A 69795-nucleotide genomic window follows, 5' to 3' on the forward strand; every position below is an offset into this window, starting at 1 on the left:
TAGTGTTACTTTCCTGCTCAGTTATTTTACAGGGTTCCCTGCTGTGTTGATGGTATTGGCTTCCTGACACTATTGTAGCAAATTTACCACAGACAAGTTAGCCTAAAAAACTACAGAATGCATTCTCTCACAGTTCAAGAGGTCAGAAGTCCACAATCTATTTCTGTGACTGAGAGAGGGTGTCGAGCAGAGCTTTCCTCCCTCTGCAACTCCCCATGAAGAATCCACTCCCTGCCTGTACGGGTATTTTTAAAATTAATTTTAGGCCAGGCGTGGTGGCGCACGCCTTTAATCCCAGCACTCGGGAGGCAGAGGCAGGCGGATTGCTGTGAGTTCGAGGCCAGCCTGGTCTACAAAGTGAGTCCAGGATGGCCAAAGCTACACAGAGAAACCCTGTCTCAAAAAAATAAAAAAAAAATTTTAATTTTTTAAATTTTATTTGGGGTTCCTTAAATTGTTTTCTCCCTACTTCTCCCCAATCCCTTCTAAATACCCCAACACCAGGTAGATGAGAATGGTTATTGTGGAGAGGGGGTGTAGTTTTCCTCAGCTACTTCTGCTGTTTAAGGTCATCTGGTTCCTTGGGGCAAGGCCAATCCTTGTTTCAGGATGTCTCCATCTTCTTGTCAAACTCGATCGACAGCAACCAGGAACATGAGGAAAGCACCAGCAGCCTTTTTTGTTGTTGGGTTTTGTTGTTGTTGTTGTTGTTGTTGTTGTTGGGTTTTTTGCTGTTGTTGTTGGTGGTGGTGTTGGTTTGTTTTTTGAGACAGGGTTTCTCTGTGTAGCTTGGCTGACCTGCACTCAGTAGACCAGGCTGGCCTCTGCCTCCCAAATGCTGGGAAGCAGCCTTTTTCTTTCTCGAAGCCCCCAGCTTTTTCTGAGTCTGGCATTTATTTCCACTGGTAAAGACCAGGCTCCTGCACAAAGGTAGTTTCCAGCTGACAAAGATCATGTCCCCTCTCAGGAGGCAGTTCTCAGCTGTGGACAAACTGGAACAGCCTCCATATCCCACACCTGGGATTAAAACAAAAACGTGCTTCATATAGACCAAAACTTCTACAACGCCTGCCTTTCGCATCTTCTGTTGCTGTCACTCAAGTGTCAGTCCCTCTGCCTCTGGAGTTTTGGGACCTGCTCTGTGTCAGCCTTCCTCTGCCTTGTTGCAGACCTTTGAGGAGGCACTTAGGAGTCTCCTGGGTCATTGAGGGCAGCCACCTCATCTGCAATCCTTACTTACATAAGGTAACATTTATAGGCTCAGAAGATGAGGACCAAACATTTTTGGTGATCTGTTTACTGACTAAGCCATTCTCTGGAAGGTTCTTTGAGGAAGGACGGAATCTTAGAGCCTTTTACTTACAAAAGACCATAGTTGCGACTGAAGAAATAGCAGAATGCAAGGGGTAAGAGCACTTGGGCTCATTTTCTCACTGCCTACTGTCAGGAGCCTCTAAACGGCCAGCTCCAGGAGATACAAACCCTCTTCTAGCCTCTGAGGACATACGTGTACGTATAAAAATAAACTTTCTCAAACCGCCATGGTAGTTTAGGGCACAATCTCAGTGCTGTCATCTGAGATAACAAAGCTGACTGCGACCTTTGGTGTATTCGTTTCTTTCTTTCTTTCTTTCTTTCTTTCTTTTTTAATTTACTTATTTATTATGTATACAGCATTCTGCCTGCAGGCCAGAAGAGATGGTTGTGAGCCACCATGTGGTTGCTGGGAATTGAACTCATGACCTTTGGAAGAGCAGTCAGTGCTCTTAACCTCTGAGCCATCTCTCCAGCCCCGGTGTATTCGTTTCTTATGAGAGTTACGTGCAAAAGTAAAAAACTACAAACGGATTGCTCGTGCTAATTCGATGATTAGACTTCGTGTAGCGGGGCGTTGTGATGCACTCCTTTAAACCCCACAACTTAGGAGACAGAGGCAGGCGGATCTCTGAGTTTGAGATCCGCCAGCCTGGTATATGTAACAAGTTCCAGGACAACAACGTAGTGAAACCTGCCTCAAAACCACAACAAAATAAGTGTGATGTATTTTATACGTGCAGAGAAACGCTGGAAAAACGGGAGAACTGTGCTGGGTGGAACGATAGACTGCTAGGTGCATTTACCGGAAGGACAAAAGGGCAAGTCGCAACCAAAAACAAAATAAAACAAAACAAAACAAAACTTGAAGAAGCAGAAGCGGCTGTCAGTACCTCCTGGAACTTCAGGTCTCGGAGCGGCATCCGGGGCAGGACTTAGCGTCTGCCACTGGCTGGAGAAGACGGAACCCTCCCAACGCTTCCGGCGAGTTTCCAGTCGGCGGGCAAAACCAACTTCCGGCTGCTTCGGAAGTCGTGGAGTCGTTTCCGGGGCGGTCAGAAGAGTAGGACTCCGATGGGTCGAAGCCGAAGCCGCTCCCCGCGAAGGGGTGAGTCCAGAAAGTCGCGCGGCTCGGGACTGTGGCAGGCACTATCCGGGTCCTCACCCCGGAGGGACGGAGAGAGTTCGGGCCAGGGCGAGGCCGGGGCCTGCGCTCCTCAGCCTCACCATGAATTAGAGTTACACAGTTCCTTCGCTTAGCTTCTGGGTGACCGTGAATAAATCAGCCCACCTTTCTCCAACTCCGTAATCATCGTGGGTAATTTTACCTTGAAGGATTGATTTGGTGACTCACGTCACCCTCCATAGCATTCAGCATGTGATTGCCTTTGCTCACACATGCCTACTAAATGCTAGTGCCTTGGCAGGTCCTTACTTAGAAGTGTTTAGAATTTGAGACCGGGTAGCCTAATGTCTTCTGTACCCCAGTCCCTGAGGGTACAGTACTGAGGTGGCAATTTGTGGCAAACTCAGGGTTTCTGTGCCTTTTAGCCATGTTAAGGGATTAGAATTAGAGTCTCTAGATGTTTAGAACAAGGCTCGTCTTTAACTGGCGAATACTCGATTTTCTTGCTAGCCAACCAGGACCTCAGGCAAATTGAGCCCTTAAAGTGATGCAACTTTACAATAGATTGTGGGTTTCCTTTGTGGGAAAGAATACATATTGTGTGGCATGCTTTACTTTGACCAATTTACTAATTAATACAAGAAATGGTAGATTAAGCAAGTAGGGGGGAGAAAAACCGTACCCTCTTACACAGCCGACTTTCAGGAAGCACAAACCTTTGTGTTAAAACCATGATCCTGGCTGGTCGTGGTGGCTCACGCCTTTATTTATTTACTTTTGGTTTTTCGAGACGGGGTTTCTCTGTGTAGCCTTGGCTGTCCTGGACTCACTTTGTAGACCAGGCTGGCTGGCCTCGAACTCACATCGATCCGCCTGCCTCTGCCTCCCAAAGGCTGGGATTAAAGGCGTGAGCTGCTGGGTGTGGTGGTGCACACACCTTTAATCCCAGCCCTCGGGAGGCAGAGGCAGGCGGATCTCGGTGAGTTCAAGGCCAACCTAGGCTACAAAGCAAATCCAAGACAGCCAGGGCTTCACACAGAAACCCTGTCTGGAAACTCCCCTCCCCACCAAAAAAAAAGAAAAAAGAAAAAGAAAAATATTCTGATTGATAAAAATATCAAAATGGATAGTGAACTATTGTATAAAGCGTAGAAATATAGATGGTTTTAAATATGCTACATTCTTTGACTTTAAGTTATGTGTGGTGTGTGTGTGTGTGTGTGTGTGTGTGTGTGTGTGTGTGTTGAAGAGACCTGAACCTAGTGCCTCACACATGCAAGGCAAATTTCTGAGCAACTTCCCCCTACCACCGCTACCAGAGTTTGGTTTTAAACAATTGATCTTTTTGCCTCCTCTTCCCAGCCCTGGCGTTACGGGAGTGTCACTATGCCCACAAATTACTTTTTGTTTGTTTATTTTCTTTGAGACAGGCTGGTTTCTCTGTTACATGGCTGTGGCTATTCTGGAACTCACAGAGTAGAACTCTCTAACTCACAGGGCCTTGCTTGCTTTTTCCCCCTGGGCTCTCTTCTTTTTTTTTTTTTTTTTCCCCTTGATACAGGGTCTCTTCTCGTGTTAGCCTTGGCTGTCCTGGACTCTTTGTAGACCAGGCTGGCCTTGAACTCACAGTGATCCTCTTGCCTCTGCCTCCTGAGAGCTAAGATTAAAGGGGTGTACCACCACACCCAGCCTGAGCTGCTTTTTTATGACTGCTGGAAGTGGCTTACATTATGCTCCAATAGGACAGCTGTAGGTGTTTGCACTAACTGTCAGCTCCACTGTTTTTGTGTGTTTGTATTAGAACGTAGGCGGTCCCGGTCCACATCCCGGGATCGAGAAAGAAGGCGCCGAGAAAGGTCCAGGTCCCGGGAGAGAGATCGCAGAAGGAGCCGCTCAAGATCCCCACACCGAAGACGCTCCAGGTGAGTGTAAAGAAAGAAAACAAGCTTCACCTCAAAGATGCAGAGAGCAGAGATGGGCATGGTGATGTGGGCTTTTAATCTCCGCACTCAGGAGGCAGAGGCAGGAAGATCTTTGTGAGTTTGAGGCCAGCCTGGTCTACGAAGTGAGTCCAGGACAGCCAAGGCTACACAGAGAGACCCTGTCTCAAAAAAACCAAAAACCAAACCAAAACAAAACAAAAAACAAAGAGCCTGGGAGCTACCCTTAACTTTGCCTGTATCACCTGGAAGGGAACTTCCAGTTTCATGAAATGGCAGAGTTAAGCACACATTGTTCTAAAGCTAGTATTACTCTTGGCATATGGCTTAATTACACTGCATAGTAGAGTAGTCTTTTAAAAAGATATTTGTCTTATTTTTATTTTCTTTGTATTGGTGGTTTGCCTTCTTGTATGTCTGCATGTGGTGCGTCAGAAACTAGTTCCAGACAGTTGTAAGCTGTGGTCGGGGCTAGAACCCATTTACTCTGGAAGAGCAACCAGTGAATGCTCTTAACCACTGAGCCATTCTCTCCAGCCCAAGAGTCGTCTTGAAGAGCAATGAGGAATAATGGCTGAAACCCCCTTAGAACGGTGCTTAGTAGAGTAACAGATTTAAGCATACAGTCAAGAACAGGCATCCTTTGAAGAGAGGTAGAAGTGGGCTATTGATTCAGAAACATCAGTAGTTGTTTAGGAGGATATTTGTTAGAAACACACATGTTCATGTTAAAATTGTTTATTACATTTGAAGTGGGTGGGCATGTGGGTGTTGAGGGGTAACGTGGAAGTCACTTTCCTCCTTCCACTGCATGGGCCCTTGGAATTAACTCAGGCTGTCAAGCGCTGTTACCTCTGGAACCATCTTGCCAGTCCCGTTACAAACTTTCTTTAAAAATATTTTTAAATATATGCACACTTGCATGAGTTTTACGTGTTGATCACGTACATACCTGTGGTGCCCACAGAGGCTGGAGAGTGTCAGATCCCAGGAGCTGCAGTTATAGGTGACTGGGAAGCAAGCCTGAGTCTTCTTCCAAAGCAGCACTTGCTCTTAACTACCAATCCATCTCTCCAGCCCCTCTTAATAGTGTGGGAGGCAGATTTTTCTGTCTCACAGATTTTTCTGTCTCACAGATTTTTCTAGACTTAGTGAATGGTAAATGAAGCTTTTCTTCCAACCACCAGACAGACCCTTCCTCCGTCTGCACTGGAGGGTAGACTCTGTCCTCTGTCGATGGCTATGTTCAGTCTCCCTGTGGAAGCTCATGGACAGCTGTAGGGACCAACAGGACGGCCTTGTGTGTGTTTCTAACGTCTTTACTTCATAAATACTAGGTCTCCAAGACGACATAGATCCACGTCTCCCTCCCCTTCTCGACTGAAAGAGAGAAGAGACGAGGAAAAGAAAGAAACTAAAGAAATAAAGAGCAAAGAACGTCAGATTACCGGTAATGTTACTGGATAAGCTGACTTGTGTAGATAATTTCAGTCATGTTAAAAGTACCATTTTGAACATATAAATATTAACCTTTTATAGGGCATTATACAATAGTGAATTCTAGTGTGTGTGTTGGTTCTGATTTAGGGACAGTATTATAAAAATCATGAAAAAATTCTTTTTGGGGAACATGCTCAAAGGTTGACGGCGTTGCATCCGATGCTAAAGGTCTGTGGAGCGGACATGATGGACATTCTGTTGTGTCAGATTAGTCAATGTTTCTTGTTAAATTTTTCTTTTATTTGTTCTTTGCTGGTGAGGTGAAATGTATACAAATATGTTGCTATTCTCTCTCTCTCTCTCTCTCTCTCTCTCTCTCTCTCTCTCTCTCTCTTTTTTGATACAAATGTACGTCTCTATGCATCCACAAATAAAATGATAAAGATTCAGAACCTCATTCATTTTTGTAGAGGAAGATTTGGAGGGTAAAACAGAGGAAGAAATTGAAATGATGAAGTTAATGGGATTTGCCTCTTTTGACTCCACAAAAGTAAGTAAGACATGGAACCAGGTACACACTTTAGGTCGAGTGTGTCCCTTACACCTGTCCTGGTTTTCTGTGTTCTTTTGCTGTCACTAGTAACTTATTTTGTTGTAGTGAGTCTCTGACTACAGAGAAAGCACCAAGCTTTCAGGGAACCTCCAGTACACAGGATGTCGGTCTTCAAGGACAGGCAGTGCTGAGACAGAAAAGGAGCAAGGCCGTTTGAAGCTCAGGGCTTGTCAAGTGTGAGGGACAAGGTGCATGGCGGACTAGTGACTGCCTGAGGCTATCTATGGTGAGACTTCGGGGCAAACTCAGAGGATTACTATGCTCTTAGCCAGGTGAAGGGATTAGAGCCTGTAGAGGTTTAGAACAGGAGGTTTTTGCTCTTTTTCAGGCAGGTTTTGCTATGTAGCACAGGTTGGCCCTAAACTTGAAGTCCTCTTGCCCATGTCATCTGAGTGCTGGGATTAAGAAGCAAGGATTTCAGTCCACAGTCACTTTTCCCAGGCTAGCCTCAAACTTGGTATATAGTCGAGGAAGACCTTGAACTTTTTGATTCTCTTGCCTCTGGATCCCGAGTGATGGGATTCGCAGACAGGCACCACCATGCCCAGTTTGTGTGGTGCTGGGATCTGAACCCCAGGCTTCACAAACACTAGCCAATGCTCTACCAACAAAGGTAGATCTCTAAGCCAAAGCAACTATTATAAACAAGGGAGTGACATGAAACTGTGTTTCCAGACGATGACCATGGGGACTGTATGGGGGACAGATGAGAGGTGGGGTAAACTGAGGACAAGGAGAACAGCGCATTTGTGCAAAAGGATTATCAAAATAACCTCCTTCTGCTGGTCCCCTGTTCGCTAAGTTGTTGATGTATGGTGTCATCTTGCATGCCGTAAGGCTTTCTTTCTAATTCCTGTGATGTCTGGAGCACATGCCAGAGGCAGGTGGATCGCTGTGAGTTTGAGGCCAGCCTCATCTACAAAGTAAGTCTAGGACAACTAAGGCTACACAGAGAGACCCTGTCTCGAAAAACAAAAACAAACAAACAAACAAAAATAGTGGCAAAGAGAGCCAAGCTGTTTCAGTTTGGCATGGTGGTGCACACCTGTAATCCCAGCACTCAGGAGGCAGAGGCAGGTGGATTTCTGTGAATTCGAGGCTAGCCTGGTCTACAACAGCCACAGCTACACAGAGAAGCCCTGTCTCGAGGGGGAAAAAAAAAATAGTGGCGAAGGACCTTGGTTTTGGGTCTTGTAATTGCCTGGTTCATATTTGTAATTCCTGATGGTTGTAAAGGTCTCAAGACACTGACACGCTGTAGTCAGAAGAGGTTTGCTTATAAAGGAGACATTAAGCATTTTTAGATTCTACAAAATGCAGTGTAGCATAATATGAAGGCAGCTGGGGTCAGGGCTCTTCTTCCGTCTGGTTTGGATCAGTGCATGATAGGTCATTTATGCCCCACTGAGCCCCAGCCCCGCCCATATGTGATTATTCTCAGAGCACTTCACACAGGCGTTAATTTAGCTCACGTGCACTTGAGCTTCCTGTGTATCAGTTAAAGTCTCTTGGCTCATTCTTTTTCTTTCTATTAAACATTCATAGTTTCCTTATTTTTACTAATGGATAAATATTTTTTCTCCTGGCATGAGAATAGAGTTAGTAATATGCAACTCTCCAGGAGCCTCCAGAAAAATGAGTAAACCTCTGGAGAGTGAACTCAGTGAGAAGTTCAGCATACTGTTCCTATGCCTGGCTAGTCTTTCCAGGTCTTGCCTACTCGGGTGATGAAACTCTGAGTAGTTTGTTCAGTATCACTGCTCTCCTGAAAATAGAAATGAAACTAGGAATAAAAAATTAAGTCCAGCTGGGCTCAGTGTAGTCCCAGCCCTTAAGGAGACAGAGGCAGGCAGATCTCTGAGTCTCTGTGTTCAAGGCCAGCCTGGTCTACAAAATGAATCTAGCACAGCCAAGGCTACACAGAGAGACCCTGTCTTGAAAAACCAAAAGAATAGAGAAAGAAAGAAAGAAAATTAAGTCCAAATTGGGACTTAGGAGGTGGCTCAGTTGACAAAGGGCTGACTGTGCAAATATGAGGCCCTGAGCTTAGATCCCCAGCACCTACAAAAAGCCCCAGGCTCAGTAGTGTGCATCTGTAATCCCAGCGGTGGAACGGCAACAGACACAGAGAGATAGGCGGGTGCCTAGAGCTTGTTGGCCAGCACTCTAGCAGGCTTGATAAGACCAGTGAGTCTCCTGTCTCAAGTAAGGTAGAGGGCTAGTGAGATGGGGTGTGTGTGTGTGTGTGTGTGTGTGTGTGTGTGTGTGTGTACACAACATACACACAAGACAAGTGTGAAACCATTTAAAATATGGAGAGCAACTGAGGAAAACACTCAACATAGAGCTCTGGTCCCTACATGCGTGCATGCATCCTAGCACTTTTGAGCAGAGGAATTGAGAAGTTCAGGCCATCATCAGGTACATGTAAGCTGTCCTGGGCTGCTCGAGTCCACCTGAAAACTAACAGACAAGCAAAGGCAGCAGCACACTATTGTAGGGTAACACACATGATGCTTGGAGGAGCCACAGTTGACATTGCTTCTGTTCAGGAATAGAAAAGACAGTGGTACTGTCAGCAACTGGATCATTCGAATTAGGCCTTGGCCAGGGGACAGCACGCAGATAGCTAAAGGCCAGATGGTTCAGGGAAGGCAAGTCAGACATGAAGCCTAGCACGGGAGCAAATGGGAAAGGGGTGAAGTGGCTGCGTGGGCACCATGAGAAGGAAGCTGTGTGCTTGGGAAGCCAACAGCATCAGCTCATCTCGGGCCTGCTTCAAGTTCCAACTCCTGATTAAATGTCAAACCTTCTCTGCAAGAAATGGGAATTAGAAACATAAAGAAAACTGTCCCAGCTTCACTTGAGAATACTATGAGCAAAGGCTAAATGAGAACTTTTCTCTTATTTCAAAAGATTTTTTGATGCTGGTTGGCACACACCTTTAATCCCAGCACTCGGGAGGCAGAGGCAGGCGGATCGCTGTGAGTTCAAGGCCAGCCTGGTCTACAAAGTGAATTCCAGGATAGCCAGGGCTACACAGAGAAACCCTGTACGGTTAAAAAAAAAAAATTCTTTGAAGGAAGTTCGATCTGCTTCTGTTTCCCAACATGCCTTGCTCATCACATGAAAAAGAATGCTTATTGGGTTTGTGTGTGTGTGTGTGGTGCCAAGGATTGTGCATGCAAGGGAGGCACCCCATCACTAAGAACACCCCAGCCCTGAATGTTTGCTTATTTGAATACTGTATTGATACTTAGGTATAAACAGAATTGTGACACTTGAAAGTCCGTGGGGTATCCTCTGGAGCTGACCTCTCTCCTTCATTGGGCCTTTTCCTTGAATGGCTCTTGCTACTCAAAAATGTAGCCACAGGATCCCCTCTGTGAGCCAGGTATTTAACATGGCTCCCTGTTTCTCTCCAGGGCAAGAAGGTAGATGGCTCTGTAAACGCCTATGCCATAAACGTGTCTCAGAAAAGGAAGTACAGGTATGTATGCCCCTCCCCCGGGCTGTGTTTGTGCTCGGACTCTTGGAAAAGAAATGTTGACGTTTTCCATATTGTTTGCACGTGTGTGCTCACTCAGGTGTCCTTCCCCCACTTTTTGAGACTTATAGCTGAAGATAAACATGACCCAGTCCTCGGGCCTCCACTGCCCAGGTGTTTGAATTTAAACACAGGCCACCAAGACTGGCTCCTGTGAAATATACTGTCTTTGTTGTGGATTCTGATATATTAAAATTTCCTTCCAATGTTCATGTAAGCAAGTAGCTCTGCCCGTTACAACATTGAGGCATGGTTTCTGAAGCAGAGCGCATAGTTCTGGCTAGACTATGGTCAGTGAGCTCTCTCTCCCCCTACTTCTGGGGTTATAGCACACGCAGCCATGCCCAGTTCTTCACATTCCTTGTGCTTGGAAGGGAAACGCCCTTACCCACTGCACCAGGGTCTCTTTGTACCCCAGGCTGGCCTTGAACTTGCAGTCGTTACACCCGCACACCTGCAGTGCCTGAGATTCTGTCTCACACCATCACAGCCAGATAATGTTCATTTGAAAAGGTATTGTTAGTTTGAATTCTTTTTCTTTTTGTTTTGTTGTTGTTGTTGTTTATTTGTTTTTTGTGTTTTGTTTGTTTGTTTTTTGAGACAGGGTTTCTTTGTGTAGCCTTGACTGTCCTGGACTCGCTTTGTAGACCAGGCTGGCCTCGAACTCATAGCGATCCGCCTGCCTCTGCCTCCCGAGTGCTGGGATTAAAGGTGTGCGCCACCACACCCAGCTTTAGTTTGAATTCTTGAAGTATGTTTTTATATTTTTAAAATAAGAGTCCAAACTTTTTTTAAAAAACGCTTTTCTCTTTTTATCATAGGCAATACATGAATCGAAAAGGTGGATTCAACAGACCTCTGGATTTTATTGCATGAGACTTGAGGTGTTGGAAGGAGGATTTCCCCCTCGTCTGGGTCAGAAAGTATTTTATATTTTGTATTTAATACACATCAAAACAGGATCTTAGTTCTTCCTTCTTATAAAGTAAGAAAGTCTTATTTATGACACCAGTTTACCTACTTTTCCTCAGGAAGAAGGTAAACACTTTAAGGCCATGTCCCTTGGGGTCCCTCGGGTGGCTGCCAGCCCGTTTGTCTGTCCTTAGAACCTGGATGTGCTTTCCCCTCGGATGCTTGCTAGGTGTGCTTAAAAATAGAAGGTAACTTGGATACTTTTCCCTAATAAAGCAATATTTCTACCCATTTTATATTTATTTGACAAATATTTTTATTACTAGATTTAAGATTCTCCCTAGACATTTTCTCTTTCTACACATAGACTTGTTTTATCTTGAGACAAGTCTTGTTATATAGCCCAGGCTAGCCTTGAAAGTGGGACACTCCTGCCTCTGTCTCCTTGTTGCTGGGATTGAAAATATGTCACCATGCCAGTTTAGATTTAGATATCTTGATTCTTGGAAGTTTAAAAACTGAAAGAAAAGCTATAGCTTTAGATTTTTGTATATCCTTCATTTCTCCCCAAAATACCATTTACTGTGTTCTCTCAGTAACAAAAGCCATACATGTTTGCTGTAAAAAACATACTTAGGAAAACCAGACAGCAAAAGAAAAGCCAAATTCCCCTTTAATCTACACCCAAAGGATTTTGTGTGTGTCTTTTCAGGCTCTTATGGAAATATTTTCTTATCCCCACCCATGAAATAAGTAAAATATACATACAGCCCTCCTCTAACTCTGGCCTCATTTACTGTGAACACTTTGTTTTTATTTTTATTTATTTATTTTTTCTGAGACACGGTTATTTCTGTAACCCTGCTGTCCTCTGTAGACCAGGCTGGCCTCAAATTCAGAGATCCGCCTGCGTCTCCCTCCCGAGTGTTGGCATTAAAGGCATGTCCACCACTGCTAGGCTTTACTATGAACATTTTTATGTTCGTACTGTTGTTTAGAGATGTGGCATCCTGTGGCTTTTTAGTTGTGCCATAATTGATCAACTTTTTTTTGATACCTTGGGAAGGTTATCTGCAGCAAGTCGCCTGTCCACTCAGAGAAAAGTACATAAACATATTTTTATATGTGTCTGCTTTGAACGGAAGTTGGTTATGCCACTGCTCTTAGCAAAGCCTTCATTGGGCAGTGCGTGTAAGCCCCCTCCAATTTATTGCAGGTAGACTATGGCGATTATAGCCCCTGTTAATGTGTTGTTGGGGGTTTTTTCTTTTGGGGGTGTGCAGGAGGTTTGGGGTTTTGTTTGGTTGGTTTTGTTTTTTTGTGGTTTTTTTGATCTTGTTTTGTTGTTGTTTTTGGTTTTTTGTGACAGGGTTTCTCTGTAACCTTGGCTGTCCTGGACTCACTTTGTAGACCAGGCTTGCCTCCAACTCACAGTGATCCGCCTGCCTCTGCCTCCCAAGTTCTGGGATTAAAGGCCACCATGCCCAGCTGCCCCTGTAAATGTTAACATTCCGATTATTTCTCATCTTTCGCAATTTTAAACAGTTCTGCAGTTACACTTGTGTCTCATTATTTTGTATTCTTTTTGGCTATATCTCTAATGTCCTTGTTAATTTCTTGGTTAACATACACAGTAATGGGTGGTGTCGGGCACTTCCATGGTCTGTATCACCTGCTTTGTTTTCTGTTCACTCTCCCCATGACTGCCCCCTTCTGCTGGTCTCTCCTCCTCCAAGTAGTTCTCCTGTTGCTTTCATATTCCAGGACCTGCTCTTCTCCTCTCTGCCCTCTCAAGATCTCTTTCTCTTCTCTCATGGTCCCCTTTATACATTCATGACCCCATTCACATGTATGTAAACATGTGTATTTAAATCTAGATTTCATGTTGAAGAGAAAACACGCAATATTTGTGTTGGTCATGCTTATTTCATGTAACAAAAGGATCTCCATTTCCCTTTGAGTAGATTTTTAAATCTGCGAGGAAGGGGAGGGGAATATGGCTAGGACCTTATCCTCTAACAGGCTGCTCTCTTCCAGGGCCACGCCTTGTGTCAGATCTTCTGTTCCTACGTAGCTGTGTGTTGGCATGGCCAGGGCTTTGTCCTTTGACTCACTACTTCCATGTGGCCCTGTCTCCCTTGTGGCTTTGGATATGCGTGTGAGGGTGGACCTTCACTAAACTGCAGCCATGCTCGTGCCTACAGGCTCAGACTCCTCTAGTGTGAGGGCCCTTGCTTCCTGCTGTGCTCTTCCCTGAGTCTGCCCGTTGCATTTACTTCTTCGTTCAGACAAATGCTGGGGTCCTCATCAACTGCTCTCTTTCATAGCCTGTATCTGACTGGGAAATCCATTTGATGTTTGTTTGGCCACTGTTTACCACCAACACCAGTAGAAGCTCCCACTCTTGCCTGGACTGCAGTAGTAGCTCCAGATAGGCCTCTGTGCCCTCTTTTTACTCTCCACCCCATAGCAAACATCGCCTCACGTTCCTCCTGCTTTCGGTGAGAGACTGTTGGCATAAAGTCCATTTCTCTACAGTCTCCAGGCCCCCTTGTGATCTGTACTCACACCCTAGCTCACTGCACTCGAACACATGCTGTGCTCTTTGCTCTTCTTTGAGGTCAGACATGTGCCTGCCTTGGCTTTCCACTTAATTTTTCTTCCTCTGGAATGTTCCCTCTCCTCTGAATGTGCTCACGTACCTTCTCTCTATTGAGAGATTCATAGATCATAAAACATACTGTGTTAAAGTTGATGGTAGTTGTAGTGTGTGCATTTAGGCAGGAATTCATCTTTACTTCTAGAGTCTATCAGCATCCCCCCAAAGAAACCTTGACCTCTCTTAATACTCTAGCCTCAGCACCTGCCCTCACAGATCACTGATGTACACCATGTCCTCAGTATGCCTGTTGGGGTGTTTTCTATTAGTGGAATCATGTGCTGTTTTGCCTGGCTGCTCTCAGTTGGCGTCCCCCACACTGTGGCGTGCATTAGTGCCCTCTTCCTTTTTACAGCTCATGAATACTTCATCCTCAGCTTATACCTTGTTTTGCTTATATTTCAACAACAGCAGGTGGGCATTTAGGCTGCTCTTGCTTTTGTGAATAATATTTCAGGGACAATAGTATACTTTTGGATAAACATTTATCTGTTTGTTTGAGACAAGTTTTTTCTCTATGTAGCCCTGGCAGTCCTAGAACTCAAACTCTCAGAGCTCACAGAGATCTCCTTGCCTTTGTCTCACCAGTGCTAGTATTAACACTGCGCACCACTCCCCCCAGCTACAATGAATGTGTGATTATTCTCGGTTCCCTGGTCTGTCTATGTAAAAGTAAAAGTACTGGGTTGTGTAATGACTTGTGTAAGCTTTTCCATTCCCCTGCTGCACCTGCTGTCCAAGCCCACCTCGACTTTCTTCACAGCACTTAGCATAAGCTTATATCCACCATACTTTTACCAATTGATTCTTCCATTCTGAGAAATGAGGCTTGCCTTTTTGCTGCTGTAGCCCCAGGTCCATGGAGTGCCTGGTGCCTTTTGAATTAGAGTGTAGTGCTATCAGCTTTCTCACTGAACCATTTCTACTATTTGGTTTTGGAAAGTATTTAAAGATATTAAGATAGGACTGATGCCCCTTTTAAAAGTCACTGGTTTTTAAGTTGTATTTGTGTCTGTGTGCCTGCACTCTGCATGTACACCACATAGAAGAGACATTAGATCGCCTGGAACTGGAGTTACAGATGGTTGTGAGCCACCTGGTGTGGGTGCTGGGAACCAAAGCCAGATCCTGTGTAAGAGCAGCAGGTGCTCTTAACCCCTGAGCCTGCCCTCCAGCCCCTAGTTCCCTTGTCTGTCACCTGCCCTGTGCTGAGTGCTAGGGCTGCAATTGTGCTGCACCCCACCTTGCTTTCTCTTTTTATTTACAACAAAAGCATCTAGAGATAGGATTAACATGGAGCCCTGTAGAGCTATTTGTGCCCACACAAAGACCGCCGCTGCCCTCTTCTGTGTCCTCTGCAATACAGTAGTGTATGGGTGCACACACGTGCATGTGTGCGGATTTCCCTTTCAGAGGTTTTGAAGATTCTAATGTCATGAAAAGAGCCACAACATGGAAATCTTTACAGTGACAGCAAAGAAGGGCTTGCTACTGAAGCAGAGATGCCCTGTGTGGGTATTTGCTTCTTCACAAAATGAAGTCCATATCTCAGAAACATAAAAGACAAAATTTATCTCATAATAGTTTTATAAAGTTTGTTGTGAAGAGGATTTTAATTCCCACAGCCTTATACCCTTCAGGCAGTTGAGGACTGTGGGGATCAAGTTCTGAGGTACTCGCCGAGGCAGCCTCCCTTGGCCAGATGTGACAGGATGAGGTGAGCTCAGCATTGGCAGCAACTTTTCATTTAGCTGGGACCATGGGAAGAAAAGCCCCTAGGCCAGGGACTCAGGGACTAGATAAAAGTTGATAGCCATGCCATATGTGTTTGTTTCTCCATTTTAACTACTCAGTTCTTAGTTTTTCTTGCAAGCTGAAAAGCACCTTCCTTATGCTATCATATGCAGATTTTTTCATTAAAATTCTTGCCATAGAACTGGTCTCCAAGCATTTTAGAACTCCTGTGTTTGGGAGGCAAGGCCTATTTATCGATTCATGCCTATGTAGTGATGGGAGCTGTGGCTTGGGCTTGTAAGTACTCAATGTTGGAGCACCCTTTGTCCCCACTTCCTGCTCCACGGCCAGTAGATGGCACCAGATGCTGTGTTCTTTCTGATGTCAGGTCCTTCTTGGTATCAGGAACCCATCTCTTCTGTCAACAGGAAAGGAACTTGCTGTATCCCTAAACCTTACTTGCTGGTATTTATGTAATTGGGTTGAATTTAGACTTCTTGGTGCTTAACTTACTTGCTTCTCTCTGGCTTAGGTTTCAAACTTTGACCACCCTTTTACAAAGAACCGTGTGGCTTTTCAGTTAGAGTGATAAAGGGAAAGAAATATCCTGAAATAAGATTGTGTTGAAACAAATTGTTGAGAGCAAAAAAGAAAGACTAAAAAGATGTCAGATATTCACAGTAAACTTGGGAGGAAATATAAAAGAGCAAACCCCAAGATGTTAAAAATGGCTGACACAAAGCATTTTATGAATATTAAATTGCTTAACAATTGCATACATTACTTTAGTTTTTAAACTTAATTTAACAATGTCCCAAGTGGTTCTTTTTCCCCATTCTCATTTTCAGGTTCCATGCTTTCATGAAAAACTGCCATCAGTGTATGCGTGTCAGCGTAGAGTCCTTGCTTGGATCCTTGCATGGGCCAGGCTCCACTGCACTGCAATCCGCATGTGTTATCCACAGTTTGAATTGTGTTCTGTGACTGTCTGAAATACTGTTTGTTTGTTTGTTTGTTTGTTTGTTTGTTTGTTTTGCTTTGCTTTGTTATTGCTGTTGGCTTTTGCTTTGTTTTTGTATAATTGCAGATTAGAGGATTGCCAGGCCAGTTGTGGGTGAGATGACAGGGGTTCAGGTCTTTCCTCAAGCTAAGGGAGAACAGGAAAGTTATTTGTCTCTGAGCCTCTTTTTGTGCAAAATGTAGGTAATGAAGGCAATCCCTCAGGATTGTCCTGGGGGATGGAAACAGTGTAGTAGATTACTTGACATGTATATACTAAGAAAAGATAAACGCTTTTATTTTTAAAGTACCCTGCTCATTTCGGTTTGTGGATTTCTTACCCCGTAGCTTTATTCCTGTCTTTTAAATTGGAGATGTTGACATTGCACTTTGGGTCTCGAATGGGCTCTCATTTCAAAAACCGTGATCGCTCAAGGACCTGTGTTTACAGACTGAGCTTTCCTGCGGATGTGAGTGGAGCACTCGCGATTTGTGGCCTAGGGGGAGAGGCCTGCTCTGGAGTGTTTTCCTCCGGGATGGAAGGGGCGGTCCTGGGTTTTGCTTTATACTCGGTAGGCACCAGGCTACTAGATGCAGCAGTGGTATAAGGGAGCCGGCTGTTTCCCATGCCCCTGGGGTGGGAGCTAGGTGCCACCATCTGTCCTAGGTGCTCAACTAGGCCTGAAGTTCTCCCTGGAGACAGTGGGCAACAGGTCGGCAACCAGTGGGCGGGGGGAGGGGCGGGGGCCCGCCCTGCCCTCCTGCCTTGTAACCAATCAGAGGTCCGGGAGTGGACCGCTGCTTAGGCAGAGCAGTGACGTCATTGTAGCCGGGAGGTTTCCGAGGGCTCAGCCAATGAGGCGCGGGCGCAGCGGCATTCCCTGTTCTGTTTTTGCCCAATATCCGCACAGCCCAAGGGGGCCCGGCTGTCGGCGTGGAGCCAATGGTAGGCCGGCAGGAGCATGAGGCGGAGTTGCGAGTCCTATGACCAACGGGGTGTAGGGGGCGGAGTCCGGGCCTTGTCAAGCCGGGCCAACCAGCGGGAGGAGCGGGCTTCTGGGGCGGGGCCGATGGCACTTCCCCAATCGTAGCGAGTCGGGGGCGGGCCGGGCCTCGGGCAACCCAATGAGGGGCGCCGCCGCCGCGGGCCTGTCAAAGGACGGGGCCGGGGGCGGGCGGCGGCGAGTCGGGATAAACACTCGGCGGTGGCGGCTGGGCTCTGGGCTCCGTGCTGTCCCAGCTCTGCCCCTCCTGGCTGGCCAGCGCGGCGGCTCCTCGGTGTTCCCGGCCGGTGACCCGCGGGCACGGAGAGGCGGCCCGCCGGGTGCAGGATGGCGACAGCCGTCGGGATGAACATCCAGCTGCTGCTGGAGGCGGCCGACTACCTGGAGCGGCGAGAGAGAGGTGCACGGCGGGCTGCGGGCCGGGCGGGCGGCCGCTGGGGTGGTTGGGGCGCGGGCCGGCGTCGAGCGCCAACCCCCGGGCCCGCGCCCCAAAAGCCGAGCGCGGGGGGCGGCGAGCAGCTGGAACCTTCCACACCTGCTCCGAACCGAGGGCGTCCACGCCAGGAAAGAGCAGGCATTGTTCTCAGAATTCTGCCTGCCTGCGCCCGCCCGGTGCCCCGGACTCCGACAGACAGACAGATGCTCTGGGCCCATTCATTAACAGGACCCCTCGGTTTTCTAGAAGCTGAGCATGGGTATGCCTCCATGTTGCCGTACAGTAGCAAGGACAGAGATGCCTTCAAACGGAGGAACAAGCCTAAGAAGAACAGCACCAGTAGCAGGTAACTGTTCAGTGTTCTCCTTCTCTGTAGCTAACACGCGAGCTGATTGTTAGTAGACTTAAGGGATTCTAGCCCTACCGATACATTGAGGGCTCATTAGTGCGCACAGGGTGTCGAGCAGCCCTTCTTTTTAAGCTGAAAAAAGTAAAAATATCTTACAGTTCATTGTGACTTTTTTTTTTTTCTACTTTTTACCTCGGAACAAAGCAAAACTCTGAAGCTTCCAGGGGTGGGGGTGTAGCAGTAGGGTCACTATTTTTGCCTTCCTCATCAAACAATATAGTTCCCATGTTTCCTTTAATTCACAACGTGGCGTGTTACCAGTTGATTGTGCTTATTATAGAGAAGATTTTATCAACAAAAATATATGGCCTGCCTGACACAGGTAGTAGAAATTTGTACTTAACGTGTACATTAAATGAGGTAGTTTGTCTGATAACTCAATTGTGACCTCTCTTCCTGATGGCTGAACCCAGTGACTGAGGTTAGAGCCCACTTCTGTGAGAAGATGTGAGTAACATTAGGATGTCAGCAGATTGCAGCCTTTTCCTGTTAGCTCCACAGATTACAATATAGTCCTCTAAAGCTGCGAATTTCACCGCAGTGTTTAGCTAATGGCTGGGGACTGGCAGCCCCTGATCCACACTAACATTTCATCTGTTACTGTCCCTGTGTGTGTTGTCCCTGCTTTGCTCTTAAAATACTAGTTGTAGCTGGACATGATGGTGCACATCTTTAATCCCAGCACTCAAGAGGCAGAGGCAGGTGGAGCTCTGTGAGTTGGAGGCCAGCCTGGTCTACTTAGGGAATTCCAGACCAGCCAGGGCTACATGGTGAGACCCTGTCTCAGAAAACAAAAACAAAAGCCCTAACTAGTTGGTAGGAGCCTGTGTTACTAGGGCCATATCTTCCATGCCTGTCAACTAAAAGCATTGATGTTTTCATTTCCAATTTAGAATCCCAATCTCCCCTCCTCACAAGTACTATACAGGTAGCCTCTGTGGCTTAATACAGACCACTAAACCCCAGGAAGTGCCCACTCAAATTCACCCACCTCGTCCTTGGTTCACCCTGTTCATCGTCCTTAGTGTTGGAATCATAGAACTGAACAGCACACTCCACCATGCTCCTGACTAAGGCACCGGAAGGGTGGACTGGACCTGGTAATTACCTGGTGGGTTTTCATGATCCTCTCCTCTAGCATAGCCTGGCGGGTGGTGGTAGTCAGTAGGACTGCACATGGGCACTACAACCTTTAAGGAGGATGTTCGCAGTGGCATGAGTCCAACAGTGGCATCAAAAAGGGCTTTGCTGCATTTGCAGTAGTATTGTTTTCACATAGATGAACTCCAGAAGCTTGTGTGTTGTTTATTGTTGTGTCTGTACTAGTGTATTCCACATTTGCCTTTATTATTACCACTCGTGAATTGGGAGGAATTGTCCGCCTCGCTAGTCTTAAGCTCTAACACCTTAACAGTATAGGAGTGCTGGGGGCATTGAGGCATGGAGAATAGAAAGGTATTGCTGAAGTGATTTGGCCCCAGATGATTGTGAAAGCTTAGAATGTTAAGCCAAGCACTAGACTCCTTCCTTTGTTATTAGCCCACAGTACTCCTAAAAGTGGCTACAGTTCCTGAGTTTTGGAAAAGCTGGAAACCCTTCTTAGGAGGCTTGCTTTCCACTCTTAGAGATAGGGCTATCATAGCTGTCCATGTCCTTCGCTAACAGGGGATGGGTGTGATACAGTCAGAGTCCAGGATTAAAGTCTGAACAGGTAGTTTTATGTAAGTATGCTCTCCTCTGTGCCTGTTGGCATGCTCCTCACCTGGGGAGTGAGAGAGCCATTAGAGAGTTGCTGGCCGTCAGTCAGAATCAGCCTTCTGCCCAGGGAGACACTGTTAGTTCACAGAACTCTCGCAAAACAACAGGTTCATCATGTTCCGGTTGAAATACTATGTTCTTTGCTGTGGAGTCTGAGGAAATACTGTGCTTTGAACAATAAGAAATTAGATTCAGCCACTATCTCTTATTGGTAACTGAAAATGCAGTTTGTTTTAAAACTGCTTGTCAAGATAGATAGATAGATAGATAGATAGATAGATAGATAGACAGACAGACAGCATAATGAATGTCAGTAGCTTAGAAAAATAGAACCTTTCTTTCCTTATCATTTTTTAAATCACTTAGTTATTATTTAGAATTGAAATTGAGAGCTTTGTTTTTCTTGTTTTTGTTTGCTGTTATTTTTAAAGAAAAACGTCCCAGGGCAGAAGATGTGCCTCATCCCAGTGGCAGAGCACTTATCTAGCATGAGTGAGGCCTTGGATTCAATCCCCACACGGAACAGCAACAACAAAAAAGCAAAGGTCTTGCCTGTTGCCCCACTAGCCCCAAACTCCTGAGTTCCAGTGATCCTCCTGCCTCAGCTTCTGAAGTAGCTGGAACTGCGTACACGTCCTGCCTGTGCTATTTTTTAGATGTGTATTTTGTTAACATGAGTAAAACAGGCTCTGCCACTGATGGGAAAGAGGAAGTCGGGGACTTGGACACTGCACTGTTTTATAAGAAGTGGCTGTGACGCTGACCTAGCACGAGGAGCCCTCTGACACGCTGCGTGTGGCTGAGTTATCTTTTGATAGGGTATGCGTCTGCGGGGTGAGATTGACCTTACTGGCCATCCAGAGTCCTCGGGGCCTCAGTGGTTGCATGGAAAATGTTTTGACACAGGAAAGTATCTGTGCATTCTCCCATGCCTTAATTAAAGCCTCGGTGCTCAGTGGGGGTGGCTGCTTCTTATTAATGACTAACTCAGTCTCAGCAAGCCGCGCACACTTCAGCTGCACCTGTTAGGTGGCCAGCCCCCTTTAAAAGACACCATGTGCTCAACACTGTTAAGTAATCAAGTAAAACCTGTCATTTCTAAGACTTGAGTTAAAGATTGGAAAGAGTTATGCTTCCTGCAGAGTTTATAGATAAAGTTGTCTTGAGGTTTCAGCACTTTTTCTAATATAGATGCAGATCGTTAGTTTGTGTGTCTGTAGCTCTTAAAGAATACAGAAATTGTTGGTAAGAGTACCTCAGGTGCTCTTTCTCCTCGCAACCTTCCGGGACAGGGTGGGGTGCTCCTTCTCTGTAGTTAAACAGGGAAGTCTTAACTGCTTTCATCCATTTAAAAAAAAAAAAAAAAACCACACAACAAAAACTGTCAGACTTTGAACTTAGAATTCCCAGTTAAAGGTAAAGTGCCACGTGTTTGCAGGCACATGTCTGTGATTTGTCCCTGTATGCCCTGAAGGATGTAACCAGAAGGCTGGTGGGAAACTAGTTGTCAGTGAACCACCTGAACACGAGTTTGGAGGGCCTGGAGACAAAACTTAAAATGCCATCATTATTTTCTCGTTTATTTCTCCTCATGAATAGAAATTCATCTCCCAGGGCCTTATAGAAGAAATGTTTGATTTTAGTACATTTTTATTTACCTCTATGTATGTGTGGAGGTGCACATGGGCCTCTGTCTGCCTGTGGATATCAGAGACAGCTTTCAGGAGTTGGTTCTCTCCCTCCAGCAGGTGCGTCCTGGGTATCAAACTCAGATCCTCAAGTTCTGTAGCAAACATCTTTATCTGCTGAGCCTTCTCATCAACCCCTAGGAGAGAACTTTTAATGCTGAGCTAGAACTTTCCTGTTTGAAGACAACCCTCTGTCCCCACACAGACACACACTGTCCCTGGTCTATACCGTGAACTTGGCTGTGGTAGCAACGATGCCGTACAGGGCTGAGCATTTGCCATGGCTGCCATGAGGCTTTACCGCCTGGGTCACAGACTTTACAAACAGCGCCAATTAGGGTCCCGGGAATCCAGATGCCTTTTCAAACCTGGGCCTCTTGCTCATGGAGAAGCCGCATTCATATGTAGACGGAATCATGTTGACTTCTCATGACTGTGAAAACCTATCCACAAAGTCCAAGGCCAGGTCTGGTCCCCAAGGTCAGCCATAAACACTAATCATGGGTTTCTCACCCAGCATGCCTTTCATCCGAGCCTCACCAGTCACTTTTACAGTTGCTTCCTCATTGATCTGCGCTTCTTTAGTAGATTATTGGCAATTAGTTTCATTCCCATTTAACAGAGGGGTTAAACAAGGACGAGATAGTACAATTGCTTTATCTACATACCAGGGAGGGCAAAGCTGCACTCCTGCTTTTAGCAGACTGCTGCTTTCCAGTTGAATTTGCAAACCCTTGCTTCACCTCACTGCTGTGGGGCAGCAGCATCTTTCTGGAGGAATTTAGTTCAGGAAGCTGAATTGGGGAGGACTTATCTTACCAGTTAAAACAAGACGTTGTAGCCGCACAGCATCATGTTTTAGTGTACACTTCCCTTAGGAGGTGGGGTGACAGTAACGATGCCAACCTTGTGGCTGCGCAGAGACCCTAAAGAACGCTTCGTGGTGTTGTGCAACTCCAGTACACATCACACTGTACAGCGGGGCTTTGTAAGTGACCCTCCTCCTCCATAAAAGGACTGCATGCCTCTTAATACCTCACTGGAGTTCCTTGAACTTTATTTTTTAGATTTATTTTCTTTTTTAATGAATATGGATGTTTTGCGTATGTGTATGTCATGTGCTGCTGCCCACAGAGCTCAGAAGAGGGGTCAGATTCCCTGGAGAGCTGGAGTTATAGACCGTTGTGAGCTGCTATGTAGGTAGTAGGAATAAAACCCTGGTTCTCTGCAAGACACCAAGTGCTCTTAATCCCTGAGCCATCTCACCATCCCTCAAACTGTATTTTAGAGACTTTCAACCATCTGACTCCCCAAGTAGACTCCTTTAGAAGAACCCAAGGAACACCCCCACCCCCCCCCCCGCTTATCTATCTTCTCTCCTACCAACTTTTTAGGGAAAAAAATTAAAATAGGGGTTAGCCAGATAGCTTGTAGGTAATGTGCCTACAGTACAATCATGTGTCCCCTAACATTCATGTATAGCTCAGGCATGGGCGCACACATCTCTGAGCCCTGCACAGTGGGTATGGAAACAGGTCCCTAGAGCTCTCTGACCACCGAACAGAGCTCCAGGTTCATTGAGAAGCCCTGGCTCAAAAACTAAGGTGGAAAACAATAACAAAAAGATGCTAATGTTGACCTGTGGCTTACAACACACACACACACACACAGAGAGAGAGAGAGAGAGAGACAGAGACAGAGACAGAGAAGAAAGAGACAGGAGAGAGGCATATGCACACAGAAAAACAGACAAGAGTAACTGATTTTTTGAAAGACAAATGTAATCTTATTTTCTTGTTCCTCTTTCAGATCAACTCACAATGAGATGGAGAAGAACAGGTGAGTGGGGTGATTTGGAGGAGGGGCTCAGGGAGTTGAATGGATTAATCACTCATCACATTTTTAATGCTCCCAGCACCCACTCCCCACCCGTGTTACCAATGGAGACCCCTGAGTTAGGAGTTTATTCAGGCCCTCCCTCTAACCAGCAGTGCCCATGTGTCACCTGCCGGATGAACCACTTGCTGGCACTGTCACCCTACCTACTCCCAGGGAATGCCTTCAGATGACGCCCACAGATAGTGAGGTGTGCACGCATGGGTTTGCTCTGCAGCTCTACCTTAATCACATGTATATGAGTATGTGCCGTGTGTTTGCACATGCATCTGCACCTGCAGTTACCTGATGAGTAGAGTCTAACTCAGGCAGCTGTGCATATAGAAAACAGGGATGGCTGGAGATCTGGAGGCTGGTTGTTGCAGAAGGGGACCTGCCCCTCTCTGCGCCTCACCTTGCCCCAAACCTAAGCTGGCTCTCCTGGATGGCTGCTTGCTTGCTCCTTAGATAAACCTCTAGTTTCCAAGTCAAGCTGCTGTTCCTTCAGTGATACTGCCTAGTAGCTCTCTCTCTGCTGTACTTTTCACTACCTGACAAAACTTTTAATTAATTTTAAAAGTATGTTAAATGCATTTACATATACACATGTAGTTCCTGGGACAGAGAACAGCTGTTTATTTCTACTGGTTCTGCAAAATAGCATTTTAATGGGAAAGTTTTAAGTGTATAGAGGTAAAGCAAAAGCAATGGAGTCTTGTGTGTCCACCCTGTCTCTATATGATGAACATTGTGGCAGCTTCCTGTAGTCAGTGCCACCCTTCACCATACACGTCCCATCTCCAGTGAAGACTCTTTCTGTCTTTCTTTATTTCTTTTTTGCTTTTTTTTTGAGGCAAGGTTTCTCTGTGTAGCCCTGGCTGTCCTAGTACTTGCTCTGTACCAGGCTGGCTTCGAACTCACAGAGATCCACCTGCCTCTGCCTCCTGAGTACTGGGATTAAAAGCATGCACCACCATGCCTGGCTCAGCTTCTTAAAAAAAAAAGCAAATGTGACCACAGGCCTCTTCTATGCTGAAAAACAATAAGAATTCTTTGAGGAGCTTTAAACAAACAGAGCCCAGCCCTCGTGGAGCCACTCAGACCTAATAGCTGTGGGCTAGGCTCTCATTAGAATTCGTTAAAGGCTTCCCAGGTGACTTTCACATGTAGCTGGCTTGGGACCATGGAACAGCTTCATTCTGCCCCTGACCATCCGTCCACTTGAAATGCAGGCCACCCACCCAGGTGGAGGGTTTCTTAGTGCCTATGAGAACAGGAGGTCGGCTGCGATGGTAGCCCTGCTTTCTGCAAACCTCTGAAGGTCAGGTGAGAATCAAGTTTAAATTTCACCCAGAAAAGGACAGGCCAGATCCTTACCTGGCAGGCAGGGGCTGGCAAGAAAATCAAGCAGTCATCTCTGACCCTCTTTGGATTTCAAGTGAGTATGGTGCTATGTGGGTAGAAGATAGTAGCTGTGGCCTCCCTTCCTCACCCTTAGAGTCTCTCTTATATCTGCCTCAAGTTCTCCTCCTTTCAGACTTTTGTTTTGTTTGCTCTTCGAAACAGGGTTTTATGTAGGCACGTATTTGTATTGCCCAGTTTCAGCCTTTTGGGCCAGGGCTCCATGGTGGAGTGCATGCCTGGCATGTACAGCCTTGGGTCCCATCCCAGCACTGCAAAGAAAAATCAGATTACATCCTTCAGGCAAAAAAATCCCAGTCTTCCATTATTTTATGCCTTTTTCCTCTGTGAGAGTACTACACAGTGTGTGTGTGTGTGTGTGTGTGTGTGTGTGTGTGTGTGTGTGTGTGTGTGTTTCAGTCTATCTGTGTGTGTGCACAAGAGAGCATGGGTTGTTGTTTTAAACAGTTCAGAGATGTTTAGGCTTTGCTTCCTGTGGTCCAAGACCTGAGCCCTATGTTGGATACTAAACAAATTTCAAATTTACACTTGGGTGTGACACCAGCCAGGCCCACCCGACTCTGTCTGACAACAGAAACCCTTTGTTGGTCCATGGAGGGCTGAAGCACACGAAGGACTATGAGGCAGAATCCCAGAAGGTGATTGGAAGTGAGCGCTGGCCGCACAGACCTCAGATTGCTTCTGTGTGGCCTTGTCCTGTGCTTGCTGAGGGAGTTTCTACCCTCTGGCTTCCTGATCTTTTTGGAATTCCGTCTTGCAGGGTTCTAGTGAGTCTTTGCCTGGTTTACAGTGTGTGGTCTGAAAGGGAAGGAAGGCAGGCCTCTGTCGCTTAATTTAGCCAAACCGTGGTCACTACAGCCCAGGGGAAGAGGGTACAGTTTTCTGGCCCTCTCCCTCTCTCTTGTTGGCATTGCATGGCTTAAGAAATTCTTGAGTTTGGGGTCAACAGCTACTGTTGCAGCAACTTGGCTTTGTAGCTGACTCCTTAGGAAAAAGCCACCCTGTCAACCCCTAGGACACTTGAGCCTCCTCTTTTTTTTTTTTTTTTTTTTTTTTTTAAAGACAGGGTTACATACATCCCAGACTGACTTCAAACTTCCTGTATAGCCAAGGATGACTTTGAACTTCTTATCCTCCCACTAGAATGCTGGGATTATAGGAGTGCACTGCCACACCCAGTTCATGCTGTGCTGGGCGCAAACCCAGCAATCACCCTGCTGAGTTACACTCTCCACTCCCCATAGCCATATATAGATTGTGGGGGCACACAAAATAAAAGCCACCCCCCAAAATTCTAAGGTGGGATTTTCCTCCCCACCCCCCCCCCACCCCCACCCCTTGGTGTGGCAGAGTTGAATACACTTGGGTTTCTGTGGCACCTTAAACATTCAGGACAGTTAGACAGGTGACTGTGAGAGGCACCTGTTAGCCCTGGTCCATTTCTCTTCCGCTGGGCTGGGTCTCAACAGTTAAGTACCCGGCATCTGCAAGAGAAGGAAAGATGTGTAGAATGGGGGCGGTGTGTGTCGAACACCCACACTTCCACAGGACAAAGGAGGTGTATGAGCGCATCTGTCATGTAATTGCTGGGTCTGTCATTTACTTCAGGAAACCAGTCTCCTCGCTGATTCTGCTGCCCTGAGTACTCTAACTCTGGCTTACGCCCAGGGCTGCTTCTTTTTGTTTCATTTTACAGAGTTACTTGTTTTAATTTGTGTGTCTGGGTATTTTACCTGCATGAATGTAGATGCACCATGTGCATGCCTGACGCCTGAGGAGTTCAGAAAAGGGCGTTAGATCCCCAGAAACTGGAGCTGTGGACAGTCATGCTGAGCTACTGTGTAAGCGCTGGAACCCAACACAGAGGCAGCAGAGACCACTGTTCAACTCAACATTGCTTTGCTTCCTTAGTAAGACTTGGGTCCTCTGACCTCATACTTTATAGCTTGAGCACACCTAGTGACCCTGCAGTGGATCTGTGCTATTTAAGTCTCTGCACACACCATGATGGGAGAGAAAGCACTGAAGGTCTACCCTCTCCTTTTTGGATAGAAATCACAGGCACCTTCTAATGTAAAACAAAACAAAACAGTGCTGCACAAGGTCAAGCACACCATGCTTTAGTGAAACAGGTCCTGGGCGTCCACAGGTGCCATAGCCCTAAGCACCCTGGTCAGCATGGACAGGCGCGCGCAATATTATCTATCTCTGAGGTCCAGTGCTTGATGAGAAACTTGGTGTCTTTTTGTCCTCGCTAGTGAGCTAGCCACATAGAAAGTTCAGTGTGAGTGAGTGAGTTCCACCCAGTGAGGGAGGAAAGCAGATTATCACAGGATGCACTCAGGGTGTTCTGGGGTGCTTGTGGGTAAGGAAGAGGGGCAAAGGGAGCCCATTCAGAGGCTTGGGGGACTGATTTTTAAATGCTTCAGAGGCAGGGTCAGGGACTTGCTCTTCTCCAGCATCACCCCAGCACCCAGGAGGAAAGAAGCAACGCACAGTAGTCCCCTGAGCAGCTCTTCAGGATAGAGTGGAAGAACCAAGTGCCTGCCTGTTGACCACCAAGTGCGCAGTACACTGTGGGATTCCTATCTAATACTTAAGCCCCGCAAGACAGAGATTTAACAGACACACGGGAGCTTGACAGCTTCTAAGTCAGGAAGCTCAGGGTGGGTGCGGGGTCTGGAGCTCTGTCTGCACTGTTACTCTTCACTCTGAGTCTGTTCCTAGGTACACAGATCACTGTGAGGCACCGTTAGCCCTGGGGTCATTTCTCTTTCACTTTGGCAATTTGGTTTTCTGTCCTTCGTGACCCGAGGAAAGTTGAGCAAAACTAACAGCACTGCGGCGTGTGAGCACATTTTACATTTAGATCGCTAGTCTGTTGGGGTTTATTTTGGTGGGGACTCCGCACTCCCAGGCCAGGTCTGCATGCTCACTCCAGGGTCTGCAACCCTCTCTTTGTGTCTGAGTGTGCTCTGCCTGCACCTGTGTGCAGGGCCACGCTAGCCGGCTAGCTTTCAAGCTTCGCAGCTCCCTAACTGTAGTTTCAGTGCAGCACGTTCCTCCTCACTCTTTCCAGAATGCTGCCACTCTCTCACGTGGATTCTTGTAGATGAAGTTTAGGCTAACTTTCCAACATTAAAAAAAAAACAAACTGTTGGGATTTTGTTTTTGTGGAGTTGTATTAAGTTGGAGGAATGCTGGCGTTTTTGCTTTGAGGGGTCATCGCCAGGAATGTGCAGAGTTTTTCCATTCACTCAGATTTTCCTGTCCTTCAGCCATGGCTGATAGTTTCTTCCCATCAGTCCTTCCCACGTTGTTTTAACTTCGCTCCTCTGTCTTGCCCTGGGAAGGGCGGTACACTCTCCAGGTGTCCGCGCCTGTCCATCCAGGTCTGAGTCCTCACCTTTTGCTTTGTGAAGGCCTTTGGGATAGAGGTTTGGAGGGGGCTGGGGTACATCAGAATGCCAGAGCCTGCAGCCTGGAAAGCGAGGCACATGCCTCCCTCCTGACCTGAATCCTGCGGCCACATGACACAAGTGACCTCAGAGGCCCTCCTGCTGCCCTTGCTAGCTTATAAATGCTCTACTGATATTTTCCTTCCACATAAGTGATGTCTGTATTTCCACAGAAGGATGAGCTTGGTTACCAGATATTCCCAGGGCAGAAGTTGTCTATTCTCTTGAGTGTTTTATCTGTCGCCTCTCCTTGATGTGCACCCTGACTTGTGGGTGTCTGGGAGGGAGATTGAAGCATTCTGCCAATCCATGTCTGCTCACGGTAGTTACCCACACCCCTACACTAATGTTGGGTTGGGTAGCAATTGACTGATGCAGAAAGGTAAAAAAATAATAATAATAATTAGGGCCTGGGGGGCTTGCCCACCAAGAGGATTGTGGTTGATCTGTGTGGACTGCTGGCTACAGTCCACTCATGACAGCAAGCACCGTGGATTGCAGTGCTAGTGAAAGCGTGGCTTCTTGTGTGCTGTAGATGCAAGCCTTTTGTCTACATGACCCCCTGAAGAGCCATCAGGAATCTCTCCAAGTTCATTACGTAAGTTCAAGGCAGTGTGGCACTGCTAGACAGGCTGAAGGGGTGACAGGAGCCAGTGCACAGCACCAGCTTCTGCCAGATCAGGAGCTAAAGGCCACTCTTGGAAACAAAAGACTGTCTAAAGGGACAGTAAGATAGCCTAGGGGGACAGTGACAGATCTGCACATTTCCAGTCTTATATCTGTGTGACCGCATCTCAGGAGGACAGTGTGACAGACTTACCTCTATAGTCTTTTCAAATATTGAGCAGGATGCTAAGCATCTATATGTAACTAGTCTGTAAACTTTAGAGATAGGCTAGTGCAAGTAAGTCATGTAACAATATAGTTTCTCCTTTTTAAGACTTTTTTTTTTTTTTAAGTATGTGCCTGTGTTTGGGTGTGTGCATGTGAGCGTAGGTGTCTGTGGAAACTGGAGGCATCAGATCCCATGCTGGTTGTGAGTTGCCAAACCTGCTGAGAACTGAATCCAGTCTGGATTCAGAGAACTGGTCCTCTGGAAGAGCAGCACTGAGCTGTCTGCAGCCCTCATGATGTCTCTTTGGTATTACTTTTCTAGTGTGCGAGTTGACCGGTTTGCCTGTGGCATTTTCAGACATGTGCACTGTATCTTGTTTCTGCTTGTACAGTATTCCAATGGCATGATCAGTGTTGGAGTGTCCCCACCATCCAGTACTGTGCACATGACTTCTGCTTCTCTCTCCTCCCCTCCACCCCTTAACGCTATTGAGTCTTTGCTGTGGGTGCTTCCACAGGGCAGGACTTTACAGCCAACATCCAGACTTTGACGCCCACCAGCTCAGGGTGACAATGTGCTCCTGAGCTCAGCGACCCTCGGCACACCATAATCCAGATGGGACAGGGGCCTCCGAACAAGGTCCAAGCCATGTCTCCTGGTGCTGCCTCAGAAGGGTCTGCCCTGTTCCCTCTCAGCTGGAGGCAGTCTGCCTAGCGGGCTGTGTGTGGGAAAAGGTCCAAGCTCTGTGTAGAGGTGACGAGATGGACTCTGTCTTCGAGGGACAACTGCCACAGTCATCAGTGTGCATGTTAAGTCAGCATGAGTTAGCTGCCACCCAGCCTCCCAAGGAGTGTGAGTGAAGGCTTGAGAGACAGACACCAAGGCTATAGAGAACCCCACGAATGAGGATTCCCTGTGGGCTAAGATGACTCAGGAAGGTTTTAGGAGGTTGTAGACCTACACAGACGCCCTCAAAGTTAGCCATTTCTCATATCCCTGGAATCTGTTACAACCTATGGTGAAGACCAAGCCAGGGTTTCAATGAAGTACAAATGTCCAAGGTTGTGGGGCTCCTGTGCTCCTGGTCATTCTGTGACACGGGAGCTATGTGTGGCTCTTGTTCCTTTCTTGTCAGCCTTTGTCCAGCACACTTAAGATGGAGAAGCATTTCTCCCAGCCACACATTAGTCAGCATTGCCTGTGACAAACATATTCCACTTGTGGAAAAAAAAATGTATGTAACTGTTAGAATAACAGTAGATTTGTGCAGTCAGAAAACCCAAACTTACCAAAAATTTTTCATTAAAAATGCCCCTCCCTGCCTTCCTTCTGCGTCTTCTTGCCAGCCTTCTCTGCCCAGCCACGGTCACTGGTGTCTGGTGAACTGTTGAAGACTCGAGCACACAGAAGCACGTGAATGTGGCTTCTCGCTTCCCTGCCCTGTCTGTGCAGATGGTGTACTCAGTTTGCTCAGATCACTGCCATAGAGCACGGTCTCAGTCTTTTTCATAGCTGCATAGTCTTCCCCTGTGTGAATATACCATAACTTACTTGATCGATTGCCAACAGGGGCTCTTTTTTGCTCCCATCTTTGCTAACATATATCTCCTCAGTGAGTAACTGCAAACATAGAATCTACGCTCAGCAATGATATAGATTCAGTGACTTAGGAAGAGAGTGAAGGCCGAGGACTTTCCCCATGGTATGTCATCTTCTGACTCAGGAGAAGCTGATAAAAGTGCCTCATGAAGAGGTTTTATTTATGCCCCACCCTCCTGAATTAGAAATGGAATCAGACGTTCTGCTTCTCCCTGGGTTTCCGTGCAGGGGCCTGCCCTCATTCAGTGTCATTGCTGGCACCAGCCTTTACTGGGTCAGGCACTTCAGAGCCTGTTGTGGGGGTCTCAAGTGCTGCTATGCTCCTGTTTCCACAGGCGTGCTCACCTCCGCCTGTGCCTAGAGAAGTTGAAGGGATTGGTGCCACTGGGCCCTGAGTCAAGCCGACATACCACACTGAGTCTGCTGACAAAAGCCAAATTGCACATAAAGGTAGGTGCCTTGACCTGCTGCAGCTCTGCCCCTTCCGGCCTGGTGAGGGTGTCTCAGCTACTGTGAGGACAAACAAGCGTGTATCTCCAGGATGGGCTCTGGGCTGCTCCCACCTGCCTCCCCAGCATGCAAAGCCCAGGGAAAGGGTCCAGTCAGAAATTCAGGCCCTGGTACCTCTAGCTACTGGTATCCCCACCATCACCAGGACCTCAACATCTCATAGCCCGATCTGTGCCCATCTGCACCTACCACTGTCAACTGAAGGAGACCCCACAGTCCCCTTTATGCTCTGTACTATCTACACACACACACACACACACACACACACACACACACACACACACACCTGCTGCACCATGAGATGCAAACCCATTGTCCCTCAGCTGTGTGAGTTATTCTAAATGCTCTTGGATTCAGGACATGTGGTCACCAGATCTATCCTGCCTCGGTTGCAGTGTGGCAGGGCCTGCGGCCCTCTCTCCATTCCTTGTCTTATCGTTGTGGTACCAGGGCCACCATACCTACCATTTCCTCTGCAGTACCTTGCCCCGACTTCTCTGTGGCTAGCCTCTCCTGGTGCTGCGCAGGGCTCCCAGAAGCCTCTGTCCCCTTTCCTGCCATGGGATCAGTGTCCTGTGTGGTGGTTAGGTGTCTCCAGAATTGTCCTGTAGCTCCATGAGGGAACCAGGTCTTTGTACATACGTGTATCCTGAGCACCTCATGATGTCTATCTGTGCCAACTCCAGCATCACCATTCAGCCATAGGTTGGTTAGACAAATGCCAGTTTATTAAGTGCTAGTATCATATGTTTGGACAGCTCTGGGAGAGAGCCTACATTGGAAGCAAAACAGCTACAATTAAACACTCTCTTTAATTATCTGAAGAACATGAGGAGTCAGGGACAGATTTGTAAGAATAAGTCTAAGGAACTGTGCGTGATAGCTCACTTTGTGATTGGGGCTGTGCTGGGATAAACGTCTTTATAAACAGACATGTTTGTAGCTCACTTGCAGTGTGGCATTCCAGTTCTGAGAGGTGTTCAGATGGTAGCCACGAATATGAAGACCAGGCCAGGGGTCTGTAGTATTTTGGCTTACCAAGGCTAAGGGGTGTGAGACTCAAACTGTCGGACTCTGCCTGCATCTCTGTGACAGGCCAGCCCCGTAGAGCATGAGTGCTGAAGTTAGAGCCTCAGTCACTGGCCAGGTGAGAAGCATGACAAGGGACATAGCACCCATCTCCTAGGGACACATAGCATATTGCCTTGCTATCGGGGCAGGTATGGGTTCTTTGCTTGTGTAGAACACACCCCAAAGGCTCCAACAACCACCCCTTTGACTCGCAGAAACTTGAAGATTGTGACAGAAAAGCTGTCCACCAAATAGACCAGCTTCAGCGTGAGCAGCGGCACCTGAAGCGGCGGCTGGAGAAGCTGGGTGCTGAGAGGACTCGGATGGACAGCGTGGGCTCTGTGGTATCCTCAGAGCGCTCTGACTCAGACAGGGGTGAGCCACACCTGCCAGGGGGGCTTCAGGCAGCAGGGCCAACCCCAGAGCAGATAAGGCAGGGCTCATAGGGGCTGTGGAGGCGGTTCAGTGGGTGAAGATACCTGCCACTAAGCCTGAGTTTGAACCCTGGGACTAACAGTGGAAGGAGAAAAATAACTCCTGAAGGTTGTTCTAACCTCCACTTATGTACAGTCACGCTCACTAAAAATGCAATAAAAAACATAAAGAGGCAGGGCTCGGGCCTTCGGAACCTGAGCCACAAGCCTGGCATAGCCCCTACACCTAACTCTGCTAGAATTAGGTAGTGGTGCCCAAGAAGGGATGGGGGAAGCTCCGAGGTGCCCCGGGAGCTGTCGCTCATCCATGTGTCTCATCCTCTGCAGAAGAGCTGGACGTGGATGTGGACGTGGATGTGGACGTGGAGAGCACAGACTACCTCACTGGGGACCTGGGCTGGAGCAGCAGCGTGAGTGACTCGGACGAGCGAGGCAGCATGCAGAGCCTGGGCAGTGATGAGGGCTACTCCAGTGCCAGTGTCAAGAGAGCCAAGCTCCAGGACGGGCACAAGGGAGGCCTCGGGCTATAGGAGAGGGCCCACGGGTCCTCTCCACCACACCTGGTTAGGTAGTGCACCAGACCTGCCCAGACGCCCTTGCACGCAAACCTTACGTACCACCTTGACCAAAATCAGCCCTGTCCACTTTGCAGAAAAGCACATAGGGTTGTGGTCCTGAGTGCGGTCGGTAGCTTCTCTGTCCATTCACGTCGACGCTGAGAGACTGTACATTCCAGTCAGTTCGAAGCACCCAAGAATCCTTAGCTCTAAGCAGTTCTCGCCTCTCAGCAGCCCCCTGTGCACTGTCCTCCTGCAGCTGACCAGCTCTTTCCTAGTTTTTTGGCCTATAATGGTACTCACCCTGGAGAGAAGCTCACTCTTTGTCTGGCACGTAGGAAACCGAAGCAAAGAAACTTCTCGAAGGGAACTCAATCTCAGAAACCCCAAAGAAAGCTTTGAAAGCAAAACCGAGGAGCATTGAGAAGCCAGGAGTACCTCCAGCAAGCTCTGCTGCGGCCCAGCCGCATGCCACGGTGTCCCCGCTAAGAGCGGGCACTCGGCAGCTCAGGAGAACAGTGTGCCCTGCGTGCTGTTCCGGGGGCCTGGCTGTGTGCTGTTCTCAAGCACCCCGTGCCCTAAGTTTGTTGATGCTACTAGTCTCTGGAACACTGTCCTACCTCAGAGATAGATGAGATCTCCATTGTCCACAGAACGAAAGTGATTGTGCTTCTTTGTCCCCACGGTCTCCTCTACCTGCTTCCCTGTTGGACTCCCAGCAATAACTGAGTTCTGGCGCTGGCTGAGCTAGTAGCCACTGTCTCTGAGAGAAAAGGGCCACATTTCTTCTCTGTGGCAAGTAAACAGGAGGGCCTGTGTCACCAGGGCTCTCCTGCTGAGCTATTTTTGAACACATCTGGGAGCCTCCTTCTGGAGACTTCCAGGTCCGTGGCTTAAAAGGATGATTTTTTTTTTCCCTTGTGGCATTTTTATTTAAGTTAAACCAGAGCACATGTGTATGTACATAAGACACACAAAACCTATAAATACTATTTATTCATTTTATATAAACTAATGTAATGGAATATAAATTCTTATGACTGCTTTTATAGATGTTCTAGAAACTTTGTACGTAGCTGTCTACAAAATTAGTTCACTCCCCTTGAATATTTTTGCATTCGTATTTTGAGGTCTAGATGTTTTCAGCCTCTGGTGAATCCTTTTCATTGAGTCTGAACCATCTGTAAATCTGTGCTCTGCAGCCAAGCCTGTGTCCCAAGTAATGGAGCACTCCTGAGATCCCCAGGTGCCACCAATGGGCTCCATGGCTGACTGGGTAGCAGGTGGCTACAGAGTCACACACCCTCTTCAAGTCCAACCATACCCTGGCAGAAAGAGCAGCCCCAGCCATGCAAGGTCACTGTGGGTGTCATGGGTTCCTTAATGGTCCCAAAAGTCCTGTTTTGGCTTTTTATTTTTCTCTTGTTGGAGTGTTTCCCAAATACCAGCTGAAAATTAGCACAGAAACACAGCTTGGATGCCGTTTGCATTTGTAAAGCCCCTTCCCGAGTCTAAGCAGAGCAATGGTGTTGAAGGAGCTGGCAGGGCCTGTCTCTGGAAGATACAGCTGCAAACTGAGGTCTCCTTCCATCCCACCCCCACCCGAGAGTCATGTCTGCTCACTGCATCCAAAGCCATTAGAAATTCAAGACACGGGAGAAGCTTGCGGGCTGCACCGGAGGAGGGGACAAAACTTGTACACATATTTATTTCACTTTAGAAGGTGTCTAAGAGATGCCATTATTTTTCTTTGTTTTAATTGTTGCGCCTTTGAGTTAAACTGCTTTTTTTTTTCTTTTGGTTTGAAATATGAAGTTTACTGTCCCAACATAAAACAGTACTTATTTGACCTTTGCCCTGTTTGTCTGGTCCTTGCATATATGTTTGGTAGATCTCTGTATTTGTAAGCACTTGTAACAGACTGACTGCCAAGGCCGGGCCTGACTTTGGAAGTTTGAGGTAGACTAAGTCATTGTGGTAGGCAGGCTTTCTCTGACCAAATCTGTAGCTTCCGGGGACCTCCGGGCTTGGCCAGGGCAGCTATCTCCCGCCCCATCTCCCCTTCACTCAGCACCAGCATGTCTGCCAAGAGCCAGGCTTGGGGTGTTTTTTGTTTTCTTAAGCAAAATGAAAAAACCTTGCTATTAAGGTTGTCGGGGGAGGGGGGCAAGGTCTGAACCCCAGCACTTAAGACTTTGACGTTATACATGAACAGAAATGTGTCACTGAAACACATGCATATTTTTATGTGAAAGTTCCTTTCGAAACTAAAGTCTAAGCTGCACTCTGAGGACCCTGTCACGATACAAGTGGGAAGACAGAGCTCCCTGTCAACTTAATTTCATGCCACAAGGAAACAAGTGCATCGTCCAGAAAACACACGACCAGCTTTGGATGTACGCCCAGCACCCAGCAAGTTTCAATTTGGTTGAATTTGGTTGCAACTGCCAGTGCCTCTGCCCTTGAAGACCTGGTGCTGGCTTGGTGAGGCCATCGGAGTCTTGAACAGAACCTAGATTCTCCCTCTCGACCCAAGAATAACTCCGGCCGGGATCAGTGAGTTGGGCAGGCCCAACCCTGCAGTGGCTGCTGGAGTAATGTTATGGCTTGGTTTTAGAGAAGCTGTTTTGTGTACCGCCTGCTGTGTTCAACAAAAGCCAAGGGTTTTCCTGAGTCTCCTGTGGCCTCTCTCCCTGCCTTTGATGTGGCCAAGGTTATTTGGGGGTCGAAGAACACAGGAGATGGCATATGATACTCAAAACCTTCTAGCAATATCTTGGGAACTAGACGATGAGTTTTGTGGACTTTCCCCCTCTTGCCTTCTTCCCTGTCCCTTCAAGAGAGAACTTATTTTTTGAAGAGCGAATATAGACACATTAAGGTTTTATACCATGCTATATTGGCAGGAATTCCATTTTTATTGTGCTTTGTAATTTATCACCCAAATCCTGTTTTCTGTTTCTTTCCTAGGGTGGCTACAGTGTTTTGTCTTCCTACTTTACCATCCCTGTGTGTTTTCTATTATTTTTCTGTGTCTCTTTGGTATTTCAGTAGCTGCTGCTCCTGGCTTAGTGCTTTTGGGAGAAGACAGCCCAGCGCCTCTTGCTGTGTGCTGGCTTCTCTCTTTCTGTGTGCCCAGAGCGCTGTAGTTTGCAGCATGTTTTGTGTTCAAAGATCCTGGGTTGAGGTGGTGTGAAATGTGATTCATCAATAGTTCTAATAATTTTCTTTAACTGTGGTCTTCTAAGAGAAATAATTGATTGGCACCGTTGACTCGGCTCATGGATGGCCAAGGAAATTGAGTATTTATCGTATCTCAAAATCACACAGAATCAGGAAGGCGCTCTGTGCTAAGGTGTATCTGGGTTTCTTCCTCTGAGTTCTTACTCTGTCTGGGAGGGCAGTGGGTTGAAGCAGGCACTCTTCATTTTAGCTTTGATCTAAAATCCAAGCTTGCTTCTACCTCTTTCCCTAGAATTGGTGCTCCTGGGATATTGCTGTGAGTGGCTAGTTTGGAGGGCAGCAGCCTCCACAGGAGAGCTGCAGGTGAAGAATGGGAAACATGTTTCCAGATGTTTCTTTATGTAAATATGGTGCCAATGTAAACCTGTGTTGAGACTGTTGGGAACGGTGCTTTGGGGGGAGGGGCTGCAGTTAGCACATGTGTTTTTAGAGCCATCATGATTTAGAGACTCTTTGCTGTGTGTGAATCTATGTGTCCGTCCATTAACAAATAAATTATTTCATTATTAAAGAAACATTGGTCTTCCCGTGTCCCACTTCTCAGGCCCCGTGAGAAGGACTGCGTTGATCAAATTTCCTGTTTCTTTTAATTTCATGGCAAGTTCACTCTGGAATTCTGTGATGATGACTTTGAAAATGTGACCATTCAGTTCGCCTCTCTTCCTTCAGTTTTTCTGTCTTTCTGCACCTCTCTTTCTCTCTCTCCTCTCTGTCTCTCTCTCCCCTTTCCTCCCTCCCTCCCTCCCTTCCCCTCTCTCTCTCTCCTCTCTGCCTCTCTTCCCCTTCCTCCTTCCCTCTCTTCCTTTCTCTTTCTCTTTCCCTGCCTCTCTCTTCCTCCCTCTCCTTTCCCTCATCTGTCCTCTCTCTCTCTCTCTCTGGTGTTTTGAGATGGAGTCTCATATATCCCACCTACCCTCAGATTTGCTAAGTAGTCAAGAATAAGGCTGAAGAGAAGACTAAGTGGTGAGGAGCACTGGTCGTCTTCTAGAGGACCCGGATTCAGTTCCCAGCACCCACGTGGTAGCTTACAACCATCTATAACTCCAGTTCCAGAGCATCCAACATCCTCTTCTGGCCTCAGTGGACACCAGGCAAGTATGTGATGCACTGAACACCCATACACATTAAAATAATTAATTAGAAAGAAAAAAAAGAATGACCTTGGATTTCTGATCCGCCCAAGTCCTGGAGTGACAGGCATGTATCATCACCACACCCAGTCCCCTGAGTCATTTGTTGATTAGAATTAAAGCAGTTCAGTTCCCTGGCAGTGCCAGAGCCCATGTTCCCGCCCACCTGCATTCCTTGCCTTGCCTTTTGTAAGCCTCTGCTGGGCCAGGCATTGTGCTGAGGCCACACAGCCAAGAAATAGGAAAACACCTGGGAAATGAGAGCTAGCCTGCAGAGAGTGGATGCCTGCTAAGGCAGGAGCTTTTCTTAGAAAGTCTCTGCACCTGGGCTGGGATACCGTGGAGGACTATGGAAAACATCTCCAGTTTGGCTATCCACAGAAGGAAGAAAGGATCCAGTTTACAATATCCTCTTCCTTTTAAAAAAAATACAACAGGCCATGTGTGGTGACGCACGCCTTTAATCCCAGCACTCCGGAGGTAGAGGCGGGCAGTTCGAGGCCAGCCTGGTCTACAAAGAGAGTCTAGGACAGCCAAGGCTACACAGAGAAACCCTGTTTCAAACAACAACAACAAAACATCTATTGCCAGATATGGTGGTGCATATCTTTGATCCCAGCACTCTGAAAGTTCTAGGCTAGCCTGGTCTACGTAATGAGTTCCATGACAGCCAGGACTAGAGAAACCCTGCCTCAAATAAACAAACAATCCTGTATTTGTTCTGTGTGAATGTGTGTGCACACATGTACCACAGCATGCACATGGAGGTCAGAGGATGGCTCGCAGGAGTTGCTTCTCTCATCATGTGGGTCCTGGGATTCAAACTCAGGTCATCAGGTTGGCAACAAGCAACTTCACCTTCTAAGCTGTCTCGTTGACCCTACAGTGTCCCATAGGGGTGACAGCTCTTAGTGACTTCCATTCTTCACATAAACACAACAGCCGTCTGGGCTAGGTTCTGTCCCACAGCAGAAGACAATCTTGTAAGCTAGTGACTTGGAGCCCAGCCTTCAGACAGTGCCCCTCCAGGGAGCCGACCTGGAGCTCCGACTCTTCCTGCTGTGTCCTTGCTCCCTCGGCTGCACTTGGTCAGGGTCAACAGTGAGAAAAATGAGCAGTTTTTCTCGCTCTGTCTCTCCCTCCCTTCCCGTCTTTCTCTTGTGATCCTAGGGATGGAACTCAGTCTTCACACATACTGGGCAGGTGCTCTCTCCAAGCCTTATCTCCAGCACTTAATTGTTTTGTTTTGTTTCTTTTGAGAGGAACCTGGATCTGTGGTCTAGGCTACCCCCTGAGCCGCTGGGACTGACAGGTTTTCATCCCACATCCAGTTTGGCCTTTAAGTTCTTATTCTTTCATGTTTAACACCAAAGAGTTTAGAAAGTTTAGGGTTCCCCTAAAAACCTCCAGGTCACAAAGAAAGGGAGTTTCCTACTATTTCTCCTTTGGAAAATTGGCCTAGAGTATTAGCTCTCAGAAGTAAGACAACCTTCACAATGCTGCCCGTTCACTGAGGCCTTGCACCAGGGTGTGTTGTTGGGTGAGGGTCCTCGCACCAACCAGGCACTCAGCGCATCTAGGGAGGTGGAAGCTTCCTCCCCCCCCCCCCATTTTACTGATAAAAAAGACCAAGGTGGGAGAGACATTTGCCCCATGTGCACAGCTAGGGTGAAGAGTGGACATTCAGCATTCCTGTTTCTGCCTTCACCCCACCTCCCTCTCTGGGTCCATTGTCACTATCTTCCCTTCCCCCCAAATCCCCCACCCCTCAACCCCCCCACACCCTCACCCCACCCCACACAGCATCTATGTTCTGCAGGCCTTGAACAGGAAGGTTTTCTACCTCAGGTTCCCATGACCGAAGCAAGAAACCCAGAAATTCCCAGGGGCTGGTGCTGCCCTCCGTGAAAGTTTGATCCACCCTGTGAAGACCCCACAAGGGCTGCTGGCACTGGGACCCCAGGGTGGGGGGGACACCTCTCTATTCAAACAGGCTTGACCCTCAGCTTCCACGAGCCTTACAGTCCCCTTTTGCAGGCGCTGCCTTGGTCTATGTTTAGGCATCACAGTGAGGAGCCCCTGGAAGACTGCCCTTTGTCTCCAATGCTCCAGTGGCCGAGAGCCCACAGTGGGCTCTCCCAGAGTGAACAGGTGCCAAGCCACACTGCCCACTCACAATTCTGCTGCCCCAATGGACCATCACTGGGGAAACTGAGGCAGATGAAGTGCTGACTTTGAAGCAGCAGCGAGCACAAAGCCAAAGGAAAGGATGCCTGAGATGCTGGCAACAGCAGCTGTGCCCCTGGGAGAGCAGGCCCGGCAGGCAAGCTTCCAGAAGCCTCCCCCAGGGCAGGTGAAGATGGCCTCTGGGACCAAGTGGTTCAAAAGGCCAGAGCCAGTGCAGAATCCAAGGCCTTGCCAGAACTCTGGACCAAGATGGATTGGATGGGTGTGTGGACCCCTCCCACTTTGAGCAGACAGGAGGGTGACAACCCAGGCTGTGAGTTGTCAGGGACACGTCTGCTTCTAGCAAATCCAGGAAGGGACAGGAGGAAAGTGTGGTGCTGCCCCAGGCTAAACAACACAGGGAGGTCACCCCAACCATGTGCAGGCGCCAAGGGGGATGGGAGTCCAACATGTGGCTGCTGGGTAAAAGCAGGACACTGGGGAACTGTCACCTCACCTCCATAGTAACCCCAGTGGGGAGCACACCTCCGTGGTAGTCCCATATGGGAAGGTGGGTAGTGCATTGGAGCAGGCCAGTCTGGAGAGACCCTCAGGGCCCACGCCCTGTAGACACAGGATATCAAGTACAGATATCCAGACCCCAAGACCAGCTCTGCCTTCCCCACCGGGGTCTGGGGTGAGGGACTTGAATGCTGGCCCCCACCTGTTATACGGGGGGTAATTATGGGCTCATTTCAGACGCTTCAGGGTTATACAAGCCTTCAGGGTGATACAGGGCCTCATCTCCGTGCCTGACAGACAGACAGCACCATGCAGGTAAGCCACAAGACCCCAGCCAAGAGTGAGCATGGCCACACATGCCACTTCAGGTTTGGGGCAGGGGGGTGGGGGTGGGGTGTTGTTTTTATTTGAGGTGCTATAGGATTTAGCCTGGAGCCTCATGCGTGCTGAGCAAACACTGCTACAAAGCCAGCCCAGGCCACTTGAATTTTCAGAAATACACATTGCCAATCCTTGGTGAGAAATAGAATGGATGGGAAATTTACATGGTGTGTGTGTGTATGTATGTAGAGGTGTTCAAATATGCCATTCTGACTCTGCCGTGTAGGTGACAAACAGTGGGCAGGAAGTGATTAACAAGAGGAGTGGAAGAGAGGGTAGCTAGGGACAGCATGTGGACACTGGCTGTGGGGAGGGGAGCAGTATCATGTGAGACCTCACCTCTGAGACACTGAGGAAGGCAACAGCTGCCAGTGTGTCCTGTCTCACCCTGCCTCACTAAATGGCTACTCAGGTAGGCTTGGATTCTAGATGGACTCTCAACGAAGCCCCCGCATCCCGTGCTGAACACTGTGCAGCCCACAGGGGCCCAAGATGAAGCAGGCTGACAGGCCCGTATCCCAGTCAAGTGCACACTGGGGCAGAGAATGGAACAGTGTGCAGTCTAGAGCTAACAGGTGAGCTGGGCAGGGCCTGCAGGAGGAGAGGAAGGCGCTCTCTCAGCCTCTCTCTTAGGTCCCTCAGTGTTGAGACAGAACGCAGTATAGGAACGCTGCGGCCTCCCCTGAAGAAAAGGTGGGTGTTTATCTAAGAGAAACTGATTCAGAAAACAGATCTTTCTCTTTTTGCTTTGGCTGCCGGGAAGCTGAAGGCCAGATTGATTCATACCTCTCCTTTAGGAATTGTCCCTGTGATGTGAATATTTATTATGCCCTGCCCCCATCTTTTCTCTGATCTTGATTTTTACATTTAAATTTCCCCACTTTAACATATGTATTTTTTTTATTATTTTTAGTTAGTTTTTGGAGTCTCACTATATAGTCCTGGAACTCAGTATCTTGGCCAGGCTGGCCTCAAACTCACAGAGATCTTCCTGTTTCTGCTTCATGAGTGCTGGAATTAAAGGCCGCGCCTCCACATCTGGCACAATATATGTAATTTTTGAAGTGGTTTTAGTTCTACCTTTTGGAGAGCAAGGATCCCACTGTCACGCAGGATCACTGTGTGAAAGAGAGGGCTGTCTAAGCCGGCCATGGTGGCTCGCACCCTGTAATCCTAGCACTTAGGAGCCAGAGGCAGGTGGATCTCTGTGAGTTGGAGCCAGCCTGGTCTACAAAGTGAGTCCAGGACAGCCAAGGCTACACAGAGAAACCCTGTCTTGAAAAAACCAGAGGGGGGGGGAAGGAGGGAGGGAGCGGGGAGAGAAGGAGAGGGAGACAGAGACACATAGAGAGGGAGCTGTCTCTTTCCCACAAGCTTAGGATGGTGAGGCTGACAACACAACTCAGCGCCAGTCACATGTATCTGATGGCAGCTGAGTGTGGCCTTCATTGTCTTGTTGCAGTTGTGGAAGGGAGCTGCCTAGGGAAGAGAGGCTGATCCAGCTGTAGGACTGGGGGCTCCTGGAGGAAGGGATTGCCATAGAGACCAGGGGGCGTGGCTAGCTGACCAAGGTCAGAGCCACCTGTCAGAAGTAAGAAGGGACAACCTATTGCTCCGCCTCAGGAGCTGCAGGATATCCCACTGGGCTGCACACCAGTAAGTGGAGTGCTATTTCAGAGCCTTGGCTCTGCTGTTGTCGCTTACAAGGAAGGCATAAACCCAGCACTTGGATGTGGAGACTGGAGGGTCAGGAGTTCAAGGCCAGCCTCAGCTACATATGAGTTTAAGGCAAGCCTGGGCTTCATATCTGAAAGGGGACAGCAATGTCACATTCATTAACAGCACCTGTGAGGCAGGCATCTTCAGAAGGGCCACAGATGGGGCCCTGCTTCAGGCCTGCCATGGTCAGTGTCACCTTAGGAATGTGGTACAGTTTCCCATATCAGTGACCCCAGAGTGGCTAGGTCACACCTCCCAAAAACCCAAAGCACCAGGAGCCAAAACGTTTATTTTCTTAATGTGTGTGTGTGCACACGCCCGTCCATGTGGAAGCCAGAGGTCCACATTGAATGTCTTCAATTGCTGCCCACCTAAGTGTGGGGTGGGGTAAGGGTTGGGGTGGTGCACATGTTCACGTGTGTGTGTGTGTGTGCGCGCGCTTGGAAGCCTGAGGTACATTTCTGGTGTGTCTCACTGAACCTGGAGCTCACTCACCATTGGCTAGATTGGCTTGCCAGCAACTCTGGGAATTCTCCTGCCTCCACCTCACCAGTGTTGGGAGTTAACACTATGCCTGGATTTTATGTGGGTTCTGGGGATTTGAACTTAGGTCCTCCGGCTTACATGGCAAGCACTTTATCAGCTGAACCATCTCCAGCCCCTACTAAGTTGACAGGACACAGTGAGGAGGGGAGGCCTTAGACAAGACCAGAGGAGGCTCCTGTGGCATATGAGAGGCCCAAGAGAGAGACTGGTGCTGTGTGCTGCCAGTTTGGTGCCCATCTCCGGAAAGAGTGGGCTGGAGCCCTTGGTCTAGGAAGAGACTGGAGTGAGGAAGACTGTTGTGTGCCTGGCTCCTGGGCCACATGTCACTGCTTAAGACCAACTGGCCTTCTTGCCTCTGCCTGGTCTGGCTACTCTGTGATTCTTCAGACAGGCTTCAGACTGCACTGTCTCCATTTCTAAGGCTCCCAGAGATGTCATCCACTTGAGAAAGGCACCACCATGCCTCTCCCTGGCCCTCTCTGCTGTCCTTCCCCTCCCCCTGCCTGGCTTTTCCAGTGTGCCTTACCACAGGACCTTTGCACAGCTGCCTCCTCTACTTCCTCCTTTTATTTGGGTGTACACATGCCAACTCACGGTCTCCCTGAGCTGCCCATGGCTTTCTAACCACTGTCCCCATGACTGAGTCACTCTGCTTTCTCTTATCTTCACATGGCAGCTTGCATTTTCCTCCAGCGGATACTCCAGTAGGGCTCTGATCACAGAAGGCATGTCTCCTGAGGCTCTGTCCTAGCATAGGCAGTGCTACACATGCTCACGCAAACACACACACACACACACACACACACACACACACACACACACTGAAAGAGACTTTAGACTCAGCCTAAGACAGGCCGCAGTCTCCATGACCACATGAGCCAGATGAGAGTGAGGCTTTTACTAAAAATTAAAAACTTCCTTGGTGTGGTGCTACACACCTATGAGCCTAGAACTCAGAAGGCTGAGGCAGGAGCATGTCCCCAAGAGTTTGAGGTCAGCTTGAGGAAAAAGAAAAATTAAGAACTAATATTTAGTGTGATGCCATGTGCATACATAAAGGAAGACACAGCAGTGACCATCCATGAATTGTTATAAAGTGAATACCCACACAATGCCCCTCCCCCAAGCAAGAGCCGAGGCATCCCTGGTCCTGTGTCCCACAGTGAAGGACAGGCAGCACCACCAGGCAGTGGCTCTCCTTTCTTGCCTTACTGTTTTGCCTCCTGCCCCTGCAGCTCTATGCACTGTGGTTTAATTTTACATAACACTTTTGGAAATTTGTGTAAGTGGAGTTGTTGTGCACATCTTGTGTCTAGCTTCTTTCACTTAGTGCGGGTGGTTGGGACACATTCCCCCTCGCTGATCTCAAACAGCAAAGTAGTAGAAATCACCTAAGTGCCCCCAGCTAGAGGGCCGGTTAAAGGGCGGGCTTTAAAAACAGAAAGCTTTAGGATGAAAGAAAAGCAGAACAAAGAGGGAAGAGAGGAAGGAAGGAGAGAGGGAGGGAGGGAGGGAGGGAGAGGGAGAGAGGAAGGGAAGGGGAGTAAAGATGGAGGGAGGGAGAGAGGGAGGGAGAAAGGGAAGGAGAAAGGGAAGGGGGAGGGAAACAGGCAGGGGAGAGAGGGGAAGGGAGGGAGAGAGTGAGAAAGGAGAGAGGGAGAGAAGGGGGAAGGGAAGCAGAGAGGGAGGGAGGGAGAGAGAGGGAGAAAGGGAGGGAGGAAGGGAAGGGGGAGAGAGAAGGAGGGAGAGAAGGGGGAGGGAGGGAGAGAGTGAGAAAGGAGAGAGGGAGAGAAGGGGGAAGGGAAGCAGGGAGGGAGGGAGGGAGAGAGTGAGAAAGAGAGGGAGGGAGGGAGGGAGAGAGGGAGGGAGGGAGGGAGGGAGAGAGGGAGGGAGGGAAGGAGGGAGGGAAGGAGAGCAGGCAGGCCTACTGGGTGTGTTGCAATCCTATCACCTAAGTGGAAGAACCATGAAGTCTATACAGCAAGTTCCAGGGCAGCCTGGGTTACATGGTGAGACCCTGTCTGAACAGACAGACACACAGTGTTTATACGGAGAAGAAAGGGGAAAGTTGCCATTCTGACCCACAGAGGGGCATGAACACAAGACACTTCAGAAACGTGTTTATTTATTTATTTTGTATTTTGAGACAGGGTCTCATTTTGAACCTCAGGTTAATAACAGATTCGCAGCTACTCTCTTGCCTCAGCCTCTGAGTGCTAGGAATCTTTTCCCCCTAGTATTCCTGTGATGAAAACTTATTGCTTCTATCACTGAAAATAAAGAAACAAAATCCCACTAAAAGGAATTTAAGCCTTGAAAGAATTAACAGAGCAATAAAAAGTAATAATTAAAGGAAAGAATTTGGAATTGGAGGAAATACCAGGGACTTTTTCCCTATGGCTTTATTTTAAAGCCAGTTATCTCTTATACTTGTTCGGCAATTTTTTTCTATTTTCATAAACTGATTAAAAACAAGTACTTCAGACAGGCATGGTGGCGCACACCTCTAATCCCAGCACTCTGGAGGCAGAAGCAGGTGGATCGCTATGAGTTCGAGGCCAGCCTGGTCTACAAAGTGAGTCCAGGACAGCCAAGGCTACACAGAGAAACCCTGTCTCAAAAAAACAAAACAAAAATAAAAACAAGTGCCTCCAGCCACAGTTAATGTGTTTCTGAGATTTTCTCACCAAGGCCTGTCTGCTGCCCTTTCAGGCTTTTGGCTTAGTTTTCGCCCACTTTGCCCTTCCTTGCTCCACCCAGAACAAAAGCAACTTAGTGCGAATTCACTCCTCTCCACTGTCTCTGTCCACACTGATCCAGCTGACTAGATTGAAGACTTCGAGTCCTTAGCATCTGAGCAATACCAAACAAATGGCCCTTGTCAAATGTGTCCAACTCCCCAGTTGTTGTGGGGCATGGGGTAGGTAAAACATCTCTGCAGGTGTTTTGTGAGAGTAGAATAATTCTCCAGTCAGTATGTCCTCCATCTTCCATCCTCCATCCTCCCCCATCCTCTGTCATCCCCCATCCTCCATCATCCTTCATCCTCCATGCTCCATCATCCTCCATCCTCCATCATCCTCCATCATCCTCCATCCTCCATCATCCTCCATCCTCCATCCTCCTCCATCATCCTCCATCCTCCATCATCCTCCACCCTCCATCATCCTCCATCCTCCATCATCCTCTGTCATCCTCCATCCTCCTCCATCCTCCTCCATCCTCCATCATCCTCTGTCATCCTCCATCATCCATCATCCTCCATCCTCCATCATCCTCCATCCTTCATCTTCCGCTATGCTAGGGAATTCCTGAGGAGCCACCAGTGCCAGGACCTAGCCTTCTCCCTCCCACCACAAATGCTCCCTGAGTGTTCCCCAACAGTGGCCTGCCAGCCTTTCAGCCTGAACCTGGGCCAGCACAGAGTCCTCATCAGACAGCCTCCCCCATCAGAATACCTTCATCACCCTGTCTCTCCCACCACACTATCCACCCAAGCAGATGCCTCCTCCGTCAGAATATCTTTGCCATTAGATGGCTTCCCTGAGCAGCTGGCCCCTCCATCAGGCTTTTGTCTAGTGTCCTATCCTGAGCTGCTGGACCATGCAGTGGTCAGTGGGATAGCAAAGAAGAGGGGCTATTCTCTGCTGCCTCTGCCCTTGTTTGCTAATTCTCCAACAGGGCAGGCAGCTGGGCCTCAATGAGCTCTTATCTATCATGCCAAAAGCCAGTGTTGGCTGTAGATAAAGATGCTTTCCTTCCCCTCCTGAATAAACTGAGGGCTGAGGCCAGGATCTGACCACCTCACCTCAGTGTTCCTAGCCCCTTAGTTCTCCCTTGCACATCTTACCTCCTGGGTCAGGCTGCGCCACTGGCATCTACACTTACGGTAAGATCTTTGTTTTTATTTATGAAAAAAAATCTCACAAAATCTACAGCACACATTTTAGTTGAGTGTCACCTGCTGCCCTGGCCACCTGAAATTTCCTCAAAAGACACAGGAGGCCCTCTGCACCAGCCTCTGACTTCCCCAGTCACCTGTTAGTTGGCAGCCACCTGGCTGGCCTTTGTAAAAGTCCACTCTAAGGAGCCTTGGGTTAGTGACATGACCCTTGCCAGTCCCCAACTCCCACACAAATGTGGGGAGCACAATAAGCCTCACCACAGCCTGCTGCTTCCCCTCTGACCCAACTCCCTGAGGGCAGGTGCAGGGAATGACAGTCACAATGTCCCCCTAGAAATATGGCCAGGAAGGTCTGACCCCAGGCTACTTGGCAGTGGTGGACTTGTTGGCTTCTGCCACCCCTGTCAACTACCTCAGTGTCTTGTCAGTGACGAAGGACCAGACAAGCCAGTCCAGGTCACTCCCTGAAGCGCATAGACTGGCCACTCCCCTAGCACCCGTTGGGAGAAGCACTTGTGTGGCCTTTGGTCTGGCTCCAGTTGTCTCAGTGTCCTCAGATAAGGGACCTCTGTCAGCTGGCCCTGAAGCAAGCCCTACACACGTGAGGCCAAGCTCCTGCCTTGTGACTGCATTCAGATTTTGTCGCCCCACCTAAGATTTGCTGCCAAGGGCCACCTGTGCCCTGAGGCACCGAGGAAGTGAAATCAGTTTCTTCTGGGTTGTTTTTCATAGACAGGGGTGAGCATGTCAGAAACTCCTTTCAGAATTTTGGGATTGAGCAAGTAAATAACCTGGAGCCTGGTTCCTCACCATGAGCAAAAGGATTTGCAAAGACAGACAGGAAAGAGAAAGACAGATGACACTGGGGCTGACCACACTGGGTCAGGCTTGACGGTGCCACTGGAAACCCATCTTTCTAATATATACAGAAAGAAAGAAAAAAGAAGAAGGAAGGAAGGAAGGAAGAAAAGCCACGGGAGGTACTAGAATAGTGGCTTGAACCGTTAAGACCACTTGCTGCTCTTGCAGAGAACCCAGGTTCAGGTCCCAGCACTTGTGACAAGTAGCATTTAACCAACAGTAGCTCCAGCCCTGGGCATATGATACTCTCTTCTGCCTCTTTGAGAACTTACACACATGTTACACATGCCCACATGACGACACACACGTGAACATAGTTAATAACAATTTTTGTTGTTGTCATTGTTGTTTGAGATAGGCTTTCTCTCTGTAGCTGTAGCAGTCCTGGATCTCACACTATAGACCAGGCTGGCCTTTCACTCAGAGATATACCTGCCTCCCAAGTTCTTGGATTAAAGGTGTATGCAACCACTGCCCCACTAACAATCATTTTAATCAAGAAATATGCCATGTAAGTTATGTGTTTTTCTTCAGCTTTGACCACTTAGAGGACCTAGCATTAACGTGTAAGGCAAGAGTAACAGACCCTAGATTCTGGCCTCTGAATACCAGATGCTAAGGAAGAAACAAAGTCTCCAAAAATTGTGCTGGGCAGGTTCAAGATAAGCCTGGAACATTTTGTATCAGAAAATAAAGGTTCTTTAAAAAAAGAAAAAAAGAAGAAGAAGAAAGAAAAGAAAGGTTCTGATTCTTTTTTTTTTTTAAAGCAGAGTCTCATATATCCAAGGCTGACCTTGAACTCACTACCTATAGAAGACTGATTGATTCAATAAACAGAATGAGCTAATTGGCGATGAAGCTATAGTATATAAAGGCAGGTTAATTGGAAGCAGCACGGGCGGGGGGGGGTGGCGGTGAGCACGTGTTGGGGCGGGGGAAGGGAAGGAGAGGGGATAGGGAGGTGGGGAAAAAAGGGCGCCCTGCAACCAAAATGTCTGGGTTATATAGTGAATCTCTGGGAGAGGGGAAGCCCCGCCCCCAGGTAGAGGGCAGCCATGCCAGCCACGCCTTGCAGCAGGACCCAACAAAGACGGCCTTGAACTTCTGATCCTCCTGCCTCTACCTACTGGGTACCAGGATTATAGACATACTCTCCCACGTCCTCTTGTCAGGTGGTGCTGGAGACCGAACCCCCAGCTTGGTGTGTGGTACACAAGCACTGTCCCAGCTGAGCTCCGTCTCTAGTGCCATACTAGTGCCATACACTTCATTAGTGTGTGTGTGTGTGTGTGTGTGTGTGTGTGTGTGTGTGTGTGTGTGTGTGTACCTTTTGAAGCTCCATGACAATTTTATTAACGTTTAAAAGAAAAGCCCTCCAAAGCAGACAGAGTGTGCTCCTCAGCAGCTGAGAGGAGGGGTGGAGAGAAAAGGAGAAAGGGCCATCCCTTTGGAGTTAAACTGGCACAGACGTCAGCATATGGCAGCTAGGCAGCCATGAGGCAAGGAGGAGAGGGTTAAAAAAAAAAAAAAAAAAAAAAAAAAAAAAAAAAAAAACCAACAGCGAAGCATCTCTTGTTATGGAAAACATGCTTAGGCCCTGGCCAGCATCTGAAAGAAAATGATGGAAGAGAGGTATGTGAGGTGCATGCGGGGGGTGGGGGTGGGGGTTGGAGGGGATGGGTGCAGATAGCGCAGTGAGAATGGTATAATTGTATAAGCCAGGCTCAGCAAGGTGGGCAAACCCACTAATAGTGACTCTGGGACAACTGGCTGCTTTTCTGTTGTTGTTCTAAAACAAACAAACAAACAAACAAAGTTGCTGTGTAATCCAGGCTGGCTTCAAACTCAAAGGGACCCTCCTGCCCCTGCCTCACACCATCTGGGATTATAGGTGTACCACCATCCAGAAGGGCTCCACGCACAATCAGAAAATGTCCCAAGACAGGGGCCAACTTGGAAAGAAAGCCCACAGCCAAATTTGAAACAACCCAAAATCAGCAATCGAATCAGAATCAGAAATGGTACCAACCAGGTCCATATTGGACAGGGGCAGAGGAGTGGAGCGATGGGAACTAGTGAGTGAACAGGGAACGTGAATGAGGGAGCCCCATGTCAGCTGAGGAAAGGGCTGGAAAATCCCCAGTGGGAAGCTCTCACCGGAAGAGTGGCTCAGCTCGCAGGGTCATCAATGACTTCAGTATCTACAGAGAAACAGAGGCCTCAGGTGGTCTTTATATGACACTGACTCATTTCAGGGAAAAGTAGTCACCCAAGGATGAAGAAACTTGGCTGACGGTGCCCTGAGCAAGCAAACAAGGCTGCATAAGCAGCCATGGGACTAGTGAGCATCCTGCATCCCTGATGCCTGGAGACACACTATTTCCCCTGGCTGTTCTCCCACCAAATTCGTCATAAGGAGAAGACAGCGGAATCGGCCAAGGTGAAGGCGGTTCTGCAAAAGAACCTGGCCGGCGTCCTCCCACACTTCAAAGTCAGGAAAGCCAAGATGGCCCGAGCAAGTGATGAGATCATCAAGGCAAAAATATAGTTCTTACCTCAAAGAGAGTGAGAGAGAGTGTGTTTATTTTGGAGCTAAATATGAGTGACTATAGCTGAGAGCACAGGTTTAGATTACCACAAATTCCACATTTTAATAAGGCAGCAGTCTCATGAAGATTTCACAGTAACAGAACAAAGGCATAGGTCAAGACACATACACTGGTGGAGACAGTAAGTAGGCGACTGCAGCAGCGCGGAGAAACCTCAGCTACAGGCCTCAGACCGTGTCCGATGAAACGCTCGGCCCTTTGATTGGCAGGGAACTAGGGTTAAGGTAATTCATTCCAAAAGGCTTTTTTGTCTGTTAGTCAGAGGATTTTAGGTCTGACAGGAGATATGGAGTGGTTGGCAGAACACAGCGTAGGATAAATTGTAATTAGGTTTCCGATCCTACGACATTCCAATTTCCCGAGTCACTGGAGTTTTAAACAGTCAACTGGCCTTTGTGGACATGGCTTCTTTTCAGGAGTTTCCTATTCACAGGATGAAAAGGGGACATGAGGGCAAAGGCTGCTTGCCTGGATGCGAAAGCCCTCAGTTTGATTCCCCACAACTGCACAAACCATCCGTGTAAGCCCAACATTAAGCGTGGGTTGTCTGTGTTCACGGTCTTTCTGGGCAGCTAGTCTAACCAGTGAACTCTAGAATCAGTGAAAAACCCTGGGTCAAAAACTAAGGTGGAGCTGGTGAGATGGCTCAGCAGGCAAATGCTTGACATCGAGCCTGATGACCCAAGTTCAGTTCCCAGAACCCACATATGGTGCAAGCGGCGAACTGACTCTTCAAGTTGTCCTCTCACCTTCACACGTGCACAAAACAAATAAAATGTAGCAAAATACAAATTTTTAAACAACATGGAGAAAGATGCTGAACAGTGAGCTCTGGCCTCCACGTGTGTGTACACACACACACACACACACACACACATGTGTACACTGGACACATGTGATTTTTCTGATTTTGGCAACTGTTATGCTTATATGGCAGAAAGTCTTTTTATAATAAACAGTTATCAGTTAGTAGTACCTGTCTGCAGTTTTCAGACGGTTCCTCTACGTGGGGCAGAGTAATAAAATTAATTCTAACTATTAACATCCGAGCAGCTAACTATGTGAAACTCTTTGTTTTATTGCAGCTTTTCTGTAAGCCTGAAATTATTTCACAAGCTCAACAATACCACAAACACGTGCTGAATAAAAGCATGCATCGTGACCGAGCATACCCCGGGGGGGGGGGGGGGGCTTGTGGGGTGATCGGTGGGTGGAGCTGTGATCAGAGAGAGAGAATGGAGTGTCAGCGGGTGAGGAACTGGCTCCTTGGCAAAGGGGGGTCCCAGACTGGGCCACTGAAGTCTTGGCTTTGTCTAGTGCAGCTCCAGCCTGGGTCTGGGTGGGGCCCGGGAGTCTATGATAGCCAAGATGCCAGGCAAGCCTGCTGCACCTAGGTGCTGTGACTTGCACGTGGCCAAAAGACAAAGCACCACTGTGATTTGGTCCAGGCAACTGCACATGGCAACAATAGGTAAACTGTTGTCCCTCTTCCCATGAGGGTCTCGTAGTCCACCAAGATTAAAACTCCTAATGCCAGCACCCCTCCCCCCAGTGCCTGCAAACCTCAGCCTTCCTCTAGACACCTTCTGTATTCCACCCTACACCCAGGAGCCAGATGGGTCCAGACTCAGACGCTACCTGTAAATAAAGTATAAATGCATCTCCTGGGGAGATGGCCAAACCCACCGGCGTTTCTCCTTGGCTCTGCTTTGGGCAACTGGGTCCTGGTCCCAGGAAAGCAGCCCTGGGATTTTTGCCCATGAAAACAACTTGGTTTTATTGTAGGTTTTTGAGCCATTGTCTCATGTAGCCCAGGTTGATCCCCAACTTTTGTCTCAGAGAATGGCCTTGGACGGCTGATGCTCCTGTCTCCGAGGGCTGTGATTAGAGATGTCCTTCACCACTCCCTCTCAGCTTCTGTGATCCTGAGGGCTGGACCCAGGGCTGCCTCCCGCATGCTAGGCAAGTTCCTACAGCTCAGCCCCAGCCCCCACCATCAATCCCATTTAATCAATCTCACGCCCACGAAGCACCTGCCTTAGTCCACGTGGGCCTCCAGCACCACGTAGCCCCTTCCTTATGATGACTGTCCTGAAAGCTCTTCCTCACAAGGGGCTCCCCATTCCCCCAGATAGTTGCCAAGCCAGGCCCCTCCTTACTCAAAGTCAAGGTATAGTGAGTGACACATGTGGCAGGGATACCCACAGGAATTTACCCAGCACCCCTTTTTGGGTAAGAGAAGAGCAAGGACATTTTGAGTAGTGTCCCAGAATTCTGGCCTGGCCACTCAATTCCTAAGTTCCCTTCTCACCTCCACCCACTCTTCACCCGCCCTCCTTCAGCCTAGAAGAGGCTGGGATCTGAAGGACCCAGAGAAAAATAGGTCACAGGGAGGTGCCTCTGGGCTTGCTCCCTAGAGAGAGGGCTAAGCCCAGCACAGCAGCAGCATTCTTGAGACCTCTAAAGAGACAAGGAGGCAGGGTCTGGGACCCCCACGAGACCAACCTCTCTTCTTCAGGTTTTTGCCCACACCTATTTTTCACCCACGCCCAGGGGCTAATTCCAGATCATTCTGGCTTTGGGCTACCTAGAGCCAGGCTTTAGTGAACCCTAGGAATTAGGTACTGAGTCAGGACCCAGGGAAGCCACAGCTGGTACTGCGAAGGAGAGGCCAAGGAGAATGTCAGTGCTGTTATGATCAGCTCAGACGTCCTTTGGCTTCTCAGGAAGAAGGGTCAGCCAGGCTTTCTGCCTCCTGCCCAGAGAGCCACCCAAGTGGATGCAGCAGCTGTTCCTTTGGCCTGGAGAAAGGGACCCAACAGGAAAACGCCAGGCAGGTGTGTGGTGCCGGCTCAGCCCAGGCACGCAGGAGACTCACTCGGGAAGATCACAAGCTTAACGCCCATTGGAGCTGCAGACTGAGTTCAAGGGCGGCCTGGACAATTTAATGAGGCACTGTATTGAAATATAACCATTAAAAAAGGAAGGGGGGGGGGACATGGCTCAGTAGTTGCCTAACATTGTGGGAGGCCCTAGGTTCAATTCCCAAGATCACAAAGTAAAGAAGAGGCTGCCCCCACAACCGTGTCCCCAATTCCCTGCAGCCAGCAGACCTCTTGCGTATCTGAACTTCTGGCTTTGGGCCAGCTTCCTGGGCTCTCAGGAGCTTTCAATCCACCTTCCCAAAGTCTGAGGAGTTTTCAGATTCTCAGAGGAGGCAGGAAGTTGGAAAAAAACCGAAGCTAGACAAGAGATGAAACCCAACCTTAGGAATGCCCTCATCTCCACCCCATGCCTTCCCACAAACAAGCTACCCCAGCACGGCCAAGCTGTCCCCGGCTGCCGGAGTCCCAGCTCCTCCTGGGGCTGCCACGTATGCCCATGCTCATCTTACAGCCTTATTTCTACCGCTAAATCTGGTTCCCTGAGCAGCGGGAAGAACCTATTTGCTGGGCAGAAACTTCTAGAAAACCAAGCCAAACTAACCCCGGGGTCACTTTTGAGCATAAGGAACAACAGTGCGCTGACATACTGTAGATTAAAACGGAGAAATGAGAAATAGATATCTGTGGCTGAGTCTGCCTTTGAAAACCCAAGATCCGATTTGCTACCTGCTTTCTCTTGCCTCCCCACCCAAGCATTCAGAGAATGCTGGTTTCCCTGTCCCCTCTGCTCCTGGCATGGCTATTGAGCACATGACAATTTTTTTTTCCACAAACAGATCTTTATTGGTATTTTGAAATAATTGGGTTATTGACACGGGCTCTATGGGATTCAAGGCAAGTGACAGGAGGAAAGACCATTGTGCAGGTGGGAGGACTCAAGTGGGGGGTTGGGGGGTCCCAAGGCAGCTGTCACTTTCCTCCAAGGATCTGGATCATCAGGGCCTCAGCTGTGCAGGCTTGGGGACCTGGAGGTGATCAAGCCAAGCCACTCTTCAGGGAATCTAAAAGGGTCCCTGGACCTCTCTCAAGATAGACGTCCCTAGCCTTCTTGGAAGCTCCTGCCAGCCTTGAAAGTCTTCGCAGCCCCTGGGGACCATGCTTTAGGCCACCAAGCTGCCCGCCCTCCCCCACCAGGGCCAAGGTAAGGCTCCTGCAGAAGGAGGGAACAAGTGTAAAGATTGGCCAGGCCCAAGGACACCCCCCCCCGAGGACATTTGCTCCCCACAACACAAGGTCCCCCCTACCAATGCTGGGGGCAAAGAGTGGGGTTTCTTAGTGGGAGCCCTCCGGGGCCTCAGAAGGCTCCTCCTCAATGAATTCCAGGTCAAACTCATCCTCCAAGGAGCCCCCGACAGGCAGCAGGCGGAACTTCTTCCCCTTCAGGGTGCAAGTGCGGTGCTCGAAGTCCAGCACGGCACTGTGGTCCTGCAGCACGTCGGTGCCAATGATAGCTTCTTCTGCACTCGCGTTGGCCACCAGGAACTCTGCCTTCAGCTTCATCTTGCCCAGGCTAAATACTGTGTCCCACACACCCAAGATCTTCATTGTGGCCCCGTTGGCCACTTTGACCACATTTTCGAAAGGCCGAAGGGTATCGAGGTCACCGTCAGTGACCTCCTCCCACAAGCTTGGATGGACCACAGACACCTGAGCCCCCGAGTCCACCAGGAACCTCACAGGCACGTCACCAATCTTCCCTTTAAGGTAGTAGCCCCTACCCATGCTGTTGGCGAATACAATCTCTTTGGGTTTCTGGCTGTGGGCAGACCCAGGGCCCCCAAAGGCCCTCAGGAGGGCTTCCTTCACAATGCTGTAGTCGCCCTGGGCCTGGGGACTGAGTCCATTGTAGACATCCAGGGCATCTCCCCTGAGGGACTCTTTCAGGAACATCAGTTTGGTGGCATGGTCCCAGTGGTTGAGGTCATCGATGACTTCAAAGCGGTGTAGCCAAAGGCTGGCATCTGTGTTAGCACCACTGAAAGGTTCTGGGGTGAAGGCGCGCTCCCGGTGGCCTTCCTTGCTTCTGGCTCCGCTGGTGGCCATCCTTCTGCTCACTTCTGGAAGCTTAGCAGTAACACAAGCCAAGTAGAGAACGGCACAGAAGAGTGTGGGCGCAATCACGCTGGAGCGCGGCAGGGCCGTGTTCCCGCCTGGCCTGGGCAAGTTGAACAGAGCAGGTACGGGGTGTCTGGCTAGCTGCTGGTCCCAGAAGCAAGCTGTCTGTGCTCTGCTTCGCCTGCACAGCCTTTTTGATGCCCAGCCTGGGGCCCCAGGGCTCCTCATTCTCCTTTGTTCTAGAAGCTCCGCCCCCTCGTCCCGCCCTCCTGCCAGCATCTCGCCTGACTAGCAGGATGGGTGCCTCACCCTCAGTACCCATCCGCATGACACCAGCCAGCCCACCTGATGAGAAAGGCAGGCTCAGGCAGGGGACAGGGCCGCGGGACCCTCCTCAGCCTGTGTCTCAGAATAACCCAGGTGAGGACACAGATGTGATACAGATGTTTATCAGGAAGAGAAGAGGAGACCGGAGGAAGCAGGTCTCCAGTTGCTTCAGAAGAGGGGGGGGGGTCCTTTGGCCTCACCCAGTCACTGCTTGGGGTGGTCAAAGAGAAGGCACTTGATTTATTGGTCTCTCACCATGTGCACTGATGGGGTGACTCATACGTTCTAAATTAAATGTGGCTCCTGTAAGAGTCCCCGGAAAGGGGAACAGAGGGAGTCGCAGAGTCAAGAAAGCACACAAGTCTGTCTATCACCTGTCTGTCATCCATCTTTCTATCTGCTTATCTATATGTCTGTCTCTACCTGTGTCCACCATGTATCACACGTCTGGCTATTGCCTGCTGTGTGTTCACCTCTCTGTCTCTACCTGTCTGTCTCCATCTTCTATCAATCACATATCTACTTATTTACGTCTGTCTATTATCTGTTTACCTATCTGTCCCTAAGATCCATCAATCCTATAGCTATCTGCCTATCTGTATGTCTATATGTTTATTTTGCTTTTCTGAGCCAGGGTCTTCCTATGTAGCCCTGGCTAGCTTTGAACTCACAGCTATTCTGCCTCGGCCTCCCCAGTGGAGTCACAGAACCACGTCCTCGCAATCCTGGCCAGATATTGTTTCTAAGTGAGTTAGGACTGTTTCCCCCTTACGTAACAATTTTATAGAAACACATTTCACTGCGGTCCTTTTCTTTAGTGGCCACTCCCAGTTCAGGGTCAGCCCACTGTGGGCCTAGGCCTCAGCCTACGTTCATGAAGACACAGAAGTAGGTGGTCACAAGTCTTGAACCTCAGGGAGTGATGTCCTGACTTGAGGGTCAGACTCCAGTTCTGAGTGGGCCCCATGCCCAGCCCCTTGAGTACTGTGTCCTCCCTTCTTGGCCTTCTTGCCTTCTAGAAGCCTTTGAGGTGCTCCAACACTTCTCTCATCTGAAAAGCAGCCTAGAACCCCAATAGTTTGTTCTCGGTGGAGAGGGCCTACGTGATGCTCCGGCCAGAGGAGGTTGTCATGGTGACACCTTATCCACTCCACTTCTGGGATCAAGGACAGTCCTGACTATGTCCTGATAACCAGAGAACAAATCTGTGGGCACAGGGCCCCAAGCTGGCTTGTACGTGAGATAGGGACTGTGGAAGGGTCTAGTGTTATGGCCCTGTTCAGATGTCATCTTCTCCAAGAAGCTCTTGACCCTGTCTTGGCACAAGAGCATACTTCCGGCTGAACATACATGTTCTGTGCTCTCCCATGTCTGTTCACTGGTCATCCTGCAGTGAACTGGCTGGGGCACATGAACTTGGCATTCATGACTGTCTCCTGTTCATCTAGAAAATTATCATGGGACACGGGATGGCACCTGCAGGGCCCTAGGCCTCGCTGTGTGCCGTCACAGAGTGCGAGAGGCTAAAGAAAGTGGAGTACCTGTGGCTGGTGAGCCTGGCTGGGAGCCTGTCCCTGTCTCTCTTCTCACACTGTCCATCCCTTGGCATCTAGCTGGGGCCTCTGTCCTGCTTCCGTGTCGTTGCAGGACCCGCCATTCTGCAAGCCCCTCAGCTGCTTCCACCGGACACAGTGAGGCAGCAGAGATGCATTTGGTCAACACCTCTCATCACAGCTGCCTGACTGAGGTGGGGCCGAGGTGGCATGCCAGGATCCCAAGGGAGTGGAATTGACTGCTGAAAAGGTATCAAGAGAAGGTGGCTCTCTGAGACAATTGTGCAATGGAGCTACACGTGTCCAGAGAGAGGGCCCGGCCACCCACAGGACTGGGAAGCCCCTCCTGCAAAGAGTCGCTTGTGGACGGACATGGAGCCCTGGGGAAGAGTGTGGTCCCATGAGCCAGAGATCTGACCCTGTGGCTTCCTGGATCCCCGGGACTCATCTCATTGAACCCCAGATCCCCTGGAAGTAGAAATGAGTGAGGATGTAGCTCAGAGACGGTAGAGAGTACACAACGCTGTGAGCTGTCTGAGACAGAATTCACAGACCACTCTGGTCCATTCCTGTAGCCGCACAGCACAATGGAGACAGGGATGGAGAGAGGCATAGCAGGAGGCTGCCCTGAAGTCCTGAGGGCTTGGGCTATTGATGCCAGGGCAGTGGTTGTAACAGATAGCAAGGCTAGAGCTGATTATTAAAGGTTCAGGAAGTTTCTGAGTTAGTTGTTAGGTGGACTCATAGCTTGAAATTGGATGCTGTGGAGCATTGATACCACAGAAATTGGCAAATGCCAATTTTGGATTTCCCCCTCCCTTAAAAGTGGATTTATCCCTGCACGAGTTCCTAGCAGTCTCCAGCCCCACACTTATCCCATCCCAGACCCCCAAAACTGCTCCCACAGTCTCTGTGTTTGTGGCCATGTGACTTCCATGCAGAGAACAGTTCCTTTGCCCAGAGTCACGTGGTTCTTGTGAGTGCTAGCTGAGTGTCCGGCTAGTCATGGGTACAGTGGGTTCTCAAGCCTTTATCGTGTGTTACATATCCCACACCTGAAACATCCCGGAAGACTGGAGACCTTGGGGTGACTGATGCTGAAGGTCTGTGAAGGACCTAAACTCACAAGGGAAGGCTAGAACCACCACCTCTTCCCAGAACCCTGGACTTCACGGGTAATTATTGACCAGTATAGATAGGTATTGGGGCTAGGGCGGAGCTCCCTCATTATCATCCTCTGAGTGTACTTTGAAGCAGCACACTGAACTTGACCCAAGCAAAGACAGCCTAGGACAATAAACAGGAAGACATAGGGAGCCTCCGCCCTCCACCCCCTTGTGTAGCGTCTGCCCCAGCTCCTGGCTTCTCTTGACCATTTTCCTCCGCAGGAGAGTTGCCATCTTGACTGGAGCCTGTGAAAGAGTTGCTCAGGCCCCTGAGAGCCTTGGTGGGAAGTGGAGATACTCAGTCCTGTTTTTATTCATATGCTTGTTTATTTGGATTTTTTGTTGTTGTTAGTGGTGGGTTTTTGTTTTGGGGGGGTTGTGGTTGGTTTTTTTTTTTTTTAAGACAAACTCTGTAGCCCAGGATATCCTGAAACTCACTGTACAGCCCAGGCTGGCCTCAAACCCACAGTGGTCCTCACACGAGCCATCACATCTGAGCCTTTCTAAATGGTTCCTGGTAACATCTGAGGAAACTGGGAGAGGCTAGGAGAGAAGCCAGAGCCTCCACAGCATGCAGGCAAAATGGAAATGGCAAGGAGAGAGAGAGAGAGAGAGAGAGAGAGAGAGAGAGAGAGAGAGAGAGAGAGAGAGAGAGAGAGAGAGATGTTGAATAAGGAGCCGAGGACCAGCAACACCTTAGGAATGGTCCAGAAGAGGAGGCACAGGAAAGGCCAGGGCAAACCTGGCCTACACAGGTCTTCTTGAAGCTCCTGTCCGACTTTTCAAGGCAGCAAGGAAGGTGAGAGGGAGATAGAAAGCACTTTCTCCACAGCTTGGCTCTAACTTGAGCTTGGTACCCAGTTCCTACCCTGCCATGCCCGAGATCTGCAGTACCAGCGTTCCTTTTGCACCTTGCCCTGCAAACAGCGCGACTGATCTTTGGTACTGTCACTTTGTCTCATCCAATGGTGGAGCCTTCTCTTCACACGTATGTGCATGCGTGTGCACACACTCACTCCCTACTACACCCAGATACTAGCTCCAGGAGCATATTCTGCAACACACACTGCAAACACATCCTCTGTGTACCCCGCTTGCCAGACGCGGGCCCTAAGAACTGTGGCACCTAGCCCCGGACTTCACATTGGCCCTTTCTTTCTCAAGCCTGCACTCGCATTTATAGGGAGTGCTGAGAGCCTTTCATGGAGGCACTTGCTGTTTATTAGCCTCTAGGCACACTTGCTGCTTCAGACACCTAGGCAGATCCCCATCGCTGAGGCTTACAAGCTAATGAAAACAGAACGCCAGTGTTTAACAGCTGGGTTTAGAAGAGTTTAAGACCATACATGCTGTAAGCTAGCCCACTTGAAGCAGCTCCAGTCACAGGCACGCGGCTTTGAAAGGAGCTGGTTTTTAAGTGGGTCATCCTGTCCTCTGCTCCTTCCTACTTCATGAGGCCGGTGACCCGGGGCCCACACTGTCCCACCATTCTTTCTACCTCTGGGCACTCGACACAGAGGGCAAAGGTTCCTGTCTGCCTACCGCACCTGCACACCCTATGCCTTAGCTGACCCCAAGGCCCTGTCCTGGGGCTGCTGTGTTTACTTGTGAGCTCTAGGGATACACTCAGCTCCTAGCAGAGCCTCCCACTGCATGTCCCACTGCCAGCCTCTGCTTCGGGAGGCTTGTGACAGCGGGGCTTCTAGCTGAAAAGAAAGATAAAAAGGGGGGTTCTTGACACACACAAATCTAGCTAGGGGCTAGGAATATGGCTCATTGGTAGAGGGCTTGCCTTGCGTATCCAAAGCCTTGAGTTAACTCCCCACTTCTGAATAAATCAGGTGTTGAATTAAACCAGTAAGCCCAGCACTTGGGAGGTAGAGGCAGGAGGATCAGAAGTTCACAGTCATCCTTGGCTACACATTGAGTTTGAGGCTAGTCTGAACTACACATGACACAACACAATAATCTAGCTTCGGGTTCAGATTGCAACCAAGGGGTCCCAGAAGGTGTCAATCAAAGCAAGCCATACTAGGAATCCCAAGGCTGGTTCCTCAGTCCTGAGCCACAGGCCTGCCATCACCACCTGGGAATGGCCCAGCACTCACGACAGCTGTGGCCAAAAGCATGTGGCAAGGTGGCTCTCCTGTCTGCCAAACTCCCCACAGTGAGTGTCTCCTCACCAATGCCAGTGATCACTCATTGCTCATGGCTCCATTCTTCTAGAGCCTTCCTTCTGGTTTGGTTGCCCTCTTCAACCCCTGCCCAGGAGCTCTGCCTCTGGAAATGGTCCAGCATGGCACCCACTGCCAGTGGACCACACAGGCAGCGTGACATTTGGCATGAGTCACTGATCCCACAGGTACCTGAGGGTGTGGGGAGCTGTGACTTAGGCCCCATTTCACTGGGAGCCCTTGGATCTGGGTTAGGTTCAGGAGCAACCAACAGGTTGATAGGTCAATGTGACTAACCCCTAGGAGTTCAAGCTACCAAAACTGGTTCTCTCCTGCTTTTATCTATCAATCAAATAAGATTACTAAAGTGACCTGAAGGCCTCCCAGTCTCCTCTCAGGGCCAGGCCCTCACACTGATCTTCCATGGTCTTCTCTTAATTATTATTTTCCTCCAGCCTCTGCTCTCTGCCCTCCTCTGCCCCCTGCCTCCTCCCTCCTGCCCCCTGCCCTCTGCCCTCTGCCCCCTGCCCTCTGCCTTCTGCCCTCCACCATTCACACTTCAGAATCACAAAGGTCCAAGGGCTCTGCCCAGTCAGGCAACAGCACCCATGCAAGATTGGAAAGCTCTCTTTACCTCTCATCAGTCCCACATCTCACCTACCCAGCTGGGTAGGGACGGAGACCAAAAAAACAGGTCCGCACAGCTTTGGGGACATTAAACCACTTTCTCAGAGGCCCCCCACAGCTTATGAAATACCCAGACAGTCAAGGTGCACAGATTGAGAAATGTTCAGAGAAAAGTGGGCTTCTAACAACACTAGAAACCCTGGCTTGTGGTGAGCCGTGTGGGAGCCTACCTCAAAGACAGCTTTGTACTGGTCCCAAATTGTTTTAATTGCTGCTAATGGTAACCGGGTGGTAAACAATGAAAGCCTGTGAGGTGCCTCACACAGGGCACTGCTTCTTTTGAGTGCGTTGCCAACCCAGCTCTTTCCCATCCCAGGAGCCTGCCATAGCCGAAGGGGCGTCTTCCTTGGCATAACAGAGTGGGCTCTCCTTGGGCATCTGCAAGAATTTGGGAAAATCTCACACAGTGTGATTGGTAGCAATGCGTGTGTTGCTGGCCGTGAGACACTGCAAGGCATGGAATGAGTCTACAGTGCAGCTGGTGACGGGCAGCAGCAACTCGGTGGCTTCATTCCACCCCATACACACTTCCAGAGGCTCGCTCAGTCTGCCTCCCTCTGGGGAACACACACCTGCCTGCCTTGAGGAGCTCACAGGCAACCGAGGGCGCGGACACAAACCCAGATTCTCTGAATCTGGAGAGACGAGAGAGGAAAGAAAAGCACAGATGCTTCAAGGCTCTGGGCAAGGTGGTGACAACTCTGGAAATCAAGCCAGGCCACTGAAAATCACCAAAAATCAAAAGTACATGAAAAGAGAAACTCGACGAGATGTGACAGCTCACACACACTGAGGCTGAGGAAGGCGTATGGAAAGTTCCAGGTCGTGCCTCAGCTATACAATGAGACAGTGTTTCAAAGGAAGAAATCAAGTTATCCTGGAGCACACCTCTAAACTCAGCACTTAGAAGGCAGAGGCCGGCAGATCTCTGTGAGTTCGAGGCCACCCTGGTCTACACAGTGAGTTCCAGGCCAGCCTGGTCTACACAGTGAGTTCAAGGACACCTAGAGCTCCATGGTGAGACTCTGCCTCAAACAAGAAGATTATTATCAATGAAACCATGCAGTGAGGACTGACCAAGACAGAGTTTGTTTTTCTTTCTTTCTTTCTTCCTTTTTTTTGTTTTTTTGTTTGTTTTTTTTGTTTTTGAGACAGGGTCTCTCTGTGTTGCCTTGGCTGTCCTGGACTCACTTTGTAGACCAGGCTGGCCTCGAACTCACAGAGATCCACTTGCCTCTGCCTCCCAAATGCTGGGATTAAAGGAGTGCACCACCATGCCTGGCGAGTTTGTTTTTCTTGATCTTAGCAGACCGTGTGGCAAGGGATCTGGGAGATGATGGCCTGGGACTCTCAAGACCTGTGGGCATGGCAGACAGGAAGGTTCTGGGAAGAAGGCTAGCCCCTGGATAAACAGCCTGGTTGAAAATGTGTGTGTGTGTGTGTGTGTGTGTGTGTGTGTGTGTGTGTGTGTGTGTGCTGGGTGTGGTGGCGCACGCCTGTAATCCCAGCACTCAGGAGGCAGAGGCAGGCGGATCGCTGTGAGTTCGAGGCCAGCCTGATCTACAAAGTGAGTCCAGGACAGCCAAGGCTACACAAAGAGACCCTGTCTCGAAAAACCAGCAAGAAAAGTAAATAAGTGAATGTTAACCCTCTACCCAGATCCTGTTGAAGCAGTGCTCCCGGCGCTCTCAGCAGTGACTCAGATCTCTGTTCTGCCTAGTAAATCATGACCTGGTCCTCGGATAGCCAGCAGCCCGTCCCATCTCCTCCCTCCACCACCCCAGGTTCCTATTCCCACCCTGCAGCCCCTATTCAGCTACTTGTTTGGGATCCTTTTCTGTACCCTCATTTCATGAACCCCCCACATTCTCCATAAGTCCTTGCTGTGTCCATGCTGGCTTGCACTAATTTTCTCCAGCCTACACTGCAGGAATCAAAGGTGGACACTCTCCTTTCCTTCCTGGTAGTTTCACCAGGGGCATGACACGGCGGTGCCCTACTGTGTGGTCTATGAGGTTAAGGCACAGACTGTACCCATCTTGCCAAGCCAGTGTGCCAGGACACAGGGCTGGATTGGCTGGCAGAAAACTAGCTCACCAAGACGCCCTATGTTCTGGGCACGGCCTCACTGCCTCAGTGTTGTCTCTGCTTGCTCACGCTGCCGGATTCTGTGTTCCAGGGTACCAGTGGCCTCCCTCGGTGCCTGCAGCCCTTCAGCCTATAGTTCCTCTAGCCCTTCTGATCCTGCCCCACCTGTGTCCCCAGCCTGCCCTTTCCTGCTGACCGGGCTTTCCACTGACATGTCCATCTGGAAGTGCTATTTCATACAGGAAACATGTTTGTTTCCTCTCTCTGATGCCCTCAGCCTCCTGTGCTCTCAAAGGAGCTTGCAGAGTCCCCTCCTCCCACAGCCCTCCTGTCCACTGCCATGCCTGTCTCCCTCCGCACCTCCAGTGCCTACCACTGCTATTGGCTTCTCTCACCAAAATTCCATCCAGAGTCATCTCCCAAGAACTTAAGCCTCTGTGCCCTTTTGCTCAATGTTTTCCCAAGGTTCTTTGTCCCCACAAAAATCTCTCTACTTGGACAGGACATTTGAAGATCCTGTCTCTTTCCCCCAAAGCATCTCCAACACTAAATGGCTTGAAGTTCACCAAACAAGACAGCTTTCTCAGCCTCCTTCCTCTCCTCAGTCAGCCAGGTGAGCATAGCATAGCATAGCATAGCATAGGCAAAGCCGGTGCTCCCCTTGGAAGTCATGGGAGGGGCTGCAGGCCACCTGCATGACTCCCCTGCTTCCCACAGCAAACCTAGTGGCTATTGCCTCTACAATACCCAGTCAGGTCCAGCCTCTGCCTCAGCCAGAGTGCTCAGGGTTGTAGCTGGGCGCCCTCCACAGTCACTGGCTGTCCCCATCCTGTGTGGCCCACCTGGCTTCCAAATCAGGAGCCCCAGCACCCAAGGGCTGGGAGCAGCAAGCCTGGCACTGCTGGCTGGCTGTAAAGAAAGTTCTACACTCAAAGGGTTTCCTATGAACTAGTTGGGTGTGGTGGCTTATACCTGTAATCCCCACACGGGGAAGCCTGAGGCAGGAGGATTGCCATGTGGTGGAGATCAATCCGAGCTCCGTAGTGAGTGGTTTCCAGGGAAGCCTGGGCCACAGAGTAAGGCTCTGGACACAGAGTGTGGAGGTGGTTAGCGAGATGGTTTGGATGGCAGAGAGCTTGACTTAACATGAGGACTCAAATGTCATCCCTAGAGCCCAGATGAACAAGAAGTTGAACGGCTGGCTGGCTGCCTTGTAATCCCGGCACGGCACAAGCAGAGACAAGCCTATTCCTAGAGCTCACCAGCCAGCCAGGCTAGCCTACTCTGCATGCTCTACGATAGTAAGAAATCATAACTCGGGGAGGGGGGAGGAATGGGAGGATACAAGGGATGGGATAAACATTGAGATGTAACAAGAATAAATTAATTAAAAAAATAATGTAAAAAAAAAAAAAAAAGAAATCATAACTCAAAGAACAAGTGGACAGCTCTTGAGAGTGTGTGCTGCTCTTGCAGAGGACTGGAATTCAGTTCAGCACACACAGACACAGACACACGCACACACACGGACACACACACACACACACACACACACACACACACACACACACACATTAAACTAATTTTTTAAGTGGATGGCTCCTAAGAAAGGGTATTTGAGGCCGGGCATGGTGGCGCACGTCTTTAATCCCAGTGCTCGGGAGGCAGAGGCAGGTGGATCTCTGTGAGTTCGAGGCCAGCCTGGTTTACAAAGGGAGTCCAGGACAACCAGGACTGTTATACAGACAAAACCTGTCTCCAAAAAAAAAAAAAAGAAAGAAAAGAAAAGAAAAGAAAGAAAGAAAAAGAAAAAGAAAAAGAAAAGAAAGGGTGCCTGAGGTTAGCGTCTGCCTCCCTACACACGCAACACACACACACACATGCAGACACAGAGAAACATGAATACACACTTGTGAAATATAAGACATGCGTGTTCCTAACACAAACATTTGGTTCCACGAAATATGTGTCCTCTCTCTCATAGCTTTCGCTTGGCTTTTTCCAATCCTCAGGTGATGACACCTGAGATCATCTCTTCACCCTCCAGTGGGTCCCCGCCAGTTTCAAAAACTGCCCAAGCCAGCTTGGGGGATCAGTTGGGTTCCGTAGAACAGGCTAGCACTTGCTCCATGTTCTACGGGGCAGGGCTGTAAATTGCTAACCTGTCACCTACTTTACTTCTTAAATGTGCAATAAGGATGAACGGTTACAAAATAAAAACAATGATGTATAAATAAATGCACGCACCATTAGTTACAAATTCACCAGGCATGGTGCTGTGGTCAGAGCCTCAAGAGACAGGAAGTAGGTGGCAGGTGGAGCCTGAGACTTGGAGTGGCCTTGTCAGTGTTTTCAACGCCGCCCCCCCCCCTCCAGACCTCAACATGTGACCATGCTTCACCTGCCAAGGCCGTCCTGAAACACGCTATCGGCCAGGACTCTGCTGAAGAGCCAGGCACCTGTGCGCAGTTAGCCTGCTCAACACTGCCAGGCTGCCTAAGTTCAAACCCCGATGCAGCCAGTTGCCTTTGAGGGTCCTAAATGAACAATGTTTAATTTTTCTAAGCCTTGGGCTCCACCCAGGATAGCTCCAGGGACCAATAAAGCAAGCTGGCTGTAGATGAGTTCTTGGCTCTGGTTCTGTCATCCACTCTGGTTTTTGCTGTGTAAACTGTGTTTCTTCATTCTCCTCGTCCCCTCCCGACCTCCTTCCTCCTGGGCCCTCAGTAGCTGCTTAGTCAAACCCTTCCCCCTCGGCTCCCCAGACCTTGCTTTCAAAAATGTCTTTATCCAACTTAACAGGGAAGATGGGAGGTGGGTCCAGTCACCTGCCTTCCCCAACCCTCCCCACTGCTCTAAGGCTCCCTCACTCCCAACTTCACCCCCCACAGCTGCCCTAGTCTCTGAGCCAGTTCAGGCCACTCCCTCCACCTGAGCCCCACTTACAGGCCTCCTCTTTTCTAGAACCCATCCAGGGTCAGGCCTGTGGTCTCTCCTCAGCCCAAGATGTCTGCCAGGGGTGCTGTGGAGATGATAGCCAGGACATACACACAGTGTTTTACCAACACAGAGAGTGAGTAAAAGTTTGCAAGTGACAATAAAATACACACTATTATTTATTGGAAATAACATATAACCAACCAAATCTTTTTTTTTTTTTTTTTTTTTTTGGAGACAAGATATGTAGCTCAGGCTAGCCTCAAATAATCCTCTGGGCTCTGCCAATTGAATGCTTTCACTGATTTAAAAGCAAACACGTTTATCTAATGTACTGTGTGTCAAAGGACAAGCTGTGGGAGTCTATTCTTTCCTACCTCGAGGTTCCCAGAGATCAAACTTTGGTCACTTCCAAAGCTGGGTTTGCAGGTATCGGCCACGCCCAGCAATTACCTGTGTTCTGGGGATCCAAGCTCTGCTCTTCACGCTTGTGCACAAGCACTAAGCCACCTCCCAGAGACTCCACCCCTTGCTTTGGTTTTGTTTGGTTTTTTTTTTTTGGTTTTTGAAGACAAGGTTTCTCTGTGTAGCTTTGGCTGTCCTGGACTTGCATTGTAGACCAGGCTGCCCTCAAACTCGCAGGAATGCCCTGCCTCTGCCTCCCGAGCACTGAAAGGCGTGCACCACCACCGCCTGGCTCACCTTGGTCTTTCAGACAAGTTCTCACTCTGTAGCCCAGGCCCAGTTGCGCTCCCTGTACAGCCCAAGCTGCCTTTAAACCTCTGATCTCCCCACCTCCACCTCCCAGGTGTCAAGGTGAGAGATGCGTGCACACGGCAGTGTTGACACTAAGGGCTGGCACACTGAAGCTCAGTTCTTCATGGTCAGGCCTGCTCTTCTCTAGGTTCCTTGGGGAAGGAGTTTCACCAGGCACTGCACCGGGAGCCAAGGACAGAAACCTCCTGCTGCCTCACACCTCTTGGGTAGCTTCAAGCTTTGGTCAGCTAGCGTCTGTGGGGTCTGTCCCTGCCCCCTTGACTCTGACAGGCGGCTCCTCCCTCCCTCCCATTCACCCGTGCCTAGTCTGGTCCTGCACCTTCCTCATGGCTTCAGTGTTCTCACGTCCTGCCCTGTTCTGCTCTGGGCGAAGCCAGGCTCCCAGAGTCCAGTGGTCACTGTCTCTTGCCTCTCATCTTAACCCTCCAGAGTCAGGTCTGGTGCGTGTTCCAGCCTCTGCTTTTTCAGCAGGACTAGGATTGGGGCTCCTAACCACGTCCCCACTTTGGGTGGAATTCACAAAGTAGGTCAGGCCCCTCCTCAGGACCTCCATCTTTTCAGGCTCCCTGTTCCCACCCCCTCTGTGCCCTTCATCCCTCTTTATCAGATGTGGCCTATGAGAAACAGGGTCAGGGCAGCAGAGAGAGGGTGGGTGACATTTTGGATGGAGGGCAGCGTGGCAGCTCTCCCAAGTGACCCATCTGCTGCTTCCCTGGAAGGGTCTCTGTGCCAGGCAAGCAGGGAAGCCCAGGGGACTACAGGGGACTACTGTACAGCCAGTGACCTGCCAGCACCTGTTCGTCACATGGACTTGGTTGTTTGCTAGAAGTGAGGCAGGAAGATGGTGGACAGAGGTTGGGGGAAAGGCTTGGGTAATGCCAAGGAAAAGCAGGGCTGCCAGTTGCCCATGGGTTGCTGTGACCTGGAGAGGACTGAGTGTGAGGGTGAGGAGAGGATGGTGAGTGCAACCCTCAGTAAGAAACCAGGGCGAGGAGGTTCAAGGAAGATGGTGGCTGAGGGTTTAGAGAGGGCGCGATGGGATCACACGCCTGTAATCCCAGCACCCAGGGAGGCAGAGGCAGGCGGATCTCTGTGAGTTTTGAGGCCAGCCTGGTCTACAGAGCGAGTTCCGGGACAGCCAGGGATACACAGAGAACTCCTGTCTCATTGATTAAGAGCATTGGTTGCTCTTCCAAAGGACCAGGGTTCAAGTCCCAACACCACATGATGGCTCACAACTGGTATGCAGCTCAGATCCCAGGGGATCCAACACTTCTAGTCTGTACAGGCACTGCACACATTTGGTACGCAGACATAATTAAAAATAATGAAAAATATTAAAGGAGGAAGAAGAGGGAGAGAGAGAGAGAGAGAGAGACAGAGACGGAGACAGAGACGGAGACAGAGAGACAGAGAGAGCCTGGTCAGGATGGAACAGAACAATATGAGCTGGGAGGTTGAATGGTCAGGTGGCTGAGGCCTTGGAGATCTGGCAAGGGCATCTCTAGTCAGGCAGAAAGGGAGGATTCTGGGATTGCTTTGGAGCAGAGAAGCGGAGTTCTGGATGAGGTGATATTGTGGTGCTTGAGGAGTCCCTGAGTGTGTGGGGCAGGGAGCCACAAGGCCAGGCTGTTTCCAGGCTAGTCATGGGCATGCTCACACCTAGGGCATGTGATCCACAGCATCGTACCTGTCACCCAGACATGACATCCCTGGACTTCAAGGGGGAAAGGGTGGGTAAGTCAAGAGCTGGAGTTGAAGGAAGGTTGGGTTTCTCATGAGCAGAAGGCCCTCCTGAGGCCACTTACTCAACACCCACCCCCTGCCCAGTGGTCGGTGGACCGGTTTTGGTTTCTAACTTGCTTTGTCTGAGTCCATGGCCTCGGAACCACAGGCCTAGGTTGAAGGCCACACATCTCAAGGCAAAAAGGGGTACACCTGTACTTTCTCAAGAGGCACAGGAAGTTGCTAAAGTGTCCAAAAGAAGAACCTCATACTTACTGTCCTCCCTGATAGCTGTCCCCACCTCTGCCCCCACCCAAACCTGTTGCCTCACAAAAGGTCAAAACAGGAATGACAAACAGTTCCAAAGAAATGGTGACAAGAAGGGGCCTTGCCCCTCCTGGCTCTGTCTCTCACCTGGATCAGTGTGACCCTGGGAGACTTGTAATAATTGCTTGTGTTTTATAATTGTTTTTATTTCGTTGTCATTTTTTTTTTGTATGTGGATGTATTGCCTGTATGTATGTCTGTGTATCACGTGTTTGCCCAGTGCCCACAGACATCAGTAGAAAGCGTTAGATTCCCTGGAACTGGAGTTACAGATGGTTGTAAGCCTCTGTGTAGGTGCTGGGAAACAAACTCAGGTGGTCTGCAAGAGCAGCAAGTGCTCTTAACCACTAAGCCTTCTCTTCAGCCCCCTAAATAATCACTTTTCAAATGTTCTGAGATACATGCATGAGTGGGTGGGTGCATAGCATTAGCCTCGAGTTACAAGCCTTCAAATTAGATATGACTGTGGGTTACAGCCACTCAGACACCCCATTCTACCACAGACAGGGCAGTCACACGGTCAAGAACGTGGCACTTAAGCTTCTGCGCTGCAGGTCCCGTTCCCCACACTGCTGTCACTGTGCACCCACTCAAAGGCCAGAGCTAACCTAAT

At 49.1% G+C, this 69795-nt stretch overlaps 3 protein-coding genes across 3 annotated transcripts; 2 read left to right on the top strand and 1 right to left on the bottom strand.

Annotated features, from left to right (window-relative positions):
* The first annotated feature begins 2255 nt into the window (after positions 1-2255).
* Positions 2256-11436, top strand: Snrnp27 (small nuclear ribonucleoprotein U4/U6.U5 subunit 27). The gene is made up of 6 exons (XM_051154845.1): positions 2256-2422; positions 4242-4362; positions 5718-5830; positions 6291-6370; positions 9859-9923; positions 10802-11436. The coding sequence occupies exons 1-6, from the start codon at positions 2389-2391 to the stop codon at positions 10854-10856; spliced, it is 468 nt and encodes a 155-aa protein (XP_051010802.1). The 5' UTR covers positions 2256-2388; the 3' UTR covers positions 10857-11436.
* Positions 11437-17455: 6019 nt separating this feature from the next.
* Mxd1 (MAX dimerization protein 1) lies at positions 17456-34223 on the top strand. The gene is made up of 6 exons (XM_051154846.1): positions 17456-17688; positions 17971-18070; positions 23389-23418; positions 31104-31218; positions 32565-32724; positions 33111-34223. Exons 1-6 carry the CDS (start codon positions 17616-17618, stop codon positions 33311-33313), a joined length of 681 nt encoding a protein of 226 aa, XP_051010803.1. The 5' UTR covers positions 17456-17615; the 3' UTR covers positions 33314-34223.
* A 20096-nt stretch (positions 34224-54319) lies between these two features.
* On the bottom strand, positions 54320-55649 carry Asprv1 (aspartic peptidase retroviral like 1). Its single transcript, XM_051154847.1, has one exon. The coding sequence runs from the start codon at positions 55647-55649 to the stop codon at positions 54639-54641; it is 1011 nt and encodes a 336-aa protein (XP_051010804.1). The 3' UTR covers positions 54320-54638.
* Between the last annotated feature and the right edge of the window lie 14146 nt (positions 55650-69795).

The sequence above is a fragment of the Acomys russatus genome, chromosome 13, assembly GCF_903995435.1.
Source record: "Acomys russatus chromosome 13, mAcoRus1.1, whole genome shotgun sequence".
In the NCBI taxonomy this organism is placed as follows: Eukaryota; Metazoa; Chordata; class Mammalia; order Rodentia; family Muridae; genus Acomys; species Acomys russatus.

What these genes read in the sequence shown, in the direction of transcription:
- Asprv1 (XM_051154847.1), bottom strand. Translation starts at nt 55,649, where the DNA reads ATGAGGAGCCCTGGGGCCCCAGGCTGGGCATCAAAAAGGCTGTGCAGG.
- Mxd1 (XM_051154846.1), top strand. Translation starts at nt 17,616, where the DNA reads ATGGCGACAGCCGTCGGGATGAACATCCAGCTGCTGCTGGAGGCGGCC. An exon ending in AAGAACAGCACCAGTAGCAG is followed by an intron (nt 18,071 to 23,388) that starts GTAACTGTTCAG and finishes TTCCTCTTTCAG; the next exon opens with ATCAACTCACAATGAGATGG. An exon ending in GCGCTCTGACTCAGACAGGG is followed by an intron (nt 32,725 to 33,110) that starts GTGAGCCACACC and finishes CATCCTCTGCAG; the next exon opens with AAGAGCTGGACGTGGATGTG.
- Snrnp27 (XM_051154845.1), top strand. Translation starts at nt 2,389, where the DNA reads ATGGGTCGAAGCCGAAGCCGCTCCCCGCGAAGGG. An exon ending in CCACACCGAAGACGCTCCAG is followed by an intron (nt 4,363 to 5,717) that starts GTGAGTGTAAAG and finishes CATAAATACTAG; the next exon opens with GTCTCCAAGACGACATAGAT. An exon ending in TCTCAGAAAAGGAAGTACAG is followed by an intron (nt 9,924 to 10,801) that starts GTATGTATGCCC and finishes TTTTTATCATAG; the next exon opens with GCAATACATGAATCGAAAAG.